Source organism: Marmota marmota, unplaced genomic scaffold, assembly GCF_001458135.2.
Source record: "Marmota marmota marmota unplaced genomic scaffold, marMar, whole genome shotgun sequence".
Taxonomy (NCBI): domain Eukaryota; kingdom Metazoa; phylum Chordata; class Mammalia; order Rodentia; family Sciuridae; genus Marmota; species Marmota marmota.
In genome coordinates, this window is record NW_026000093.1 from 10,495,736 (window position 1) to 10,567,210 (window position 71,475).

The window sequence follows — 71,475 nt, forward strand, 5'->3', positions numbered from 1 at the left end:
CTTCTTTTCCTGTCTCTTTATTTTTATCCTTTCTGCTGATATAGTGATCTCTGGTCTTTGTTTAAGTTTTGGACTCTGGATCATTGTACATGGAAAGCACATGCTCTACCGCTGAACTACACCCCAGCCTCCGCTCCCATGCTTTTTATTTCCAGAATTTCCACTTAACATTTTTTTTTTAGTTTCTGTCATTCCACTGAAATTCCCCATCTGTTGATGTCCATTATCTATCTATTCCACTAGATCTTTTAGCATACAAATATATAACATACAATATATTTAGTTTAAATTTTCCTTGTATGTCAATTTCAACATTTGGGTTGAAGCAGCAACTCCTTCCTAAGATGTTTCTTTTTATCTCTGTTAATAGCTGCAAGCTGCTAGTTTCTGCTTCTGTGACCATGCTTGCTCAGCAGCTGTGGCAGGAACCAGAATTGCCTAGAGAAAGGGGAAGGAATCAAGGCTACTAGCATGAGAGTCTTGAAACCCAGAAATCTATACTATATAAAAGATATTGAGAACAAAGGGCTGTGCTCAGCCTTTGGAGAAGACCCCACTTGCCGGTACCAGCAAATAAACTGTATCTCCAAGTGCCATTTGTCTCTTTTATTGTCGTAATTATCCATATTTTCTGTAACAGGGTCATCTCTGAGTCTTTGTCTGTTGAATGCTGTATTTCTTGAAGATGGATTAATTTTTCCTCCTATTTTTAGAATCCATGCCTAATGAGATTTAAATGTTCCTAACTAAGTCAGCAGCGGAAACAAAACTTACCATGAGAGCAAGTAGAATCTAGAGGGGATCCTCTGGTTCAGTGGGAAGGCTTGGATATTTTTGGTCAAGAGCTGGGTCTGGCCAAATATATGGCTGAGGCAAAAAGAGGCTTCTGAAACTAGGTCCCTTACTAAGGCAAATGAGTTTAGGGGAAAAAAATTATGCATGTAAATATAAAAATATTTTGAGTTAGGGGCTGGAGATATAGCTCAATTGGTAGAGTGCTTACCTTGTATGCACAAGGCCCTGGGTTCAATCCCCAGCCCCACACACACAAAAAAAAATTGAGTCAAAAAATAAAATATTGGGCTGCAGATGTGGCTCAAGCGGTAGCACGCTTGCCTGGCATGTGTGGGGCGCTGGGTTAGATCCTCAGCACCACATAAAAATAAAATAAAGATGTTGTGTCCACCGAAAACTAAAAAATAAATATTTAAAAAAATTTTCTCTCTCTCTCTTTAAAAAAAATAAATAAAATAAAATATTGAGTCTAAGAAATCGTGCCACTTGTGTAAGAATTCAGATAAGTAGTGACATCCCAGTAAGGATGTTTAAGAACTGTACAAACCATCTCTATCTGTTTAAGAACTGTACAAAGTATGAAATGCAAAGCAAACAATGGTTTTATTTAATAATAATGTATTAATATTGGTTCATCAAGTAAGAAATGACCATACCCAAATAAAATATTAAAAAATAGGAGAAACTATGGGGGGAAAGATAGATAGGAATCCCCTATACTTTATGATCAATTGTTCTGTAAACCTGAAACTGTTCTAAAAACACAGTATATCAAAAGGAAACAAATCTGGTTCCACACAAACAGTTGGTGCTACTTGTCTGAATAGCTAAGTGGTAGTCATCTGAGCTATCAAAATGCAGGCCCCGTGGGCTTGGGGTTGTGGCTCAGTAGAGAGTGCTTGCCTAGTACATTGAGGCACTGGGTTCAATTCTCAGCACCACATAAAAATAAATGATAAAGGTATTGTTTTCCATCTACAACTAAAACAATCAGGCCCCAAATATCAGACCCCCAGATGTTGACCCACAAACCATAAGTTTAATAGACCTTGACACAATTAAATTTTAGGGCAGTGTGTGACACAGACGACTGAAACAGTTCCAGAGGTGGTCCATTAACTCATATTCAGGTAATTTAGAACAGTAAAGCCACCCGACTACAGCACATGACATGACCTCGGTCAGCCAGTCACCATTTCTTAACCCATTAGACATAGTGGTTAACTAGGAGACAAGTCTGTGATCCAGGTTTACTCAGTGAGGTGCAAAACATAGAATTTTATACAACCTGGGACAAAAGCCTCTCTGTAACATTGCTGAGAAGGGAGGATGGAAGCATAAAAAAAAATAAATTCATTATGCCTCCATCAGTTTGCATAAAAATGGAGGAGAGAAAATGTTTACCTAAGAAAACAACACCAAGAGACAGAGAAAGACTGGGTTAGAAAACATCATTAAAATTAGATCTACCTTGGACTTTTCAGATTAAAAACCAATGCACTCGTATTTTGCTTAACTCAATTTCATTTTTTATTGTTTTTTAAATTTAAACCAAAGTATACTACTACATATATGAATCCTCTCCTTTTACTGATTCTACTAGATTTACTAACAAGAACCACAATTGCTGTGGTTTCTAAATTTTCTTTAATAAATATATTTAATTTTACTAATGAAACTTTTTAAACCTTGTTTTATTAAAATTTGAAGCAGAAATCTCATGTAATTATAAAATTTGTTGCTACTTATATGGTGGAACATTATCATCACCATAATTTTTGTCAGAAACCTCATTTTACATCATTTCTATAAAATGAAGAAGTCAAGGAAAATCATCTAAAGCCAGTACGTTTTAAAGCAAGAATTTAAGGGCTGAGGATGTGGCTCAAGTGGTAGTGCACTCTCCTAGCATTCGTGAGGCACTGGGTTCAATTCTAAGTACCACATAAAAACAAAATAAAGATATTGTGTCCACCTAAAAAACTGAAAAGTAAATATTTAACTTTAAAAAAGAATTTAAATTTATATTTTATTCTAAATTTCACATTCTATTTTTTGTAGTTCTTGGGAACTGCTTCTTAGAAGCTGTAAAACATTGATAAGATTCACTTATTGGAACACAAAAGCAAGGTGCAGCCCGTAGACAAAAAGATACCACACAGTTACAGTTAGTTTTATTAACTCTGAAAATATACACAATTGCAGATGAAACTCAATGCAGATGAAAATAGACACAAGACGGTTTATAAACCTTCCCCCTTTCTCCTGTGCACATTTTATAACTCCGAGATTTGACTGAAAAAAATGTGTCAAATATTATAATCAAGTGGACAATGGTTCAGAAACCAAGAATCAGGTAAAAATAAATTTTAAGGTGTTCCTCGTCTCTTATTCTCTCAGGTGAACTCCAAACCTCTACTATATATCTTTGTCTGTGTTGAATACATCTCTTTTTAATAGTATAACTCTTTTTAAATTCTAAATTTTGTTTAATGTTTAGATAGTCACAAATTTACAAAAAAAAAAAGTGGAAAATGTTGCATAATTTTTTTTTTCCTGAACATGAAAGAGTAAGTTGTTCCTCTTACCTCATTACCCCCGATAGCTAACAAGCATACCTGAGTGGTGGGTGGGAACATGAAATTAAGGAATTAATTCTATAAACTGGGCTCACTGTTCTGAGCCCCTCCCCCCTCCACCCCCACACAAGATATTTTTCAAAAAGCAAATTACCTGTATCCCTGCCTGTCTTAAGTCAACCGGATATGTTATAGTACTCAGCAAACAACCTGTTATCTGCAGAAGAAATGTAGGTTCAAAATGCCCAGAAGAAGAACACAATTTACCCTGAAAGTGGGTGGTAGTGGGCTTTTGTGACCATTACACACTAGGTTCCAGAACTCAGGGAGATAAGGATAATTTCCCCTAACCATAAAATCTTTTTTTTTTTTTTTAATGTACAAGGGATTGAACTCAGGGGCACTCAACCACTGAGCTACATCCCCAGCTCTATTTTGTATTTTATTTAGAGACAGGGTCTCACTGAGTTGCTTTGTGTCTCGCTTTTGCTGAGGCTTGCTTTGAACTCACAGTGCTCCTGCCTTAGCCTCCCGAGCTGCTGGGATTACAGGTGCGCACCACCATACCTGGCCTTAACCATAAAATCTTTAAGAATGGGTTCCAATAAGAACCAGTCAGCATGAGCCAAAGTGACTTAGAATGCCAGCCACAGTAGGAACTTAAAAGTCTGATGATATCCAGCTGTCAGTCAAAAGTCAAGAGGTGAACCTAGGCAAATTATCTGGAAACTTCTCTGGAACCCCAATAAAACGGCAGGGCAGGACGTGTGCACCACCCTTCTTCTCTCTGAGAGGATCCACTTTCTCCCTTGAGAGTGTTCCCTTTCCCCTTTTCCTATTACTTCAATAAACTCATGCCTGCATGACACGTTTAAAGGGTTTCTGGTGTGATCACAGAATTGATGGAAAGGGGGACCTCTGTAGTTCCCTCCACGTTGCAGCAGGCCCTGCTCTGTAACAGCCCACAACTATGTAGCTATTATGTACCAACAAGGATATCCTCAGCACAACCACGGTACAATCCTCAAAATCAGGAAATCGATAGTAACTCTCTACTCCATTCAAGGGTGGGGTGGGGGGGTGGGGGGGTGGTACGGACAACTTGTGTAGATTGATACAGCAGGAGTGGAAGCCGTTTATTGCAGGACAGGAGCAGTATTTATACATTCCACACAGCTTATCTTAATTAGCATAAACTAGATACATCAGTCAACCAATAAGGAATCTCCACACTTAATGGCTTGCTGGCCTTAGTTCACAAACCACTCCCTCTGGCAAAATGCCAGGCGCCATCCAGACTTGTTTACAGACTCTAACAATTGGCCATCAGGCTGTCTTGCCCCTTTGTTAGAAGTACTCTGTGCTGTAAGAATTGAGGCAAGTGCTCCAGTTATTCAGCAAAGCAAACTTCACTTTTGCAGAAGATGTGCAACAGTGTATTGAGCAAGCACCCTTGGGCAAGCTACCATTTTTTATCCCTGAGGCAGCACTGTCCCTTGCTCTGATAGGAAGTGTTGAGGTTGGGGGTGGTGGTGGGGGGATGGACTACAGTTTAGACGATTGGCTAATTTTAAAACTGGGAGGGAAAAGGCTGTAGTTAAAAAAGCTGCAACTGGCTCTTACACGAAACTACCTAAATACTATATTCTGAATAATGGAACCCTGAACTTTCTGATTCTCCCATCTTCACACTCATCCTACCTGCCTATAAACCCCTGCACAGTCTCACTGTTCCTTTGAAGGGTAGTACGACTTAGCAACCACTGGCCAGGTAGCTGTCCTCATAGGCACTGCACCCCACTTATCAAGTTTCTGGACCTTCACATGGGAAAAGGTGTGCCTCTTTAGGGTGCTTGCTAGGGTCACTGCCAATGAATGATACACTAGCAAACACAGCACCAGTACCCTCCCTATGCCCATTCTTTGCTAGTGGGGGTTCTCCTCACCAGGCAGTAGGGGCTGGCCAATCTTAAACCCCATGCACCACCCACGGTCCGCCATGGAAGAGGCGTGGTCTGGGATGGAAATGGGCTGGCCAGGTGTGCCACGAGAGATGGAGAGCATCCCCCTACAGTCTCCTTGAGTTGCTGGACCTGGCTGGAACTTGTGATCCTCCTGCCACAGGCTGGGGTCAGAGGCGTGGCCTGGAGGAAGATCCTCAAGAGCAGGTGTTCACCTGGTGGGTCCAGAGTCCAGGGGACCCAGCCACAAGCCGCCCTGTCTGCATCGCTTGCCGGTGGCTCAGGGCCTTTTTGCACCCCAGCCTGGTTGCTAAGGCTGCCCAGGCGCCGGCACACACCCCTCCAGGGCCTGGCGAGGGGAGCCAGGTTGCTGCGCGGAAAACCGCCTGCACGCGCCACCAACGGAACTTTCCAGAAAGGAAACCTCACAGGCCAGGGAGGCGTTGCCAAGGCAAGTTCTGGGTTTAAGTTACTGATACTTATTTAGTAAAATTTGAAATGGAAAATAAGAGAATTTTAAGAGACCCTCGCTTTTGAGAACCTTTTGAGATTAAATCAGGACAAGACGCTGAGAATTCTTTTAAAAGCCATCAAGGGGGAAGGGGGCAGGTGGCACAAGCCTGTGCCTCCCCCCCTCCCCACCCCCACGCTGTCCCCTACCCCGTCCCCTACCCAGCCCCAGGCTAAGGTGGAAGGATTGAAAGTTTGAGGGTAGCTTCGGCAACTTCCAAGACCCTGTCTCATAATAAAATAAAAATAGGGTTGTAACTCAGGGGTAAAGGGCCCCTGGGTTCAATTCTCAGGACTGATAAATTGATTACATAAATCAAATAAAAATAAACAAAGGGAAAAATCTTCTAGAGCTGAGTTGGGGGCAGTGCTGCCCCAAGGTGGCTACAGGTCTGTGTTAGGCCCAGAAGGTCCTCAGGGGAACCCTGATACTACAGGAAGGAAGCTCAGGCCTTTGGGCAGGCCTGATGGACACGGACCCTCACCAGAGCCTGGCCATGCAAAAGGGCTCCCAGGCTGGAGGCCAGAGGCTGCCTGGACCCCTGCTACAGGGCACTGAGCTGAAAGCAGAAACAAGAAGCAGTCCCTGGGGAGCCAGATGGACAGGCTCAGGACAGCAGAGCTGGCCCACAGGACCAGAGGTAGAGAGCTGGGGAGGGGTGACCTGGGACAGCCTTAGGAATCTGGAGACTAAAGAGCAGCTGAAAGCAAGCTGCCCTGACAAGGCTCCAGGTGTAAGGACTGGGAGGTTGGGGTGAAGTCAACAGAACCTTGGGCAGCAGAGAGCAGGAGGTGGGCCTTCAGACTGACCATTCAGCACTTTCTCTGTCCATCAAAAAGGCAGCCTCCCCCACTCCTCCTGGAGCTAGGCTGGGAAGGGAAGGGAAGGGAAGGAGGGCACATGGTTCCTGGTGGCGGCTGGGGGCTCACAGGCAGTGTGCTGTGGTTTGGGTGTGGTTGGGGTGTCCTGCAAGGGTCCACTCTTGAGTGAAGGCTTGCTCTGCAGGGTGCCACTTTGTGGAAGAGGGGCAATCTTTGGAGCTTGTACTAGTGGGCAGTGCCTGGGTCAGGACAGCAAGTCCCAGAGGACAAGCCTCTGGGGACAGCTGGGTGGTTCTCAGGGAAGGTTGTTATGGAGGCCAGAGTCCCCATCCTGCCCCTGGCACACACAGATGTGATATTTGCTCCATCACACCCCTGCTCTGGGGGAACATACCACCATGTCATGAGGCCTTCACCAGAACTGGGCTGAGGCAGGTGCCACGGCTTTGAAATGCCAAAATTAAGATAAATCAGGCTCTTCTCTTTATAAAATTAGCTGCCTTGGGCATTTCCTTGCAGTGATGTCAGACTGATGTAAACACAGTCAACATGCATGCCCAGTACTGCAGGCTCATGGTCCAAGATCATGGCAATGATGGCCCTGGTGTCTGGAGAGGGCCACTTTCTGGTTCGTGGACATCACCTCTGGCTGTGCTTTCACAGGGTAGAAACTGTGCTCCTTGGGCCTTTTTAATGAGAACACTAATGCCACCCATAGGAGCTCTGCCCTCCTGACCTAATCCCCACAGATTTCGACATTAAATTTGGGTGAGGGGGTCATGAACCATTAAGGCCATGTGGTTTCTCCCAAAATACACATCCTTCTCGGACATGTCAAATACATTCATTCCCTTCCAGTAGCCCCCCAAGTCCAACTTGGTATGTCTAAGTCCAGAGTCTCAAGTCCATCACAGCACAGACTCAGCCACAATTCGTCTGAGTCAAACTGCTCTTGCTATGTGGCCGGAGGGTCCTACAATGTATGTGTTCCAAAGCCAGTGGGGGACAGGTATAGACAGTCATTCCCATTCCAGAGGGAAAAGTGGGAAAGCAGGAGGCATAATGTCTCAAGCAAGCCCACAGCTCACCAGGGCACTGAAGCTAAAGGCTCAAGAATAATCTTTTCTGCTGGGCATGGTGGCGCCCACATGCAATTCCAGTGAGTTGGGCTGAGGCAGGAGGATTGCAAGGAGGCCAGCATTGGCAACTTAGTGAGACCCTGTCACAAAATAAAAACATACCAAGGGCTGGGGATGTAGCTCAGTGGCAAAGCGTCTTTGGATTTAATCCCCAGTAACAACAACAACCACAACAACAAACCAACAACCTTCTGGCCTGATGCTCTGTCCATAAGCCTTCAGGGATGGATCCACTTTCCAGACTCGGTGGGTGTCAGTAACCTGTTCAGGAGTGGCAGAGGTGGCAGCTGGCCCTATTGCTGGGTGCTTGGGCCATGCCTTATGGGTGTTCTGCAACACCTCTGTGCTGAGTCAGGAGCAGTCCCACCTCAGGCTGGACTTTTATGCCAGTGTCCACACTAGTCTGGGGAGTTGGGGAATAGCTCTGCCTCCATGGCTCTGTGGGGCCTTGCCCATGGTGGTTCTCTGCCTGGGCCTCACAGCTTGTAGTCCAGGTGGGGTGGCCAGGTGCAGAGAGCTGAGGAAGGAGTATGGGGTGGAGCCACCACGTGAGGGGGACCAGGTAGCAGCCCCTCCTTGGGCTCACTGTCCTCCAGGCCTGTGATGGGAGGGGCAGCCCACATCTCTCCATGCCCTTGGGGACATTCTTGCATTGTCTCAGGGAGGATCTGTCCTCATCTCGTTAAGTATGGTCCTGCCACACTTTCCTCTTCTCTAGAACTTGCTGTCACCCCTCTGAAGAGTGGACTGGGAACTTTCCAAATTTTAAAATCATGCTTCTTTGTTGATGAAAATCCTGTCACCTTGGGGCTGGGATTGTGGCTCAGCGGTAGAGCACTTGCCTAGCACGGGTTTGATTCTCAGCACCACCTAAAAATAAAGGCATTGTGTTGTGTCCATCTACAAAAAGATTCATTCATTCTCTCTCAAAAAAAAAAAAAAATCCTATCACTTGTCCCTTTTTAAGAGAATCATCCAGCAGTGCCAAGCCCCACCCTCAGCCCTGTGCTCAGAAATGCCTCTCTTTTCCCAGGTCCTACCTGCCATGAAACACTGGGCAGAGCAGTTAGGTCAGTTCGTAGCTGTCCTGTAGCAAGGCTGGCCCTTCCCCTGAACCCTGTCACATTCCTCATTCCCATCTGAGACCTACCAGAGTGACCTCACTGCCCATATTTCATGACTACATAGGCAGCCCACAGCAGGCTGAGGCTTTCTGCAAGTCTTCTCTTCCTGGTGTGCACAGAGTCACCTTGAAGGTGGCAAAGGTGTTTTGATGGACCCCACTGCAGTCAGGCTCCAGAAACTTCTCCTGTGCCCAGGGGTGTGCTTTTTTTTTTTTTTTTTTAAGAGTTTGGTTTCAGCAAGGGCTTTGTCAAGTCAGTATAGAAGAAGCCCACCCACTAATACCTGATCACCCTGGTTATTTGATGGAGTCCCTTCTCCCCCAGGACTCCCAGGTGATGTCTGCTCACCCTGGCCTGCCTTTGGTAAGACTTCTGTTGGTCAGTTTAGCAGGAGTCCCCCCCATTCCTGATATTTCCTGGTTGTCGTCAGCTTCTCATTGCTGTGACCAAAATGCCTGACAAGAACAATGTGGAGGTGGAGGAGGAAGAGTTTATCTTGTCTCACCATTTCGGAGGTCCAGTCCATAGCTGGCCGACTCCATTGCTCTGGGCCCAAGCTGAGAACATTATAGCAGAAGCATATGGTGGAGGAAAGCTCCTCAGCTCACGCAGCCAGGAAGGAGGGAGAGGGAGAAGGGAGCAAGCCTGGGGGACAAAATGTAGTCCCCAAGGGGTCACCTCCAGTGACCTACTTCCTCCAGCCACACCTACAGTCTGCCTACAGTGATCACCTAGTAGCGCACTCAGATTATTAATCCATCAAGTGGACAAATCCACTGATTAGGTGACAGCTCTTGTGGTCTAATCCCTTCACCTCTGAAGGTCCCTGCACTGTCTCACACATGAGCTTTGGTGGACACATCATGCCCACACCATAAGAGCCATTTTCCATCCATTGACTCTACCTGCCTCTGGCTATAAACCCCCATTTCCACACAGTATTGAGGACTGAGCCCAATCTCTCTCACCCACTGCAAAACCTGGTGGCAGTGGTCCCTGCCCCTGTCATGCCCTGAATAGTCTGCCTTGTGATACTTTAATGAGTACCATTGGCTCTTTTCTTTCTCCTCCCTCCCTCCCTCCCATTTCTCTTGTTATTGGAGTCTGAACCCAGGGGTGCTCAACCACTGAGCCACATCCCCAGCCCTGTTTATGTCTCATTTTGAGACAGGGCCTTGCTAAGCTGCTGAGGCTGGGCCTTGAACTTGCAGTCCTCCTGCCACATCCTTCAGAGTTACCATGCTGTTGCACCTGGTTTTTACTTTAGCAAAGGTCTGTGTGTGACAATTTGGGCTTTCTCCAGCATGCACCTCTCAAATCCTCAGGTCTCTACCCTTTTGTCACCTCCAAACTGTCTCCAGGTTTTCCATGTTTGTTACAGCCAGTCCACTCCCAGGATCAGTTGTCTCAGTTCCTTCAGGTTCCACAGCAAAACCCAACCTGGACAGCTCATAAACAACAGAAATTCATGCTCAGGCTTCTAAAGGTGAGCAGTCTAAGATCGAGGCCCAGTAGATTTTGAGTCTGGTGTCCCCTCTGTACCATCAACTGGCAGACAGGGCAGGGGCTCACTTAGGTCCATGTATGAAGCACTCAGGAAGGGCCCATTCTCCTGAGCAGGGACCTCCCAAAAGACCCACTTCTGATGACATTGCATTCTGGTGATTGCATCAATATGAATTTGGGGGCAGGCAAACAATCAGACTATAAGAGGGCAAGAGAAGGGTTCTGTTGGGGTGATGCCACCCCAGGCAGACATCAGCTGGGTTGTGCTGGGACATCTCTCAGGCCTTGGGATATTTGACCCTGTCATTCAAATCATAGACCAGTGCCTGCCCAGCACCCCCTTGACCACAACTGAGTCTCTGCCATTGCACACCCTGCTTCTGGAGGCTACCTGTGCCCTGCTGGGGTCTAGATGAGTGGTCCCCCAGAGACCCATGTGTTGAAGTTTGTCCCCAGTTGGTGGTGTTATTGGGGGTGGAACCTTAGGAGGCAGGGCCTGGTGGAACGAGGTAAGGGCTTTGGGGACCTGGCCCTTCCTGTCTCCTTGCATCCGACCTGGCATGAAGGGCTCAGGCCTCTTGTGGAACACACTCCCACCATAAGGTGCTGTGCTGCCAGAGCAGTAGGGTTAGAAAAACATGGATTGAAACCTTTCCTCTTTGCCAGCTGTTTATCTCGAGTATTTTGACACAGCAATGGAAAGCTGACTCTCATCCCTTTAACCTGAAGGAGGCTGAGAACTAGCAAGTGAATTTTTGAACTTTCTTGTTTTTTGTTTTTCACTGAGACACTAAAGTATTGTGCATCATGACTTGTGCATATAAATCCTGCCTGTATGTGGTATGCTCTGTATTTCTTTCCTGTTCAGTGTTATTTTGTTCTGTTTCTCATTTCAAAAATGTAATCAAAAGCCACTATACTTTCCAAATCCAGTTAGGAAAGCAATACAAAAGCCCCAGTGTGTGATGTTTATTTTTGAGATGACTGACAGGACTTTCCACAAGGAATAGAGCCATGTCTGTAATAATAAATAAAGCTCAAGAATCAAATGATCAGTTGAAGTGAACTTGGTGTGAGCCATAGCAAAATGTGCCCCTGTCATGCATAGGCCCTGGAGACCTTCCAAGTTCCCTGAGGCTTCCTGGAACCCATCATCAAGTTCGGTTCTATGGACCTGCAGGCAATGCAGATAATGTTACTCAAGTTTGTCCCTGTGACAAATCACCAGAGATATTAGCTTCCAGGGCTCATGGTTCCATAATTTCGGTCCATGGTCACTGGCTGTGTTGGTTCTGGGCCTGAAGCAGAGCATCATGATGGGGAACTCATGGCAGAGGAAAGCTCATGGGGGACTGAGATGGAGAGGGAGAGGGAGGGTCTGGGGTTGGATCACACTCTGTCTAGGGCCCTCCTCCTGCCCCACCTCCCAGTGATCCCCTTCAAGATGACTCAGTAAAGGCTACTCCATGGGTGAGCTCAGAGTTGTCTTGCTCCAATCACTTCCACCAAGTCGCCCCTCTGAACACTGCTGCATTGAGGACCACGACCTTAACACAGGACCTTGTGGCCTTGGCCAAGATCCAAATGCTTCAACTGTACCATGTGCACCCTCCAGAGGGCTCAGAGGGCTCAGTGCCTGCCACATGCAGCTATAGGCACTGATCACTCACCATCACCAGCAAGAACATGCAACAGATCAGGGAGAGAAAGGCTCAAGATTTTTGGCTTTTATTGGTCCTGGGGATTGAACCCAGCCAGGGTCACTCTACCACTGAGCTGCATTCCCAGCCCTTTTTATTTTATTTCAAGACAGGGTCTGGCTAAGTTGCTGAGGTTGGCCTGAAACTGGCAATCACACTGCCCCAGCCTCCTGAACCTCTGGGATCACAAGTGTGCATCACCACACCCTGCTTAAGATTTTTGTTTTTGAATCTGGCAACACCAAAAGGATTTTTAAAAGTATATTTTGAAGAATCTAACGTAAGCAAGGAAGCTATAGGAAGATAGCAGCAGCTCTGGTGACAGAGCCCAGGTCACAACTCGAGGTAATGAGTACTGCTGAACGGGTTCCTTTCTAGCCTGTAGCCCAAGGACCAGGAACCCCTGCACTTGTCCCAGGAAGCCCAGAACACCAAGGAGTGTAAGGTGGCTCCAGGGTCAGGGCCACCACACCAGTAGGCCCCCTGAGGAGCAGGCTATGTGCTTCTGGAATGGAATCCTGTCATCACCAGGTGAGGTCCAAGGAGGTCCCAGGAGGGAGAAGAGGACCTCATCTCAGCCCTGGCAGGGACTTGGCTTGCTGCAAGAAGGGATTCAGGACCTGTCAATGGAGACATGGGCAGAGATTTATTCAGGAAGTCAGGCCACAGATGGGGTGCGCCCCTGGTGTGAGGTGCACTTTGGGGGTGTTCACTCTTCTTTGAAAGGAAACCTTGCAGATGGTGAGAGTGTGGAGCAGAGGTGGTGGCATCAGTCTGGTAGGCTCCATTCTTTGGGTAATGGAATGCAGGGCGGGTTGTGGCATCAGATTTCCCCTCAGGACCTTGGAGTTGATGCTCTCTAGTTGGTATGAAGCACCTGGACTGAATCCACATGCTGGGTCTTGAACACTCTCTCCAGGTTTCTTGTAATCAGGCTAAAAAATACTCTCTGTATACTAACCCAGTTGATCTGCCTCTGTCCTCTCTTCCTGAAGATGATGCCACAGTCACTAACACCCAAATGGCCTTTCAGAAAAACAGTTCAAGAAGAACCCCTCTTGGATTGAAAGAGGCCCCAAATGGTCTCAAGGAGAGACCCCCATGAAAGGAACAGGGTGGAATGGGGCCTGTTTGGAATAAGCACTGGCTCTGAGGGACAGAAAGTCAGGAGACAAGACTGGGGTTTGCAGCTGCATGGAGCATCTAACTGTCCCTCCTCCTGGTCCAGCAGCCCTGGAAAAGCACTGGCAGCTGTCTCCAGTGTCTCCAGCTGAGGGCTCTAGTCCTGCCAGCATGGCCAAATTCTGTCCTGGGTCCAGGCCAGAGACCTGAAACCTGGGTCCCAACTGGCTGGACACAGTGGCCAACCTGCTTCAGGAACGAGAGAAAAACAAAGGAAAACCAAATGAAGTGCAGCTTGGTCTTCCTGAGAAGATAGTGAATCTGCCCCCCTACTCCCACGTCATAGGAGGGGCATTTAAGGTAGAGCCTGTTGTCCAAAAAGAAGCAGAGTATAGCCTGGGTTGCTGTCCCCTGTGGCCTGTTGCACCCTTCTGGCCTTAGGGCATTATTTGTTGGAAGCCCTAGTGGAGACAATAAGGAACAGGTCAGTAGAACCTTGGTTAAGGCTGGGAAAAAGCACTCTGAGACTTCTTGAGAATTCCTAGTTTTAGGGGAGCCTGGTACAAGAGGGTCCTAGACCAAATTTGGTCAAGGACAGAATCCATGACTGATGTGTCCTGAAGAAACAGGGGTCTGTGGGCAAAGCCCCCAGGTGCTCAGGCCTCTCTTGTGACCTGTCAGGATCAAAAGCAGGAATTCTCTGAGCAGTGAAGGCACCTAGCAACTGAGCCTTCCCAGGAGAACCCTGGGCTTGGCCCTGAGAGCTTTGGTGTGAGAGTTCTTTAGAGGAACAGCTCCAATTAGACCTCTCTGTCTCTCCTAGTGCATGTTTCAGGGGGTCTTGTGGCTGGGGGAGCCTCTGAACAGTAAGTTTCCAGACTCTGGAATGTAGGTCACCCTGGGGGTTGGCTCTGGGAGGGAAGGAACCAAGCCCACAGACTGTCCTCCTCTGCTACCTGCCTGTGCTGAAGGGCCTCCTCACAACACTCCCCTCCAGGGGACCTAACCTGAAAAGTTCCATGGAGCTCCTGGGTGGGCTCCTGGAGAAGGCCATGGGAGGAAACAGCTCCTGCTCATGGTTCCTAAGGACAACAGGAAATCCATCAAGTTGGCAAAGCAAGACAGAGTCCTTGGGAGTGGGTATGCCACCCTGCTGGGAGCCTCCAGCCAGGGCACCTGATGCCAGAAGCCTAGTTGGTGGTGCAGATTAGGACAGAGAGAAAAGGGATGGCCTGAGAATGCAGACAGGAAACCATTTATTATCTATCCAGTTCCCCAGCTACAGATAGGGACCACCAGTGGGAGACACTCTGGGAGCCCCTGTCAGGGGAGCCCTCACTGGACATGGAGGGCCTCCCTCCTTTCTGGGGTCAGAGACCACTGTGGGTAGTTTTATGTGACAAGTCTGAAGGCGCCACCCCAGCCTGGAGCTCCCTCATGTGGGGACTAGAAGGTGGGGTGGCAGCCACATGAGCCCCTGGAGCCATGCAAAATGTGGGCAGCCTCTTCAGAGGCTGTGTGCTTGGCCTTTTTCACAGAGAAGAAGACCAAACTTCAGCCTTGCACACACGTGAGCACAAGTGTGTGTATGTGGCTTTAGAGCCACGGTGCTTCCTGGCTGGCATCAGTGTGGGTCTGACTCCTACAGTCTTTCCAACACCAGGCCATTGTAAAGGAAGGTCTTTAACAAGAAGGGGGCTGAGGCTGGGCACAGTGGCCCACACCTATAATCCCAGCTACTCAGGAGCTGAGGCAAAAGGATCAGGTTTGAAGCCACCTGGGCTACTTAGAAAGATCTGGTCTCAAAATAAAAAACAAAGAGGGCTGGGGTATTGCTCAGGAGTAGAGCACCCCTGGGCTCAAGCCCAGGTCCCCTCTCCATCCTGACAAAGAGATGAGCTGAAGGGGAGACTCAGGGCAGGGTACATGTTCTGAGGCTGCCCTGTGAAGTGAACATACCATTCTCCATCTTTTGAGGACGCTGGGGTTTGGGAACATTGGCCTCTGAATCATTGCCAGGCTCCTTGAAGTTCTTGGTAAATCTGAGAAACACTGAGGGAGGAGAAAGAGGGAGGTGAGGAGGAGAGAGTACCCAGGCCCCTCTGCACCCAGGAAACAGCCCCACCCCCCAGTTGATGCTACTGTCTGGCTCTCCTGAAGACACATCAGGGTCCCTTTCTGTCCCCAAAGGGTCAAGACATCTCAGCCCCCGCTAAACCACAGCACCCTGGGGAAGTCTGTGTGGGGGGGGGGAGGAATGAAAGTAACAAGGACAAGCTCCAACTATGTAACACTGAGGACACTGGATGGGCCTGTAGCAGGGGGCAGGCTGTGCCTGGTCACACGTATACCTGGCAGAGAAGGCACAGGAACTAGGACAGACTGGCACTGTGGTGGGACTTTATTCCCACCCTTTATGTGGACCACACAGGAGTCTATGGGACTCCTGCTGTCGGGCTCAGAAGACCCTGAACAGGATGGCTGGGTGGAGTTCCCAGCAGGGCCAGGCAGCAAGAGGTTCACAAAGGCCAGGTAATAGCTGGAAGAGGAGGGGAGGAGAGGAAGACCTGGGGGGTCCCAGGGCTGAGCACCAAGGAAATAAGTTTCACAGAGCAGGCCTGGGAACCCGATTGAGAGAGCAGGGGACAAACAGGCCCCTGGCTCCAGCAGGGGTGGATGGAAAACTGCGGCTCTTATATGTAATCCTCACAGTCACATTATGAACCCAGATCCCTGATGCCCAGGAGAGCACCCTAAACCAAACAATAGAAATCGAATAACAACAGTGTCATGATGAGACTTTGGCTGAGGCTCATGCTGGGGGACAGAGCCAGTACTGAGGGCCCACATACCTTCTCCAAGCCCGCAGTGGCATTAGCAACTGAGCCTGCCCCTCCCCTAGGCCATTATGACATCACAAATGTCAGGGATAGAAAGGAGAGAGGGTGGGCAGAGCCAAAGAAACTGCTTAGAGAAACTGCTTAGAGACTGTTGCCAGACCACCAGGGGGAGAGGACACTGTGAGGCAGAGACCAGGGAAGATCTAGAGAGACCAAGAGAGAAGTACCAATGTCATCACAGAACATGGGACAATTGAAGAAATACTGCAGTGACGTGAGTATTTAGGACTGTCCTATGAGCCAGTGACCAACACCGCCAGTGTTGACTGGCCAGCCTTTCCAAATCTCCTCTGGGTGTCCTGGGTGGGTGCCTTTGACCTAGCAGGGCTGATTCTTATTCTGAGCTCCAGGCCACCTGGCTCATCTAGGGAACTCTGGGCTGGAGAGGCCCTCCTGTTAATGGAGCTCCACCAAATCTGGCCTGACCACAGGGTCCAGATCACCACCACATGCAACCTAGGAGAAATGGGGACACTTCCTCATTCCGACAAGCTCTCTTGGCCTTTGGTGCTGCCATGCGGTCAGGTCTTTCACCTATGCCTGAGACCACAAGAGCATCCGCCATGAATCTCCGTGCCATCAGCACCAAGGATCTGGCTGGGTCCCTCATTCTGTACACCTTTGCTCATCTCACTGGGTTCTCCTGGATAAATTGACATGGTTTGCGCTTCTGGGGTCCCCATGGCCCATATTAGAAAACCAAATATCCAAGGAAACTCAGAAATGGGACACCCTCTGTGACCTGAGGAGGGTGTCCAGGTGCACACGACTGAGGAAATTTGGACATCTCTGGACACCTCCTCTTCCCAACCACATCGCCAGGCCTTTCTTTGCACCATTCACACAGGCCTCTCCCCATGCCTGAAACCACAGAGGCCGTCCTTAGTGGATCTTCATTGAAACAGAACGGAGGATCTGGCTGCATCACTCCTTGTAAGGTATTTCCACGACCTGGCATGTGTCACTGTACTCTTGTGCTCAGGATTTCGGAGGTCCCTGTGGCCAGAGGATGAAAGCCAACTTTCCAAGTCTAGTCGGGATCAACTCAGGCCACTAGGCACTGTGTTTTCACCAAAAGAAAACCTTCTGGGAACTGTGTGTGGATCAGGCGCCATTCCCACCTGGACACAGGACCATGGGAAACGTGGCCCAGGACACCTTCCGGCCACCTGGAGGACACACTCAGACCAGTACAAAAGCACCACTGTGCCACCGTCACTGATGTAGGTGAGACTCTGGGCTCAGATATGCTCTCCAGAAGGTTTCAGGACTCTGAGTCCTATGGGCGAAGGCCCCTCTCCCACCAGTTCTCAGTCTCCCTAGGACCTGTGGGCGACCACCCCCAGGCTCCCTGTGCTCAGACTTCTCTGGGTCCTCTGGGGGAGCTGTCCTCTCCCGCTAGTGCTGAGACTCACTGGCCCGGGCCTTGAGGGTGAGTGTGAGTGCCCCTTGCCCATCATTGCTCGGTCCCCCCGAGTTTCTGTGGGGGAGCGCTCCTCCCTCACCAGTGCAGACTCCTCTCTGTGTCCTGAGGTGGAGAGCCACAGAGCCAGCAGGGCTCAGACTTCTCTGGGTCCAGGGAGGGAGTACCCCGACCACAGCAGCGATGGGTCTCCTCTGGGAGTCTCTGTGGGTGAGCGCCCCTCAACTAAGAGGGAGTGATCAGTCTTCTCTGAATCCAGGGCCAAATTTCCCTAGTTAATCCTGGCTCAGTCTCCTCTGGGGCCTGTGGGTGAGCGCCCCTGGCCTACCAGGGGTCAGCTTTGTCTGGGCCTAGTGCTTAGGCTCCCCTGCCCCAGGGTCCTCTGAGCCCTGTGGAGGAGCATCCCTCACCCAGCCTTTCCAAGTCTCCTCTGGGTGTCCTGGGTGACTGACCTCGCAGGGCTCATTCTATTCTGAACCCCAGGCGACCTGGCTCATCTAAGGAACTCTGGGCTGGAGAGGCCCTCCCGCTAATGGAGCTCCACCAAATCTGGCCTGACCACAGGGTCCAGATCACCACCCCATGCAACCTGGGAGAAAAGGGGACACTTCCTCATTCCAACAAGCTCTCTTGGCCTTTGTGCTACCATGTGGTCAGGCCTCTCACCTATACCTGAGACCACAAGAGCATCCACCTTGAATCTCCATGCCCTCAGCACCAAAGATCTGGCTGGGTCCCTCATTCTGCACACCTTTGCTCATCTCACTGGGTTCTCCTGGATCAATTAACACGGCCGACGCTCCTGGGGCGCCCATGGCCCTTGTTAAAAATCCAAATATCCAAGGACACTCAGGAACTTCTGGAAGGACACACCCCTTAGGACTCTGTTGTCACAGGAGGAGAAGCCTTCTGGGACCCAAGGATGGGCTGCTAGGCACAAGTAGACAAGAGCGAAATGTGAAATGGGGCCCAGGACAATCTCCCACCATCTTGTATCCATCCTCAGTCCTGTGAAAAAGCACCCCTGTCCCACCCTCCCGGAGGTCCCTGAAACACTGGGCTGAAGGAGAATCCCCACAAGGTTCCAAGGACTCTGAGTCCTGTGGGGGAGCGCCCCTCTCCCAGCAGCACTGAGTCCCCTCTGGGTCCTGTGGGTGTGTGCCCTTGGCCTAACAGGGCTCTGTATCTCCTGGGTGCTGCTTTTTCTGTCTCCCCTCACCTTCCATTGCTCAGAGTCCTCTGAGCCCTGGGGGTGAGTGCCCCTCCCCCACCAGTGCTCAGTCTCCTCTGGGCCCTCTTGTTGTGTGCCCCTTGTAAACCAGGGGGCGGTCTCTTCTGAATCTTGTGGGTTTGCCCCCCTTGCCCTCCAGTGCTCTGGCTCTGAGACCTGCAGGTGAGCGTCCCTCACCCAACAGTGCTCAGGCTCCTCTGGCTGGCTACCCGCTGCCCAAGCAGTGCTCAGGCTCCTCTGGGTCCTCTGGGGGAGCGCCCCTCGCCCAGCTGTGCCTCAGTGTTCTCTGGGTCCTGTGGGTGAGCGCCCCTCACCTAACAGTGCTCAGTCTTGCCTAGAAACTGTCCCATCATCTCCTCTCACCTGCCATTGCTCAGGGTCCTCTGGGCCCTGTGGGGGAGCGCCCCTCACCCACCAGTACTCAGTCTCCTGTGAGCCTTGTGCCTCCTGGCTCTCCTACTGAACTGTGAGGGTGGGTCTCCTTCCCTCCAATGCCAGGACACCTCTGTGGCCTGAGGAGGGTGTCCAGGTGCACATGACTCAGGAAATTTGGTCATCTCTGGACACCTCCTCTTCCCAACCACCTTCCTGGCCTGTCTTTGCATCATTCACACAGGCCTCTCCCCATGCCTGAAACCACAGAGGCCGTCCTTAGTGGATCTCCATTGAAACAGCACCAAGGATCTGGCTGCATCACTCCTTGTAAGGTATTTCCACGACCTGGCACGTGTCACTGTACTCTTGTGGCCCACTGCCCCATGCCCAGGATTTCGGAGGTCCCTGTGGCCAGAGGATGAAAGCCAACTTTCTAAGTCTAGTCAGGATCTCCTCAGACATGCCAACAGGCACTGTGCTTTCACCAGAGAGGAAACCTGTCGGGGTTTTTAGCCCCCCATTCCCTCCTGACCTGTGGGAGAGATTGGGAAAGCCAGCCCCAAGCAGGAAGAACCAAAAAAGGGAAGGCCAACTGAACACCAGCACCCAGCCCTCCCTCTCTAGAGGACAATCAGATGTGTCAGGGAGACCAGGCAAAGAAGTATCTCGTTTAATGAGAAAACACACACAGCTAATATAATGTACAGGAGCCAGTCAGGATAAAGGTCAGCAGGATGGAGAGAGTTCACGAGTACACCCATCCTACAGGTAGTAATGGGAGACCTGAGTTGTCCCTGAGGGCAGCAGGGTTCTGAGCCTATTCTAGAGGTGGTCCCATTCTTCATCACATGGCAATGCCTTCTGGCTAATCGCCAGATACTGTCTTAGCCACATGTGGCCCCAGGACTGGGAAGCAGGTAGCAGCCAGCAAGTTAAGTTTCCTCTTTTTCTGATGCAACATGCCCCACATGTTACATCATGCCCTACAGAAACCTTCTGGGAACTGTGTGTGGATCAGGCGCCATTGCCACCTGGACCCAGGACCATGGGAAACGTGGCCCAGGATACCTTCCCACCACCTGGAGGACACACTCAGACCTATACAAAAGCATCACTGTGCCACTGTCACTGAGGTAGGTGAGACTCTGGGCTCAGATATGCTCTCCAGAAGGTTTGACTCTGAGTCCTATGGGCAAAGGCCCCTCTCCCACCAGTTCTCAGTCTCCCTAGGACCTGTGGGCAACCACCCCCAGGCTCCCTGTCTCAGACTTCCCTGGGTCCTCTGGGGGAGCCCTCTTCTCCTGCCAGTGTTGAGACTCACTGGCCAGGATCTTAAAGGTGAGCGTGAGCACCCCTTGTCAATCAGTGCTCAGTCCCCCCGAGTTTCTGTGGGGGAGCGCTCCTCCCTCACCAGTGCAGACTCCTCTGTGCATCCTGAGGTGGAGAGCCACAGAGCCAGCAGTGCTCAGACTTCTCTGGGTCCAGGGAGGGAGCACCCCGACCACAGCAGCGATGGGTCTCCTCTGGGAGTCTCTGTGGGTGAGCACCCCTCCCCTAAGAGGGAGTGATCAGTCCTCCCTGAGTCCTGGGCCAAGTTCCCCTAGCTACTCATGGCTCAGTCTCCTCTGGGGCCTGTGGGTGAGCACCCCTGGCCTACCAGTGCTCAGTCTTGTCTGGGCCTAGTGCTTAGGCTCCCCTGCCCCAACCTTGATCAGGGTCCTCTGAGCCCTGTGGGGGAGCACCCCTGGCCCAGCCTTTCCAAGTTTCCTCTTGGTTTCCTTGGTGGGTGCACTTGGCCCAGCAAGGCTCATACTTTTCTGAGCCCCAGGTGACCTGGCTCATCTAGGGAACTCTGGGCAGTAGAGGCCCTCCTTCTAATGGAGCTCCACCAAATCTGGCCTGACCACAGGATCCAGAGCACCACCACATGCAACCTGGGAGAAATGGGGACACTTCCTCATTCCAACAAGCTCTCTTGGCCTTTGGTGCTGCCATGTACTCAGGCCTCTCACCTATGCCTGAGAACACAAGAGCATCCACCTTGTATCTCCATGCCATCAGCGCCAAGGATCTGTCTCTGTCCCTCATTGTGCACACCTTTGCTCATCTCACTGGGTTCTCCTGGATCCATTGACATGGCCTGTGCTTCTGGGGTCCCCGTGGCCCGTGTTAGAAAACCAAATATCCAAGGATGCTAAGGACCTTCTGGGACACACCCCTGGGCACTCTGTTGTCATCAGAGGAGAAACCTTTTGGGACCCGTGGATGGGCTACAAGGCACAGGTTGACAGGAGCAAAATGTGAAATGGGGCCAGGGACAATCTCCCACCATCTTGTATCCATCCTCAGACCTGTAAAAGGGCACCCCTGTCCCACCCTCCCGGAGGTCCCTGAGACATTGGGCTGAGGGAGAATCCCCACAAGGTTACAAGGACTCTGAGTCCTGTGGGGTGGCGCCCCTCTCCCACCAGTACCGAGTCCCCTCTGGGTCCTATGTGTGTGTGTTCTTGGCCTAATAGGGCTCTGTATCTCCTGGGTGCTGCTTTTTCTGTCTCCCCTCACCTTCCATTGCTCTGGGTCCTCTGAGCCCTGGGGGTGAGTGCTTCTCCTCCACCAGTGCTCAGTCTCCTCTGGGTCCACTTGTTGTGTGCCCCCTGTTAGCAAGTGGGTGGTCTCCCCTGTATTTTTCTGGGTGGGCGCCCCTTGCCCTCCAGTGCTCTGGCTCTGAGACCTGCAGGTGAGCGCCCCTCACCCAGCTGTGCTCAGGCTCCTCTGGGTCCTCTGGGTGAGCGCCTCTCACCCTGCAGTGCAGGCTCCTCTGGGTCCTGTGGTAGAGCAACCCTCACTTAACAGTGCTCAGCCTTGCCTAGAAACTGTCCCATCATCTACTCTCAAGCGTCATTGCTCAGGATCTTCTGAGTCCTGAGGGGGAGCGCCCCTCGCCCACCAGTACTCAGTCTCCTGAGAGCCTTGTGCCCCCTGCTCTCCTACTGAACTGTGAGGGTGGGTCTCCATCCCTCCAATGCCAGGACACCCTCTGTGGCCTGAGGAGGGTGTCCAGGTTCACATGACTGAGGAAATATGTACATCTCTGGACACCTCCTCTTCCCAACCACCTTCCTGGCCTGTCTTTGCATCATTCACACAAACCTCTCCCCATGCCTGAAACCACAAAGGCCGTCCTTAGTGGATCTCCATTGAAACAGCACTGAGGATCTAGCTGCATCACGCCTTGAGCGGTATTTCCATGACCTGGCCCTGGTCACTGTACTCTTGAGGCCCACTGCCACACGCCCGGATTTCTGAGGCCCGGTGACAGCGGATGAAAGTCAACTTTCCAATCTAGTCAGGATCTCCTCAGACATGCCAACAGGCACTGTGCTTTTACCAGAGAGGAAACCTGTCGGGGTTTTTAGCCCCCCATTCCCTCCTGACCTGCGGGAGAGATTGGGAAAGCCAGCCCCGAGCAGGACGAACCAAGAAAGGGAAGGACGACTGACTGCCAGCACCCAGCCCACCCTCTCTAGAGGACAATCAGATGTGTCAGGGAGACCAGTAAAACACGGATCTCATTTAATGAGAAAACAACAGCTAATATATTGTACAGGAGCCAATCAGGATAAAGGTCAGGAGGATGGGGAGAGTTCATGTGTACACTCATCCTACAGGCGTTAATGGGAGACAGGAGCTGTCCTAGTGGGCAGAAGGGTTCTGAGCCTATCCTAGAGGTGGTCGAGTTCTTCATCACAATGCATGCCAATGCCTTCTGGTTATCGCCAGATGCTATCTTAGCCACATGTGGCCCCAGGACTGGGAAGCAGATAGCAGCCAGCAAGTTAAGTTTCCTCTTTTCTGATGCAACATGCCCCACATGTTACATCATGCCCTACAGGAACCTTCTGGGAACTGTGTGTGGATCAGACGCCACTGCCACCTGGACCCAGGACCATGGGAAATGTGGCCCAGGACACCTTCCCGCCACCTGGAGGACACAAAAAGACCTGTACAAAAGCACCACTGTGCCACCATCACTGAGGTAGGTGAGACTTTGACCTCATGTACGCTCTCCAGAAAGTTTCAGGACTCTGAGTCCTATGGACGAAGGCCCCTCTCCCACCAGTTCTCAGTCTCCCTACATCCTGTGGGTGACCACCCCCAGGCTCCCTGTGCGCAGACTTCTCTTGATCCTCTGGGGGAACCCTCCTCTCCTGCCAGTGCTGAGACTCACTGGCCAGGGCCTTGAGGGTGAGCATGAGCGCCCCTTGCCCATCAGTGCTCAGCCCCCCGAAGTTTCTGTGGGGGAGCGCTCCTCCCTCACCAGTGCAGACTCCTCTGTGTGTCCTGAGGTGGAGAGCCACAGAGTCACCAGTGCTCAGACTGCTCTGGGTCCTGGGAGGGAGCACCCCGCCCCCCAGCAGTGATGGGTCTCCTCTGGGAGTCTCTGTGGGGGAGCACGCTCCCCTAAGAGGGAGTTATCAGTCTTCTCTGAGTCCTGGGCCAAGGCCAAGTTCCCTAGCTACTTATGGCTCAGTCTCCTCTGGGGCCTGTGGGTGAGTGCCCCTGGCCTACCAGGGCTCAGCCTTGTCTGGGCCTAGTACTTAGGCTCCCTTGCCCCAATCTTGATCAGGGTCCTCTGAGCCCTGTGGGGGAGCACCCCTGGCCCAGCCTTTCCAAGTCTCTTCTGTGTATTCTGTGTGGGTACCTTTGGCCTAGCAAGGCTCAGTCTTTTCTGAGCCCCAGGCCACCTGGCGCATCTAGGGAATTCTGGGCAGGAGAGGCCCTCCTGCAAATGGAGCTCCACCAACTCTGGCCTGACCACATGGTCCAGATCACCACCACATACAATCTGGATTTGAGAAATGGGGACACTTCCTTATTCCAACAAGCTCTCTTGAGGCCTTTGGTGCTGCCATGCAGTCAGGCCTCTCACCTATGCCTGAGACCACAAGAGCATCCGCTATGAATCTCCATGCCATCAGCACCAAGGTTCTGGCTGGGATCCTCATTGTTGCACACCTTTGTTCATCTCACTGTGTTCTAATAAATCAATGCATTCAGTTGATCAAATTTAAGAAATAAAATGAATTGTCTAAATATCCTCTATTTTCTAAATAGAAGGCTACTTAAAAAAAAAAAAAACTAGTTCTGTTAAAAAAACGGGATCAATTAACACGGCCCATGCTTCTGGGGTTCCCGTAGCCTGTGTTAGAAAACCAAATATCCAAGGACGCTCAGGACCTTCTGGGACACGCCCCTGGGCACTCTATTGTCAACAGAGGAGAAACCTTCTGAGAACCATGGATGGGCTGCAAGGCACACGTTGACAGGCGCAAAATGTGAAATGGGGCCCGGGACAATCTCCCAATATCATGTACCATCCTCAGACCTGTGAAAGAGCACCCCTGTCCCACACTCCTTGAGGTTCCTGAGAAATGGGGCTGAGGGAGAATCCCTACAAGGTTCCAAGGACTCTGAGTCCTGTGGGGGAGCGCCCCTCTCCCACCAGCACTCAGTCTCCTCTGGGTCCTGTGGGTGTGTGCCCTTGGCCTAACAGGGATCCATTTCTCAGGGTGCAGTTTTCTGTCTCCCCTCACCTTCCATTGCTCTGGGTCCTCTGAGCCCTGGGGGTGAGTGCTTCTCCCCCACCAGTGCTCAGTCTCCTCTTGGTCCTCTTGTTGTCCCTTGCCCACCAGTGCAGGCTCCTCTGGGTCCTGTGAATGAGTGACCCTCACTTAACAGCACTCAGTCTTGCAAGATCTCAAGCACCATTGCTCAGGGTCCTCTGGGTCCTGTGGGGGAGCGCCCCTCGCCCACCAGTACTCAGTCTCCTGTGAGCCTTGTGCCTCCTGGCTCTCCTACTGAACTGTGAGGGTGGGTCTCCTTCCCTCCAATGCCAGGACACCTCTGTGGCCTGAGGAGGGTGTCCAGGTGCACATGACTCAGGAAATTTGGACATCTCTGGACACCTCTCTTCCCAACCACCTTCCTGGCCTTTCTTTGCACCATTCCCACAACCTCTCCCCATGCCTGAAACCACAGAAAAAAGGCCAACCTTAGTGGATCTCCATTGAAACAGCATGGAGGATCTAGCTGCATCACAAATTGAGTGGTATTTATACGACCTGGCACATGTCACAGTACTCTTGTGGCCCACTGCCCCATGCCCGGATTTCTGAGGTCCCTGTGGCCAGCAGATTAAAGCCAACTTTCCTATCTAGTCGGGATCTCCTCAGACATGGCACCACGCACTGTGCTTTCACCAGAGAGGAAACCTGTCGGGTTTTTAGCTCCCCATTCCCTCCTGACCTGCGGGAGAGATTGGGAAAGCCAGCCCCAAGCAAGAAGAACCAAAAAAGGGAAGGCCAACTGAACACCAGCACCCAGCCTTTCCAAGTCTCCTCTGGGTGTCCTGGGTGGGTGCCCTTGGCCCAGCTGGGCTCATTCTTTTCTGAGCCCCAGGCCACCTGGCTCAACTAGGGAACACTGGGCGGGAGAGGCCCTCACGCTAATGTAGCTCCACCAAATCTGGCCTGACCACAGGGTCCAGATCACCACCACATGCAACCTGGGAGAAATGGGGACACTTCCTCATTCCAACAAGCACTCTTGGCCTTTGGTGCTGCCATGTGGTCAGGCCTCTCACCTATGCCTGAGAACACAAGAGCATCTGCCATGTATCTCCATGCCATCAGCACCAAGGATCTGGCTGGGTCCCTCATTGTGCACACCTTTGCTCATCTCGCTGGTTTCTAATAAATCAATGCATTCAGTTGATCAAATTTAAGAAATAAAACAAATTGTCGAAATGTCCTCTATTTTCTAAATAGAAGTCTACTTAAAAAAACTAGTTCTGATAAAAAACTGGATTAATTGACACAGCCCACTCTTCTGGGGTTCCCGTGGCCCGTGTTAGAAAACCAAATATCCAAGGAAGCTCAGGACCTTCTGGGACCCAAGGATGGGCTGCAAGGCACAATTTGACAGGTGCAAAATGTGAAATGGGGCCAAGGACAATCTCCCACCATCTTGTATCCATCCTCAGACTTGTGAAAGAGCACCCCTGTCCCACCCTCTGGGAGGTCCCTGACACAATGGGCTGAGGAAGAATCCCCACAAGGTTCCAAGGACTCTTGAGTCCTGGGGGGAGTGCCCCTCTCCCACCAGCACTGAGTCCCTTCTGCATCCTGTGGGTGTGTGCCCTAGGCCTAACAGGGCTCAGTCTCCCCTGGATGCTGCTGTTTCTGTCTCCCCTCACCTTCCATTGTTCTGGGTACTCTGAGCCCAGGGGGGGTGAGTTCCCCTCCCCCACCAGTGCTCATTCTCTTCTGGGTCCTCTTGTTGTGTGCCCCTTGTTCGCAGGTGGGCGGTCTTCCCTGAATGTTTTTGGGTGGGCGCCCTTTGCCCTCCAGTGCTCTGGCTCTGAGACCTGCAGGTGATCGCCACTCACCCAGCTGTGCCTCAGTGTTCTCTGGGTCCTGGGGGTGAGCGCCCCTCATTTAACAGTGCTCAGTCTTGCTTGGAATCTGTCCTATCATCTCCCCTCAAGCGCCATTGCTCAGGGTCCTCTGGGCCCTGTGGGGGAGCTCCCCTCGCCCACCAGTACTCAATCTCCTGTGAGGCTTGTGCCCCCTGCTCTCCTACTGAACTGTGAGGGTGGGTCTCCTTCCCTCCAATGCCAGGACACCCTCTGTGGTCTGAGGAGGGTGGCCAGGTGCACACAACTGAGGAAATATGTACATCTCTGGACACCTCCTCTTCCCAACCACCTTCCTGGCCTGTCTTTGCATCATTCACACAGGCCTCTCCCCATGCCTGAAACCACAGAGGCCGTCCTTAGTGGATCTCCATTGAAACAGCACCGAGGATCTGGCTGCATCACTCCTTGTAAGGTATTTCCACGACCTGGCACGTGTCACTGTACTCTTGTGGCCCACTGCCACATACCCAGGATTTCTGAGGTCCCTGTGGCCAGAGGATGAAAGCCAACTTTCTAAGTCTAGTCAGGATCTCCTCAGACATGCCACCAGACACTGTGCTTCACCAGAGAGGAAACCCTCTGGGAAATGTGTGTGGATCAGGCGCCATTCCCACCCCGTCAGGACCATGTGAAACGTGGCCCAGGACACCTTCCCACCACCTGGAGTACACAAAAAGACCTGTACAAAAGCACCACTGTGCCACCCTCATGGAGGTAGGTGAGACTCTGGGCTGAGGGAGAATCCCCACAAGGTTCCAAGGATTCTTGAGTCCTGTGGGGTGCGCCCCTCTACCACCAGCACTCAGTGCCCTCTGGGTCCTATGTGTGTGTGTTCTTGGCCTAATAGGGCTCCATTTCTCAGGGTGCAGTTTTCTGTCTCCCCTCACCTTCCATTGCTCTGGGTCCTCTGAGCCCTGGGGGTGAGTGCCCCTCCCCCACCAGTGCTCAGTCTCCTCTGGGTCCTCTTGTTGTGTGCCCCTTGTTAGCAAGTGGGCGGTACCCCCTGAATTTTTCTGGGTGGGTGCCCCTTGCCCTCCAGTGCTCTGGCTCTTGAGACCTGCAGGTGAGTGCCCCTCACCCAGCTGTGCTCAGGCTCCTCTGGGTCCTCTGGGTGAGCGCCTCTCACCCTGCAGTGCAGGCGCCTCTGGGTCCTGTGGTAGAGCAACCCTCACTTAACAGTGCTCAGTCTTGCCTAGAAACTGTCCCATCATCTCCTCTCAAGCGCAATTGCTCAGGGTCCTCTGAGTCCTGTGGGGGAGCACCCCTCGCCCACCAGTACTCAGTCTCCTGTGAGCCTTGTGCCTCCTGCTCTCCTACTGAACTGTGAGGGTGGGTCTCCATCCCTCCAATGCCAGGACACCCTCTGTGGCCTGAGGAGGGTGTCCAGGTGCTCATGACTGAGGAAATTTGGTCATCTCTGGACACCTCCTCTTCGCAACCACCTTCCTGGCCTGTCTTTGCACCATTCACACAGGCCTCTCCCCATGCCTGAAACCACAGAGGCCGTCCTTAGTGGATCTCCATTGAAACAGCACCGAGGATCCGGCTGCATCACGCCTTGTAAGGTATTTCCACGACCTGGCACGTGTCACTGTACTCTTGTGGCCCACTGCCACACGCCCGGATTTCTGAGGTCCCTGTGGCCAGAGGATGAAAGCCATCTTTCCTATCTAGTCAGGACCTCCTCAGACATGGCACCACGCACTGTGCTTTCACCAGAGAGGAAACCTGTCGGGGTTTTTAGCCCAGCTCCCCCCCTCGTTCTCTCTTGACCTGTGGGAGAGATTGGGAAAGCCAGCCCCGAGCAGGACGAACCAAGAGATGAAAGGTCAACTGACTGCCAGCACCCAGCCCTCCCTCTCTGGAGGACAATCAGATGCTTCAGGGAGACCAGTCAAAGAAGTATCTCGTTTAATGAGAAACACACACAGCTAATATAATGTACAGGAGCCAGTCAGGATAAAGCTCAGCAGGATGGAGAGAGTTCACGAGTACACCCATCCTACAGGTAGTAATGGGAGACCTGAGCTGTCCGTGAGGGCAGCAGGGTTCTGAGCCTATTCTAGAGGTGGTCCCATTCTTCATCACATGGCAATGCCTTCTGGCTAATCACCAGGCGCTATCTTAGCCACATGTGGCCCCAGGACTGGGAAGTGGGTAGCAGCCAGCAAGTTATATTTATTTTTTAGTTCTCAGCGGACACAACATCTTTGTTAGTATGTGGTGCTGAGGATCAAACCCGGGCCGCACGGATGCCAGGTGAGCGCGCTACCGCCTAAATTTCCTCTTTTCTGATGCAACATGCCCCACATGTTACATCATGCCCTACAGGAACCTTCTGGGAACTGTGTGTGGATCAGGCGCCACTGCCACCTGGACCCAGGACCATGGGAAACGTGGCCCAGGACACCTTCCCACCACCTGGAGGACACACTCAGACCAGTACAAAAGCATCACTGTCCCACCCACACGGAGGTAGGTGAGACTTTGGGCTCAGATATGCTCTCCAGAAGGTTTCAGGACTCTGTGTCCTATGGGCTAAGGCCCCTCTCCCACCAGTTCTCAGTCTCCCTAGGAACTATGGGCGACCACCCCCAGGCTCCCTGTGCTCAGGCTTCTCTGGGTCCTCTGGTTGAGCCCTCATCTCCTGCCAGTACTGAGACTCACTGGCCTGGGCCTTGAGGGTGAGCGTGAGTGCCCCTTGCCCATCAGTGCTCAGTCCTCCCAAGTTTCTGTGGGGGAGCGCTCCTCCCTCACCAGTGCACACTCCTCTGTGTGTCCTGAGGTGGAGAGCCACAGAGCCAGCAGTGCTCAGACTCCTCTGGGTACTGGGAGGGAGTGCCCCGCCCCTAGCAGTGATGGGTCTCCTCTGCAGGCTCTGTGGGGGAGCACGCTCCCCTAAGAGGGAGTGATCAGAATTCTCTGAGTCCTGGGCCAGGTTCCCCTAGCTAATCATGGCTCAGTCTCCTTTGGAGCCTGTGGGTGAGCACCCCTGGCCTACCAGTGCTCAGTCTTGTCTGGACCTAGTGCTTAGGCTCCTGTGCCCCAATCTTGATCAGGGTCCTCTGAACCCTGTGGGGGAGCAACCCTGGCCCAGCCTTTCCAAGTCTCCTCTGGGTGTCCTGGGGTGGGTGCCCTTGTCCCAGCTGGGCTCATTCTTTTCTGAGCCCCAGGCCACCTGGCTCATCTAGGGAACACTGGGCGGGAGAGGCCCTCCTGATAATGGAGCTCCACCAAATCTGGCCTGACCACAGGGTCCAGATCACCACCCCATGCAACCTGGGAGAAATGGGGACATTTCCTCATTCCAACAAGCTCTCTTGGCCTTTGTGCTACCATGTGGTCAGGCCTCTCACCTATGCCTGAGAACATAAGAGCATCCGCCATGAATCTCCATGCCCTCAGCACCAAGAATCTGTCTCTGTTCCTCTTTGTCATCTCTCTGAGTTCTAATAAATCAATGTTTTCGGTTGATCAAATTTAGGAAGTAAAATGAATTGTCTAAATATCCTCATTTTCTAAATAGAAGGCTACTTAAAAAAACTAGATCTATTAAAAAACCGGATCAATTGACATGGCCCACACTTCTGGGGTCCCCTTGGCCCATGTTAGAAAACCAAATATCCAAGGACGCTCAGGACCTTCTGGGACACGCCCCTGGGCACTCTGTTGTCACCAGAGGAGAAACCTTCTGGGACCCGTGGATGGGCTGCAAGGCACACCTAGACAGGATCCAAATGTGAAATGGGGCCAGGGACAATCTCCCATCATCTTGTATCCATCCTCAGACCTGTGAAAGGGCACCTCTATCCCACCGTGAGACCTTGGCCTGAAGGAGCCACACAAGCCACACAAGGTTCCAGGGTCTCTGAGTCCTGTGGGGGAGCGCCCCTCTCCCACCAGCACTCAGTCCCCTCTGGGTCCTATAGGTGTGTGCCCTTGGCCTGACAGGGCTCAGTCTCCCCTGGGTGCTGCTGTTTTGTGTCTCCTCTCATCTTCCATTACTCAGGGTCCTGGGAGCCCTGGGGGTGAGCGCCCCTCCCCTACCAGTGCTGAGTCTCCTCTGGGTACTCTTGTTGTGGGCCCCTTGTTCCCAGGTGGGTGGTTTCCCCTGAATGTTTTTGGGTGGGTGCCCCTTGCCCTCCAGTGCTCTGGCTCTGAGACCTGCAGGTGAGCGCCCCTCACCCAACAGTGCTCAGGCTCCTCTTGGTCCTCTGGGTGAGCGCCTCTCGCCCTGCAGTGCCTCGGTTTTTTCTGGGTCCTGTGGGTGAGCGCCCCTCGCTTTACAGTGCTCAATCTTGCTTGGAAACTGTCCCATCATCTCCCCTTAGCCACCATTGCTCAGGGTCCTCTGGGTTCTATGGCAGAGTGCCCCTCACCCACCAGTACTCAGTCTCCTGTGAGACTTTTGCCTCCTGGCTCTTCTATTTAATTTTGAGTATGGCTCTTCTACTGAACTGTGTGTGGATCATTGGCCATTCCCACCTGCTCAGGACCATGGCTAATGTGGCCCAAGACACTTTCTGCCATCCTCAGACTAGTACAAAAGCACCTTATTTGCATCTAAATGTGACTCAGGTGAGTCCTTATCAGGGGTGATAACAAGACTCCCTGTAGATATCCTCAGGTTGCAGCCTATAGGAACAGCAGAATAGGGGAACCTCAGTCTTTGGCTCCTGGGGGTCTCAGCGTTTTGAAAGTTCCAAGAGCCAAGTTCTGCCCATGGCCATACGTGGGTCTACACATTCACATGAAGTGTACATTGCACTGAGGGAAGGTTTGGCCCACAGAGCCAGCTCTGTCCCATATCCCAACCTGAAGTTCGAGTTTAAAGAAATCATACTTACCTTCATTCAAAGCAATCCACAGGAACTTTTAGGATAAAAAGAATCCACTGAAAGCTAAGGGGTCTAGCAAATGCCTCTACCCTTGTGAGGCCTTAGGACAGGGCACTTGGAAATGTAAATTAAAACCAAGATGGGAGATCAGTTGTCACCTTCCTGATCTGCAAATTCTTTCATAAGATGAAAATATCAAGTGCCAGTGAGGATGAATTGCTATTTCCAAATAGCAGTCTCTCCCACAAAGGGCTCTGCTCTGGCCACTTACCCTTTGCCTTGAGAGAGGCCACACTGCTGCCTGCCAGTCCACATGGCACTCTCCCAGCAGCCCTGTAGTATTCTTCTGCAAGGCTCCATCCCTCAGCACCGCCCTGGCCAGGCTTACCTGTCAACATCAATCAGGGCATGGCCACAGAACTGGTGCCATCACCATCCTGTGGCTGGGGTAGTTTTTGTCTTTGGCTGGGAATGTGGCTGCAGATTGTGGAGCTTACAGGGCTGAGAGGATGGGTCCAGTCCATAGATGAAAGGGACAGAATGATGGGGACCATAACTAGAAAAGAGGATCTGGCCCACATGGTTTGAGGAATGACACTGACTTGAGGTGCTTCTGCCCCTGCAGGGAAGAAGTGGTTGTAGTAAAAGATGAATAAAAATATGTGCCATCCTCCAGATGCAGAGGCAGAGTTTCAAAGGCATCCAGACCACAGATGTCCCCTACCCTCCATGAGGATGGCCTCTTCAGCCCTGCTGAGTGGAGAGGAGCCTTGGGCCAATCCAGCCCTGGTCAGAGGTGGAGTGGCTGCATCTTCCAAGTGTGTTCCTGGTCAGCTTCGGGCAGCTGAATGTGCAAGGCTTTGCTGCTTTGCTGGCCTCTGCCTCCCTGCTCACAGTCCACAGAGAGGCCCATGTGGCCTGGGGGGCAAAAATCTCAGGTGCTCCTTCCATGCAGGCCATTGATTCCTCCTGCTCTGATCTTTTCTACCTTCCCCAAGTCTTCCACAGCAATGTGTGCTCGTTTTGTAATAAAAAATAATTTAATTGCATGTAGAATAATTTCTCAAAGACCCTGGGAGTAAGTCAACAGTCAGGGTCACCTGTTCACTGTGCTTATGCCTCATTGATTCCAGAGCTGAGGCTTCCATGAGCCTGTCCTCATCATAGATGGACTCCCAGCGAGAACTTCAGGATCCACACTTTGGGAGGGGGAGGATGAGGAAGAGATGTGAAAGTTATCAGCTCCACCAAGAGAAAGGGTCTGGGTTAGGGGTTGTACCCAGGTACATGTACCCTGAGGGTTGATGAGGAAAGAATGGGGCTCAGACAGCAAAGATCTCACACCTGGGGTGGGGAGGATGGGGAGTGAGCTGGGAGGGTAGGACATCCTCACAGATGTCCCCAGTGCCCTTCATAGTGGAGACCCACAGAGCCCTGGAGAGAACTGTTGCCCCATGAGGTGAAAGGGGGTCCTAAGAACTTGAACAGGGCCTTGAATGCAGCCAGGGAACCTGGAGTGTGGGTTGGGCAGGAAGGCAGGTGCTGACCAGAGCCACTCCTCTTCTGCAAGCCCACCCACTGCCACACCTGGCAGGCCTCAGGCAGGTGCTTCAGGACTCAGGTAAAAGGTCAGCCTATGTACTACTCTTTCTAAGCCTGTGTTGTATTCAAATTTGGCTACAAAGGCTCTTTGGACACCAACTCCTTATGGTCTGTCATTTCCCCTCTAATAAGGGACCAGATCAGACCAAAGGATGGGAGAATTCCATCCCAGTGACACAGGGCCCAGACCACTTGGTGGACAATCAGTAATGTCTTCAGAAAAAGTCACTGAGATGGGGCACTTGTCAGAGTGAAGCTGGCCACATGCTAACCCTAACCCAAACCAGGCCCTGCAGAGGCTTTGGAGCTGGGTTCCCAGGTCGTCCACTAGGTGGAGCTGGTGGACATCTTTGCCCTTTGGCCCCTTATCCTCAAAAGCTCTGGGTGCCCTTGTGGGGATATCTGCACCAACCCTGTAATAAAGGGTCAGATGACACGGAGCCCCACATCACTCTACACTACGGGATGGACAAGATGAAGGGACTGTGACAGGGCCTGATTACATCAGAAAATTTCAAAGACGCTCCAAGGGACTGGGGATATAGCTCAGTTGGTAGAGTGCTTGCCTCACATACACAATCCCCAGCACCACCACCACCACACACAAAAATGCTTGCCTCAAAGAAACTCCAAATAGCATTTTTCTCAGTCCCTGCTATTTCCTGACCATGTCCCATGCCTAGGCCAAAGCCCTGGCCCAGGACCCTGCTCCCTAGCAGGGCCCACCAGGTCTGCACTCCTGTGTCTCCTGGCTTTGTTCCCATAGATCCCTGTGCTTCTAAGGGACATGGAGGCATGTCTGCTTCTTCCTTGCCTTGGCCACATTGGGATTAAATTTATTTTCTTTTACTTCTGATGCTGGCAATCACCCCAATCTAGTCTCTAGGGACTCCAGATTCTTAGGCCCCACGAATAAAAAAAGTCCTACCCTGTGCCTGCTCCCCAGCTGGGGCTCCCAAGTGTCCCCAGCCTGCTAACCCCGAGCCCCTCACTAAGGCACTTTTGATATCCCCTGCATAGCCAGTAGGCCATAGGCAGCCTGGGTCTGTGTTATCCCAGCTTCCTGGGTCTCCTCAGGCCTCCCTGGACTCCCCAACATTCATCTCTTCTCCCCTGTGCCAGGCTTCCACAGCAAGTCTTCCTAAGGGCATGGAGCCCCCACCTTCCTGGACCACCCCAAGCTGCTCCCGGGTTTCCAGGCAGGTTGCTGGGGCACAGTCAGGGTTGGAGGCAGAGCCACAGAGGAGGACCACTGAGTCCTAACCTGGAAGTCCATTCCATGTTGAATCTCCCCCTCTCCAGTTCTGCATTCTGGGAAGCATCAGCTGGAGTCCAGACCACTGGAGATATTTGAAGGACAGTGGGTAGAGTCCTTGGTTGGGAAGCCCCTGGCATCTGGGCTAGCAGTTGGAAAGACTGTGTGGATCAGTGGTGTTGGGAGTCCATAGCTCCAGGGTCTGAGGATGTGGAATTGTGTGGTGTGGCTGCTGTCCTGTGGATATCCAAGTGTGGCCTGGGCTGAGGGGGGCAACATGAGGGCTGGGGCCTGAGTCCTCAGTATATTGCTAGAAGTGGCTGTGGTGGGAGGGGCTTAGAAGGGCAGAAGGAGGGTGAGCCTCAAGGGAAGCTGGAGCCCCTCTTCCAGGGCCCACCCCACACAGAGGAGCCACAGGACACAGGGACCCATGTGCAAAGAACTGTCCAAACACTGGCCATATAATAAGCCACAAAAATTTCAATGTCATTCAAAGAAGGGTGTGGTTGTACAGTGAAATGTGTATGTATGTGGTGTGTGAGGTGGCCTGATTGCAGAAAAACCCATTTTGGTGTGCCAGCTTAGGTGTTTATACATGGCTCTGGGCAAAGCATGGAGCAAGCGCTATGTTAAACAGTCATGGTATCAAAGCTGTGGTCTTCTTTACTATCCCGGTTCATCCCACCTCATCCCATCTCTCTTCCTACAACTTCCATCTGGGTTCACCCCCACCTTCTGGCTTTCAACCTCTGGGCCAAAGAAGTTGGCTGAAGGTGGTCCCACAGGTGAGCCTCAGGGTCTTTTACATTTGAAATAGGCCTTGAAGGTGCTCATTTGTGTCTACTCTTAGCCTTCAGGTAGGTGAGGCCAGTGTTTGAATAAGACTAACCATTGAGGCTCCTATTCAATATTACTACTGTGTTTTCTGGCTCAGAACTCTTTAAAGGATAAGAAGATTTGTACACATGGGCTCTTTCCACTGTTTTTACCCATCCTAGTCCTACAATTTTTACTCCCCATTTTTGTTAGGTTCCTGTAATTGAATTTCCCCAGGTGCCTTTCCTTTTTTATCCCCGCCCACCATGTGTTTGATCCCCCTTATTGGGGATTTCCTACTCGACCTGGTGTTGCCAAAATCTCAGTCCTTTTCCCAAGGCCACTCCAATATAGAGGACAAGATTCTGAAAGTAAGGGAAAAGGAGGTTTCTTGCTTTGCTAGCAAAGGCAAAACACAGGGGATTCCTGTCCCCCAGGCTGTGATTCTGCCCACCAGCAGGACAGGGAGGTTTTAAGGAGGTGACTCAAAAGGCCACATCCCACTGTTCTCTGTTGGAGTTGTAATTCACTCATTAACTTGGGAGAGCCATTTCTGAGATCTTCCAGTACCATCTCCAAAGTCTGGATTACTTCATTCCTATGGTGAGTGTGTACTCAGGGAAGATAAATCTGCCTAGGATGGGAAAGAAAGGTAATTCTGTTTCCCCTGATATTAGGGAGGGGGAGAGATTAGGGAGGAGGTGGGAGAGAAAAAAAATGTTCATTTAAAAAATAAATATTTTTAAATGACCACCCCACAGAGAAAAGGAACTGACCTGATCTGCTCTACAGTACAGAGCAGCAGAGGCTATATTCAAAGCATAAAGCAGACTCCTGTTACACTGGGACTCAACTCTGTGCATGCCCTCCCATCCTATTTTCCTTGGTGTGATCATGTAGCACTTCACCTCCTGAATATAGCGCCCCCCCCCCACACTGTGCTGCTTATTTTAAAAGGGACATGTTTTTCTTTTCCTCCTCTCCCTCTCCCACTCCTTAACCTGGGGGCTGAGAACAAGATTCCCTTGAGATATGTGTCCTCCAAGGATCATGTCGCCCAAAGAACTAGAAAGTGACTATCTCCCAAATCAACAAGTGAAAATCAACACTGCACCTGGGACTCCCTGTCAGGGAACTCCTGTAACGTAGCCTTTGAAGAGCTTCTTCAAAAGCCCTCTGTTTTCCCTCATGTCTGCCACAGGACCAGCGCAAACTTCATGAAAGAAGGTTTGGTGCATAAGAAATTGGTAGTGAGTCTTAAGTTAAAGAGACAGATTCTCATTACCTTTAACCCCAGCTCCGAGATGGCTTCTCCTAGCTCCTGCCTCCAGCCACCTAATGCAGTAGTGAGGTTTACAGAAGAGACCAGCAAGAGAGAGAGAGCATGCCAGGGAGTGAGTTTTTATTGGGGAACAAAAAATTCCAGGGAAAATCCCATCCAATGAAGGTTAAGGGGGGCAGCATCCCAAGGTCAGGGCCGGCGATTGGGCCTTGAGTTCAGCAGCCAGGCACACCTCTGCATGGACAAGCCCTCAGACCTGGGAAAGGATGTGGAATGGCTCAGACACAGCTGTGTTTAAATGCCTCTCACCCAGCCAGGGAGGTAACTCAAGTCACATGCGAGGATGGCCTCCCACATATTTCCCCTTTTTTCTTTTAAAAAGCAGGTGATGATTTACTCTCTTGTGTCTCTGCACTCTCGCTCTGAAGACTCGCCATCCTATAATTACAACACAAAAAAGAATTAACAGAAAAGAGAAACAATCCAATAGTGTACCAGGCCGAGTGTTTAAGAATATTTTCAGGGTTAAATCCATGTAATTCCTTCAATATTTGATTAGCCAAAGAAGAAGGATCCAAAAAATCAGCTCTATTATTTTGAATATCTTGGATATGGTGATGGAGTTCCAAAAGATCCAAACTATTATTATTATTTTGCCAAATACCCAACAAATGGTTCTTAACCTTCTCCCAATCCCAGAGAGAAGCATTGTATTTGGGAGCTGTAACACACACATATTTATAATTTGCGTGGCATTTAAGCCTTTCTTTAAACTTTAAAGCCGAAAGTTCATTTCCTATATTTATAACAGTCGCCTCTGAGGCATTTAACTGAGTCTCAATCCTTTCATCAATATTTACTTGATTGCGCAGAGCCTTGAAAGTATTTTGGGCTAAATTATTAAGAAATTTTGCATGTTGAATATTTTGAGATAAAGTTATTGAGGCTGTGACAGTGGATGCAATGAAAGAAACCAAGGCCAAAGCTCCCACAATTATAATTCCAATAGCATGTTTAGGTCTTGCTAGTTGGGTATGAATTTGCTGTAAGACTTGAAAACCAGCATCAGCATAGCATGGCTCTGAAATATTAGCAGGCAATAAAATAAAAGAGGGCTGATGAAGTATCAGCACTCCTTTTTCTCTATTATATCTAGTAATACAATTGGTTAGGTTACATTTGCTACATTTGTCACAACATATCTGTCATCTATCCATTTAGTTTTTACATTTCCAATTATTAAAACGTAAGGAGATTGAACACAGGCTCATAAGCCATAAGCAAGATCCCTCCTTACAGCTCTTGCCAACAAATTTTGGTAAAGGCTCGTCTGTAAAATGTAAGAATTCTGAGGCAGCAATTAAGTGCCAAACATCTTTTTGAATACCACCCTCACTGTAAGTCAAAATATTACTGACAAATCCTGCAGGTGTCATAGCAGAATTTTTTTGTAATTGTCTCTTTATCAATTTTTGGAGACCAGTCTAAAATATACCACTACCTTTAGACACCTTATGTTGTACAGGAAAAGGATTTACACAATCTATCCATTTAGGAATGGTGCCAATCTCAATTGTAGAACTATTTGGACAGTGAGGTATTTGTGGAGAAATGACGTTTGTTATGAGAAAGTCCCATTTTAATCACTGATCTAGTATAAGGTTGTAAGTCTCCATAAATAGTATGATTAGTCAGTCTAGGTTTTCCAACCGCTGTCTTTTCCTCAAATGGTACTCTCAGACAGCCAGCATTTTTATCGTGGGACAAACACAAAGGTAATTGAGCTCTTTAGCCAGAATAATTAAATCTAGTCACATGATTGGGAGTAATATGAGTATCTGTAAATCCTCCCATCATGAATGAGCCATTAGTAAACATTGGAATAGATTCTCCAGTCCACCCAGCTGGGTGTACCAGGAGTGGACCTGGGAAATATGTCCAGTAAGTGTCTGCTCGGCTCCCTTTTACCTGACAGTCCAGCAGGGCAATCACCGTAGCTACCATCATCAATGGGGTCTTATTTCTTCCTAGGAGTCGAATCATTCGTGAAGCTTGTGTTGTCAGCTTCTTCACATCTTCCCATGAGATCAGCTTTTCAGCTGGGTCATATTGCTTCCTCTTCATTCTTCTTCAATATCTCTTCCTTTTGAATGGGGGCTTCTCCCGGCCAATCTTCAGTCGCTTGAATCTCGGTTCTATCTCTTCCATGTCTGATTGTGCATTCAGGCATCCAGATAGGAAGGAAAGCACCTTCTGGAAAAATACAAGCATGTATTTTTCTGTCTCACATAGTCACTGGATCTGGGCTTTTCCATTGATGAATCTGTAAGTCTTTCCACAAAACTCTGCCTAAAGGGCCTGTTGTTGTGGAAGACATGTCTCTCTGTGTCACAATTTTAAAAATTTAAAACAAACAAGGCATGGTTGAGGCTATTTTGGGGAGTCATAAACCTATTCCCCCCTTTTAAGTTTTGTAATTGCAGCTTAATAGATAAATGAGCTCATTCCACAATGGCTTGCCTTTGGGGATTATAAGGAATTCCTGTTTTATGGTTCATTAGAAACTCTTGGCAAAATTGTTGAAAAGAATAGCTTACATAAGCTGGTGCATTATCTGTTTTAATCTGTAAAGGCCATCCTAACACAGCAAAGGCTGCTAGGCAATGAGAAATTAGATTTTTTTTTTTAAAGAGAGAGTGAGAGAAGAGAGAGAGCGAGAAAGAGAATTTTAATATTTATTTTTTAGTTATCGGCAGATACAACATCTTTGTTTTGTATGTGGTGCTGAGGATCAAACCAGGGCCACACGCATGCCAGGCGAGCGCGCTACCGCTTGAGCCACATCCCCAGCCGCGAGAAATTAGATGTTGAGTATTTTCTTTTGTACGTGCTGTGGCAAAAATGAATCTGGAATGTGTATCAACTATTACATGTACATAACATTGCTTACCAAATTGAGGAATATGAGTTACATCCATTTGCCATATTTGATTTGGTTTTAATCCACGGGGATTTACCCCTGATGGCAGAGATGGAGTGTGAATAACACACTTAGGACAGTGACTTACAATTTGACGAGATTGTTCTCTGGTAATATCAAATTTTTTACATAAGCTAGAAGCATTCTGATGAAGTAAGGAATGTGAAGCTTTTGCACAATCATATGGAGACATATGTTGACAAACAGCTTCTAATTTATCAATCTTGACATTACCTGAAGTTAAAGGTCCTGGAAGATTAGTGTGAGCTTGTATGTGTCCTATGAAACATGGGTATTTTCACATTTGCACCGCCTTTTGTAGATCATGAAATAATTTAAATAGCTCTTGTGATGAGGTATATCCAATAACTGAAGTTTCAATATTTTTGGTGACTCTGACTGCATATAAGTTGTCAGAATAAATATTAATAGGCTTATTTGTAAAGTAATTTAAGGCACAGATGAGAGCTTGCAGCTCTGCTCTTTGGGAAGAAGTATATGAGGTTTGTATTACCTCTGTGTGAACACAGCTGTAAAAACCTGCTTTACCTGAGCTTGAACCATCAGTGAACACCAATAGGGCTCCATCTATGTGCTGGGCACGTACAACCTTTGGAAAAATAAGTGGTGTTATTGATGCAAATTGAATAATTTTATCATGAGGGTAATGGCTATCTATTTGACCAGGAAAATCAGCAAAAGCTATCTACTATAAACTAGAAGCTTGAAAAAGCCAATTATTTTGTTGAACAGAAAAAGGAATAATTATAATATCAGGTTCAGATCCAATTAATTGTAAAACTCTCATCCTACCTTTAATTACTAAATGAGCAATAGAGTCATGAAAAGGAATTAATGTCTTTTGTGGAGACTGGGTTAGATGAATCCACTCAATAACTCCCCATCTTTGCCATATGGCTCCTGTTGGGGTATGCACAGTTGGAAATATTAATAAATACACTAGTTCTTTAGGATTGACTCTAGTAAGCTGTGCATTTTTAATTGCACTTTAAACCTTTTTTAAAGCTGTCCTAGCCTCTATTGTTAGCTGACATGGAGAGGTTGGAGAAGGATTTCCTTGCAATATCTGAAATAAAGGACTTAAATCAGAAGTAGTCAGTTTTAAGGATGGCCTCAGCCAATTAATATCTTCTAATAATTTTTGAAAGTCATTAAGGGTATATAACTCCTTAACTTTTGTCTGTGGATTTTGAGGATGGATTGTACGTCCTTGAATTATCTGACCTAAATATCGAAAGGGAGGCATCTTTTGTATCTTTTGAGGAGCAATGCATAAACCCATTGTTGTAAGTGAAGCCTCTAACTGAGTAAAAATTCCTGAAAGTACTTCTGGATTAGCATAAGCCAATAATATATCATCCAAAAATGAATGATATATGCATCAGGAAAGTTATACCTTATAGGAGCTATTGCCTGACCCACAAATTTTTGACATAAGGTAGGACTGTTACGCATCCCTTGAGGCAGGACCTTCCAGCAATATCTTTTAACAGCTTTTTAAAAATTAATTGCTGGGACAGTGAAAGCAAATTTTTCAAAATCTTCAGGATGCAACCTTATTGAGAAAAAACAATATTTTAGAACATTACCATCAAGCTATAGTTTAAAGGGATAGCTGTGGGGGAAGGAAGTCCTGGCTGTAATGATCCCATAGGCTGAATCACATGATTTATTGCCCTTAAATCTTGTAGTAACTCCAATTACCTGACTTTTTCTTAATAACAAAAATGGGGGTGTTCCAAGGACTAAGTGTTGGTTCTATATGACCAGCCTGAAGTTGTTCCTCAACTAACATATGAATTATCTTAAGCTTTTCCCCTGAGATGGGCCACTGATAAATCCACATAGGCTCTTCTGAGAGCCAGGTGGTCTTTTCTGCTGTCTTTCGGAGAGACACTCAGGGTCCCTAGTAAAAATTTTGGTTTGGAGTATTTACTAATCTCTGTCAAGGAGACTGGTTTGTAAGCAGATACTCTCCTTGATAAGTTCCCTCACTATCTCCAGGAAGAAGCCCTTGATTAATTTCCTCAATTGATCTCATAGAATTTGGAGTTATTAATAACAATCCCATTTTAGCTAAAATATCCCTTCCCCATAGGTTTGCTGGTAAGGACTCTAACACATAAGGTTTAAAAACTCCACTGTTCCCATTAGGATCCTCCCAATGGAGATAATTTGCACTTTGAGCTGGCTGTGAGATTTGTCCAATTCCCTCTAGGTTAGCTTGCTCAAAAACTGGGAAGAGCTGGAATTTGCTTGTATCTTCCCCAGGTTTCTGCGCCTTCCTAATACCTCGCTGGAATGGAGTAAGAAAGTCATTTCTAACTCAGAGTACCTGTTAAAGTTTGTCTTTTTAATAGACAATGGCCGAATTCAAATAGCCTGGGCAGGTGCCGTTAAACACAGCCTGTTGAAATTTCCTGGTAAATCCTGGATTTCATTGTCCATTTCCTCTCCCTCAGACTGCGACTCCTCCATGGATTCTCCACTGCCACCATCTTGAATTTGGGCTTGTAAGCCACGTGGGAGAGAAGGACTTTCTATCTCTCTAGAAATCTCTTCCGGACTTTCCTCTCTGGAAGGAGGACCTTCTATCCCTCCGGAGGCTTCCTCTATCTGATTTCCCTCTCTATGATCTTCTTCCAGACTATTCTGGCTGGGCTCAAGCAAGGTTACATTTTTTACTTTCGGTTTCGCTCCGAGGCTTTTTGGTTTTAGCTGGCTTACAGGAAAGGGGATTTCCTTAGTCTCAGGCAGTTTTTCCATTTGAATAGACTTAATAGCTCTCTAAATACCTTTCAATAGATCTTGGTGGGGGGGCACAAACTATGGCCTATGTAATCAAAAAGACAAATGTCTAATGCAGTCTAAGCCTTTTGTATATTCTCAAAATTTTCAGGTAATTCATTAGAAAGGCAGATTTTATGTAATTTCCTTTCCAATTTGTCCCAAGTATGTAAATTTGGTGAATCTTGGTCACAAAACCAAGGGCAACATTCACCTACAACCTTTAAGAATTGTAGCAACTGAGTCTTTTTAATATGCTTTCCCTTCTGATTAATTGTTGTCTCTAAAATAGTCAAATATATGTCCTTATCAGTAGAAGTTGAATTTCCCATTATTAATAGTTTAACGTCTCTTCGCTTAAAAAAGTGCCTGGTACTTCCATGATCCCCAAAATGTCACCAGTTCCTTATTTCTATAGTGCGCACCCTAACTCAACCTACTCAATTTATTATGCCCCACGTTGGGCGCCACTTCTGCCACGCAACCAGAGTGAGCTTCATGAAAGAAGGTTCAGTGCATAAGAAATTGCTAGTGAGTTTTAAATTAAAGAGACAGACTCTCATTACCTTTAACCCCAGCTCCCAGATGGCTTCTTCTAGCTCCCGCCTCCAGCCACCTAATGCGGTGGCGAGGTTTACAGAAGAGACTAGCGAGAGAGGGAGAGCACGCCAGGGAGTGAGCTTTTATTGGAGAACAAAAAATTAAAGGGAAAAATCCCATCCAATGAAGGTTAAGGGGGGCAGCATCTCAAGGTCAGGGCTGGCGATTTGGTCTTCAGGTCAGTGGCCAGGCATGCCTCTGTATGAACAAGCCCTTGGACCTGGGAAAGGGTGGGGAATGGCTCAGACACAGTTGTGTTTAAGCACCTCTCACCCAGCCAGGGAGGTAACTAAAATCACGTGTGACGATGGCCTCCCACACTCATGGGCAGAATCACAGCCTTCGGGGCAGGAGTCCCCAGTGTTTCTCCTTTGCTAGCAAAGAAAAAAAAAATCTTTTTCCTTTTTCTTACAGCCATGTGCTTGTTATTGGATAAGCATTGGGGATAAGGTATAAGGTCCTTGCTTAGCATCTGGATGGCCAACTAAAGTGACAGTCTCCATCTTAAGGAAAAAGTTTGGCTTTCCTGCCTAAGGGTGTTTCTGAGAAAGGCTCACCAGTCCCTCATACCAACCCAACCCCTAACCACAGCATTAGGACCTGCTCAGCTCTGATTCCTGAGCCTGCCCCATAAAAGTCCTAGAACCAAGCCTGTTTTGCCTCTCTCTGCCATATAGAGATGGCCTTTGTCACCTCTGACAAATAAACTCTCATGTGTATCTCTGCCTGGTCTCTGTCTTCATTTCTTGCTTACCCATCTCTCATTCCTAACTTTCTCTTCATGAGGACCAAGCTTTCAAGAACAACATTTTTTGAGTCACATGAACATGAACCTCTGGGTTGTGCTGACCACAAAGCAGCACTTCACCCTCAAGCCCAACAATAGATTCTCCTACCTTGGTCTGTAAATGGAATCACATGGCTGCCATGGTACTCGCCTGGGCCATTTTCCTGCAGTTTCTGACCCGCTTTTGAGGTCCTTTGTCAGATTCAGGGATGGCAGTTTCTGACTGCACTCAAAGACCACCACAGAAAGCAGCAGAGTGTGTCTTCTCCAAGGAGGACCGTTGTGCTACCCCTGGGTGGTGCATGGAACCCCAAGTTGAAGACCAAAATGTTAGAAATGCCAAGGTGCTGCAAGAAATCAAACTGGTGCTTGAAAGTGGGTGGGCAAGGCAAAGTTTGCTTCTGCAGAAGGGCTGCTATGGAACCTGGCCAACAAGGAAGGGCTCCTGGGTGGGGAATCCCCAGTTTATATCACCAACCAAAGATAGTGCTGGCTGCCCTTTGCTCCAATTGCATGAGCTCTGGGTTGCAATCTACCTGATCTGCTAATATTAGAATCAGGTGGGCAAGAGGGAAGAGCTGTAATTTGATCCAATCAAGGCTCAACACTAGATTTTGAAAAATAATCACCAGACTTTCTATTTTGTACACTTAGGGAACACTCTGCCTCCTCCTCCTGGGGCTGGGTCCAAAAGCTGACCCTGGACCCCAGTTACAGAAGATTTGAAGAGTCTTTCAATGTGGGCTCCCCCAGTTTCTTTGGAGAAATGGAAGGCAGAGCTCTAAGCAAGAGAAAGCTTCTAGACAGGGCCACAAGGAGTGTCCCTGGGGCTGGGTTACAGTCCTTGGAGGTGTAGGAATTTACAGTGTCCAACAGGGTGGGAGTAGATAGATTTTTTCTGCTTTCTGTGGATTGGCTAATGTGAACAATTTTGGTGGACAAAGGGACAAAGGACTGTCCTTAGTTTTCCTGCATAAGGCCTTGGGGCTACTAGGGCAGGAGTATAGAAACCTGGAGAGTTAGCAAGAGAAGGGAAGTGCTTGGGGGCTGAACTTAACTAGCTGGTCAAGAAGGGCACTGATCAGCTCCAGCTGGGGCCTCAAGATGAGACGGAGACAACATACAAACAATAATAAAACCAAGCCTGTGTCTCCCCACTCAGACCAGGGTGCAGAGTGCATGGTGAGGGTGGGTTGGCTGATATTCAGATGCACTGGCTGATATTCAGATGGCTGATATTCAGTGGGTCAGGAGTCTGAGCTTGGAGGGCTCCACAATCCCTCAGGCCCCAAGTGTCCCCACCCAGGTTCCAGTCTCCCTATAGTGCCTGCCTTGCAAATGCATTGGACTTCAAGTTGGCTTGCCCCTTTTTTGGAGGTATCTTGTGCTGCAAGAGTGAAGGCAACTGCTCAAGTTACTCAGGAGAGTGAGCTTCACTTTTGCAGAGGATGTGCTATGCAACAGTCTATTGAGCAAGCACCCTTGGGTGGGCAAGCTTCCTCTTTTTTAAAAAAAAATTCTAATTTGTTATATATGACATCAGAATGCATTACAATTCATATTACACATGTAGAGCACATTTTTTCATATGTCCGGTTGTATACAATGTGTATTCACAGCATTCGTGTCTTCATACATATACTTAGGGTAATGATGTCCATCTCATTCCACCATCTTTTTTACACCCTTCTCTCCCTCCTTCCCCTCCCTCTCCTTTGCCCCATCTAGAGTTCCTCTAATCTTCCCATGCTTCCCCTCCCATCCCCACTATGAATCAGATTTTTATATCAGAGAAAACATTTGGCATTTGGCTTTGGGGGATTCGATAAATTCACTTAGCATTATATTCTCCAACTCCATCCATTTACCTGCAAATGTCATAATTTTATTCTCTTTCGTTGCTGAGTAATATTCCACTGTGTATATATACCACAATATCTTTATCCATTCATCTACTGAAGGGCATCTAGGTTGGCTCCACAGTTTAGCTATTGTGAATTTTGCTGCAATAAACATTGATATGGCTGTGTCCCTGTAGTGTGCTGTTTTTAAGTCCTTTGGGTATAGACTGAGGAGAGGGATAGCTGGATCAAATGGTGGTTCCATTGCCAGCCTTCCAAGGAATGTCCATACTGCCTTCCAGATTGTCTGCACCATTTTGCAGTCCCACCACCAATGTATGAGTGTGCCTTTTTCCCCACATTCTTTCCAACACTTATTGTTGTTTCTATTCATAATAGCTGCCATTCTGACTAGAGATGAATCTTAGTTTTGAGTTGCATTTCTCTAATAGCTAGAGATGTTGAACATTTCTTCATATATTTGTTGACTGATTGTATATCACCTTCTGAGAAGTGTCTGTTAAGTTCCTTGGCCCATTTATTGATTGGGATATTTGATATTTTGGTGCTTAGCTTTTTGAGTGCTTTATATACCCTAGAGATTAGTGCTGTATGTGGTGTGCAAGTGGTAAAAATTTGTTCCTAAGCTATAGGCTCTCTATTCACCTCATTGATTATTTCTTTTGATGAGAAAAAGCTTTTTAGTTTGAATCCATTGTTGAGCCACAATGCAAAGAAAAGACCACTGACTCCAATTTTAAATTAAATTAAAGCAAGCTTATATTGTTTACACAAAGAAAGCTGGCCAGGACTGATTCTTCCTAAGCCAGGCTAGATATCAGCACCCTAGGTCTCCAGGAAAAAGGTTTTATAACACAAAAAGTTGAAAAGGGGTTGTCTTGAGAACTTACAGATAACAGGATTTAGACAAGCATAATACAAAGGCAGAGAGTAGGTTAATGATCTACATGGCAAGATATTTCAAGGTAGGGAGTAAATTCAGATCCCAACATCAGAATTTATGAGGCACCACTGAGGTCTCAGAGAGGTTGGTTATCTGGTAAGGGGGAACCAGGCATGGGTGAGTTCAGAGCATGGGCAGGAATTCCAAACAAGTTTAGGAATCTCAGTAATTTATAGTGAACCAGAAATTAACTTTTCATGACTTTGTGATGAATTGGCTCCCAACTTTAAGTTGGAATTAGGCTGGGTTCACTATTCTCCCCTTGTCTTATGTGTTCCTTTCAAATCTTTGATAGGGTGGAGGAAGAGCTCTGAAGGAATTTTAATCCCTCAGGAGACAGCCTCCAACTTCCAGGACTTACTCAAAATTGACCTCCTTGATCCTATCTGACTCAATCTACCTACCTATATTCACTGTGTATCTAATTCTGATTTCGTTCCCACCTTTCTAATTTTAGGAACTTTCTACTACTGTAAGAAAAGGGATGATGACTATTCTGGCTGCTTTGGAGCTGAGAGGGGGTGATGTGAGAAGGGGCAAGGAGTTTGTGGTTCCCTTTGAGAAGTCTGGTTGGATTAAAGTCAGGTTGGGGAAGAACAGATTGTAAGAAACATCAACAGCAAAAAAAAAAAAAAAAAAAGAGTACTGAACAAATATTGCAGCCTCTGGAACATGTCAATAAATACCATGAAGATGACAGAAATTAACATTTTCTCAGGAGGAGGTGTGAGGATTGAGAAGTTGTCTCCATAATAAGGCCAGAGAGACAAGGCCTTATATAAGAATGTAAATCTTTAACATCTTTAGAATTATCAAGAATGTGAATACAACATTTAACTTTTAATGTTGCAGATGTCCATCCCCAGAAGATGTAATTAAGCAACTCAACATCCTCTGATCTTGTAAAATTTTTACTGGTATGACCTCTGTATCTTGTAGAGAACCCTTTGTTTCTGTTACTTAGGGTTAGATAATTATAGCAAAAATTGGTCCAACCTGTGTAGGAGGTTAGGAAGATCTATAAGCCTTAAACTGACTAAAACTTCTGACTTGGCAGTTTCACTTGATAATTATTAGGCATTCCTTCCTAAGAATCTCTCTTTGTCACCTCTACTCTTACTTATTTTGGGGGGATAACATAAGTGTATATCTTAAGTTATATTTAACTATTATGATTTATCTTTTAAATGCCCAGGAATGGCTATGTTTTGGTTTTAACTGGTTTGGTAAGTACTTAAGATGAAGCAAGTCTAACTCACTTTTGTTTCTATCTATTGTTAAGAATCAGCTGAGTTTCCATGGGAGTCACTCTTGGGGAAACTTGGGAGCAGTTTCTTAGTTCTGCTAATGCCATTTGCACTAGAGTGGGTCCAGGTCTTGCTGACCATGTGGCTTCCCTTGAAAGCATCAGGGATGTCTCCCTTCTCCAATGACCCTCATTTCCATGGCAAATGCATCCATTGGCTTTATGTTCTCCAGTGGTCTCATCATCATCCCATTTATTAATTCTTGACTTCAATTCTTGTGCTATAGGAGTCTTATGAAGGAAGTTGGGGTCTAATTCTACATGATGGAGATTAGGGCCTACTTTTTCTTCTATTAGACACTGGGTCTCTGGTTTAATTCCTAGGTTCTTGATCCATTTGGAGTTGAGTTTGTACATGGTGAGAGATAGGGGTTTAATTTCATTTTGTTGCATATGGATTTCAAGTTTTCCCAGCACCATTTGTTGAAGAGGCTATCTTTTCTCCAATGTATGTTTTTGGCACCTTTGTCTAATATAAGGTAACTGTAATTATGTGGGTTAGTCTCTGTGTCCTCCATTCTGTACCATTGATCTACCAGTCTAGTTTGGTGCCAATACCATGCTGACAGACAAAAGAAATCAAAGGGATACAGATAGGAAAAGAAGAACTCAAATTAGCACTATTTGCCAATGATGTGATTCTATACCTAAAAGATGCCCAAAAAAATTCCACCAGAAAACTTGTGAAACTAGTAAAGGAGCTTAGTAAAGTAGTAGGATACAAAATCAACATCCATAAATCAAAGACATTTCTGTATATCAGTGACAAATCCTCTGAAAGGAAACTGAGAAAAACTGCCCCACTTACAATAGCCTCAAAAAAATTAAAAAATACTCAAAACAAAAAACAAAAACCACCTTGGGAATCAACCTAACAAAAGAGGTAAAAGACCTTTACAACGAAAACTATAGAACACTAATGAAAGAAATTAAAGAAGACCTTAGAAGATGGAAAGATCTACCTTGCTCTTGCTCTTATAGGCAGAATGAATATTATCAAAATGACCATACTACCAAAAGCACTATACAGATTTAATGCAATTCCAATCAAAATCCCAATGACATTCCTCAGAGAAATAGAAAAAGCCATCATGAAATTCATCTAGAAAAACAAGAGACCCAAAATAGCTAAAGCAATCCTTAGCAGGAAGAGTGAAGCAGGTGGCTTGGCTATGCCGGACTGTGGGAGGCCATACTCGCAGGTGATTTGAGTTACCTCCCTGGCTGGGTGAGAGGCGTGGAAACATATCTGTGTCTGAGCCATTCCCCACCCTTTCCCAGGTCCCAGGGCTTGTCCATGCAGAGGCATGCCTGGCCACTGACCTGAAGACCAAATCGCAGCCCCTGACCTTGGGATGCTGCCTCCCTTAACCTTCATTGGATGGGATTTTCCCTGCAACTTTTTGTTCCCCAATAAAAGCTCACTCCCTGGCGTGCTCTCCCTCTCTCGCTAGTCTCTTCTGTAAACCTCCCCACCGCATTAGGTGGCTAGAGGCAGGAGCTAGGAGGAGCCGTCTGGGAACTGAAATTAAAGGTAATGAGAGTCTGTCTCTTTAATTTAAAACTCACTAGCAATTTCTTATGAACCGAACTTTCTTTCATGAAGCTCACAGTGGTCGTGTGGTGCCGCAGTCTGGCTGGGCACAAAATCACGAGCCACCACACAGCTTGTAGATTCAAACAGCAACTCTTTATTCCCGAACTCACACCAGCCGTCTACAATCACGTTCTGGGGAAATCCATGTTCTCTGCCCAAATCCACCCCCACTGGGCTTCTGTCTCCCAAAAAATACTGTCTGAATCCCGTGAGAACTCAAGGGGAACTCAGGCAGCAGGATACGCCCTATTCCCAGCAGGAATAACCTTAAACCTGGAACCACCCTAAACCCGGATTGTCCTAAACCGGGAAGGCCCTAAACCCGGATCCGCCCTGGTCCTTGAGCAAGGTCACCTTAGATGCAATGTCACTGCAAAATGTCCTATTTCCACGAGTCCTTCCACTAAGCAACATGGGGTATGCTGGCAAGGAAATTGTCATACCTACTTGGCTAATGGCTCCCAGACAAGACCTTAAACTATACTACAAGCTGCCTCTTTTTATCCCTGAGGCACCATTGCCCTGAGCTCTGATAGGAAGTCCTGGGGTGGGGGAGAGCCACAGGATTGGCTAATTTCAGAACTGGGGCAGAAAAAGGATAGGGCTGTAGTTTAAAAGGCTGCAAACTGGGTCTTACATGAAGCTACCTAATACTATGTTCTAAATAATTGAACCCCAGAGTTTTTGATTCTCCCACCTTCACACTCATCCCAGCTGCCTATCAACCACTGCACAATCTCACTGTCCCTTCAAAGGTTGTGCAACTTAGCCACCACTGGCCAGGTGGCTGTCCTTGTAGGCACTGCACCCCACTTTTCTAGTTTCTGAACCTTCACATGGACAAAGGTGTGACTCTTTAGGCCACTTGCTGGGGTGACTGCCAATGGTAGGCTAGCAACCACCAGCGCTTCCTGGCGGGGCAGTCCCTGTTCCCATTCCTCACTAGTGGGGTCTTCCATCGCCAGGCTGTGGGGGCTGGCCAATCTCAAACCCCATGCACCACCCACTGTTGGACGTGGGGGAGACAGGTTCCATATGGAAATGGACTGGCCAGGTGTGCCACGAGGCATGGAGAGCTTCCCCCTACAGGGGCGCTCAAGCACTGAGCCGCACCCCAGTCTCAGTGAGTTGCTGGGCTTGGCCTGAACTTGAGATCCTCATGCCTCAGCCTCCAATTACCTGGGGTCGGAGGCGTGGCCTGGAGGAAGATCCTCAAGAGCAGGTGTTCCCTCAAACTCAGGACCTGCTGGGTGGAGACCCTGGGGTAGGGAGCCTCAAGCCACTCTGTCTGTATCCCTTGTATCCTTTTTGCATCCCAGCCTGGTTTCTAAGGATGCGCGGGCACCCACACACACCCCTCCAGGGCCTCGCGAGGGGAGCCAGGTCACCGCGCAGAAAATCGAATTCCCGTGCCACCAACGGAACAGTTCAGAAAGGAAACCTCACAGGCCAGGGAGGCGTTGCCAAGGCAAGTTCTGGGTTTAGGTTACTGATATTTATTTAGTATAACTTGAAATGGAAAATAAGAGAATTTTAAGAGACCCTCGGTTTGGGGAACCTGTGAGCTGTAATTCAGGTGAGAATTCTTTAAAAAGCCATCAACAGGGCAGGTGGCACAGGCCTGTATTCCCTCCTCCCAAGGCTGAGATGGAAGGATCGAAAGTTTGAGGGTAGCCTCTGCAACTTCAAGACCCTGTCTCACAGTAAAATAAAAGAAGGATCGACACTCAGCGGTAAATTGCCCCTGGGTTTAATTCTGAGTACTAATTAATTAAATTAATTAAATCAAAAAACATGGAAAAATCCTCGGGAGCTTTGTTGGTGTCTGTGCTACCAAAACAAAGAGGATGTTGAGCCCCACAGGTGACTGCAAGACTCTTGGGCCCAGAAGGTCCTCAGGGGCAAGCTGACACTTAGGAAGGAAGCCCAGGCCTTTGGGCAGGCCTGATGGACACGGACCCTCACCAGAGCCTGGCCATGCAAAACGGCTCCCAGGCTGGAGGCCAGAGGCTGCCTGGACCCCTGCTACAGGGCCCTGGGCTAAAAGCAGCAGCAAGAAGCAGTCCCTGGGGAGCCAGATGGACAGACTCAGGACAGCAGAGCTGGCCCACAGGACCAGAGGTAGAGAGCTGGGGAGGGGTGACCTGGGACAGCCTTAGGAATCTGGAGACTAAAGAGCAGCTGAAAGCAAGCTGCCCTGACAAGGCTCCAGGTGTAAGGACTGGGAGGTTGGGGTGAAGTCAACAGAACCTTGGGCAGCAGAGAGCAGGAGGTGGGCCTTCAGACTGACCATTCAGCACTTTCTCTGTCCATCAAAAAGGCAGCCTCCCCCACTCCTCCTGGAGCTAGGCTGGGAAGGGAAGGGAAGGGAAGGAGGGCACATGGTTCCTGGTGGCGGCTGGGGGCTCACAGGCAGTGTGCTGTGGTTTGGGTGTGGTTGGGGTGTCCTGCAAGGGTCCACTCTTGAGTGAAGGCTTGCTCTGCATGGTGCCACTTTGTGGAAGAGGGGCAATCTTTGGAGCTTGTACTAGTGGGCAGTCCCTGGGTCAGTGCAGCAAGCCCCAGGAAGGTGGTTCTCTGGACATCTGGGTTCTCAGGGAAGGTTGTTATAGAGACCAGAGTCCCCCCCCACCACATACACACACAAAGAGATGCAATGTTTCCTCCATCACACCCCTGCTCTGGGGGACTGCATAACCATGTTACATGGCCCTCACCAGAACTGGGCTGAGGCAGGTGCCATGGCTTTGAAATGCCAAAATAAGATAAATCAGGCTCTTCTCTTTATAAAATTAGCTGCCTTGGGCATTTCCTTGCATGCTGTCAGATTGAGCCACACACAGTCAACATGCATGCCCAGTACTGCAGGCTCATGGTCCAAGGTCACGGCAATGATGGCCCTGGTGTCTGGAGAGAGCCACTTTCTGGTTCTTGGACATCACCTCTGGCTGTGCTTTCACATGGTAGAAACTGTGCTCCTTGGGCTTTTTTTTATGAGAGCACTAATGCCACCCATGGGGGCTCTGCCCTCCTGACCTAATCCCCTGTCCAATACTCCACAGATTTCGACATTAAACTTGGGTGAGGGGGTTACGAACCGTTAAGGCCATGTAATTTCTCCCAAAATACACATCCTTCTCAGACATGTCAAATACATTCATTCCCTTCCAGTAGCCCCCCAGGTCCAACTTGGTATGTCTAAGTCCAGAGTCTCACGTCCATCACAGCACAGACTCAGCCACAATTCGTCCTGAGTCAAACTTCTCTTCCTTGTAGCTAGAGGGTCCTACAATGTATGTGTTTCCAAAGCCAGTGGGGGACAGGTGTAGACAGTCATTCCCATTCTAGAGGGAGAAGTGGGAAAGCAGGAGGTGTAATGTCCCAAGCAAGCCCATAGCCCGAGAGGGCACTGAAGCTAAAGGCTCAAGAATAATTTTTTCTGCTGGGCATGGTGGCCCACAAGCAATTCCAGTGAGTTGGGAGGCTGAGGCAGGAGGATTGCAAGGAGGCCAGCATTGGCAACTTAGTGAGACCCTGTCACAAAATAAAAACAAACAAAAGGCTGGGAATGTAGCTCAGAGAAAGCATCTTTAGTTTTAATCCCCAGTAACAACAACCACCACCACCACAACAAGCCAGCAACCTTCTGATTTAATGCTCTGTCCATAAACCTTCAGGGATGGACCCATTTTCCATACTCACTGGGTGTCAGTGTCCTGTTCAGGAGTGGCAGAGGTGGCAGCTGGCCCTATTGCTGGGTGCCTGGGCCATGCCCTGTGGGTGTTCTGCAGCACCTCTGTGCTGAGTCAGGGGCAGTCCCACCTCGGGCTTGTCTTTTATGCCAGTGTCCACACTAGTTTGGGGAGTTGGGGATGGCTCTGCCTCCATGGCTCTGTGGGGCCTTGCCCATGGTGGTTCTCTGCCTGGGCCTCACAGCTTGTAGTCCAGGTGGGGTGGCCATGTGCAAGAGCTGAGGAAGGAGTGTGGGGTGGAGCCGCCAGGGGACCAGGCAGCAGCCCCTCCTTGGGCTCACTGTCCTCCAGGCCTGTGATGGGAGGGGAAGCCCACATCTCTCCAGTGCCCTTGGGGACATTCTTGCATTGTCTCAGGGAGGATCTGTCCTCATTTCATTAAGTAATGGTCCTGCCACACTTTCCTCTTCTCTAGAACTTGCTCTCACCCCTCTGATGAGTACACTGGGAACTTTCCAAATGTTGAAATCATGCTTCTTTTTGATGAAAATCCTGTCACATTTAACCCTCTCTCTTGTCCCTTTTAAAGAGAATCATCCAGCAGTGCCAGTCCCCTTCAAGATGACTCAGTAAAGGCTACTCCATGGGTGAGCTCAGAGTTGTCTTGATCCAATCACTTCCACCAAGTCGCACCTCTGAACACTGCTGCATTGAGGACCACGACCTTAACACAGGACCTTGTGGCCATGGCCCAGATCCAAATGCTCCATCCTACCATGCGCACCCTCCAGAGGGCCCAGTGCCTGCCACGTGCAGCTATAGGCACTGATCACTCACCATCACTAGCAAGAATATGCAACAGATCAGGGAGAGAAAGGCTCAAGATTTTTGGCTTGTGTTGGTCCTGGGGATTGAACCCAGGGTCATTCTACCATTGAGCTGCATTCCCAGCCCTTTTCATTTTTAAGACAGGGTCTGGCAAAGTTGCTGAAAATCGCAATCCTCCTGCCCCAGCCTCCTGAACCTCTGGGATCACAAGTGTGCATCACCACACCCTGCTTAAGATTTTTGTTTTTGAATCTTGCAACACCAAAGGGAATTTTAACAGTATATTTTAAAGAATCTAATGTAAGCAAGGAAGCTATAGGAAGACAGTAGCAGCTCTGGACAGAGCCCAGGTCCCAGCTCTCACAGAGCTTGAGGTAATAAGAATACTGCTGAAAGGGTTCCTTTCTAGCCTGTAGCCCAAGAACCGGAAACCCTTGCACATGTCCCACGAAGCCCAGAACACCAGGGAATGTAAGGTGGCTCCAGGGTCAGGGCCACCACACCAGTAGGCCTCCCCCCCACCTCCCTGGAGCAGGCTATGTGCTTTTGAAATGGAATCCTGTCATCACCAGGTGAGGTCCAAGGAGGTCCCAGGAGGGAGAAGAGGACCTCATCTCAGCCCTGGCAGGGACTTGACTTGCTGCAGGAAGGGATTCAGGACCTGTCAATGGAGACATAGGCAGAGATTTATTCAGGAAGGCAGGCCACAGATGGGGTCCGCCCCTGGTGTGAGGTGCGCTTTGTGGGTATTCACTCTTCTTTGAAAGGAAACCTTGCAGATGGTGAGAGTGTGGAGCAGAGGTGGTGGCATCAGTCTGGTAGGCTCCATTCTTTGGGTAATGGAATGCAGGGCGGGTTGTGGCATCAGGTTTCCCCTTGGGACCTTGGACTTGATGCTCTCTAGTTGGTATGAATCACCTGGACTGAATCCACATGCTGGGTCTTGAACACTCTCTCTCCAGGGTTCTTGTAATCAGGCTAAAAAATACTCTCTGTATACAAACCCAGTTGATCTGCCTCTGTCCTCTTTTCCTGCAGAAGGTGCCACAGTCACTAACACCCAAATGGCCTTTCAGAAAAACAGTTCAAGAAGAAGCCCTCTGGATTGAAAGAGGCCCCAAATGGTCTCAAGGAGAGACCCCCAAGAAAGGAGCAAGGTGGAAAGGGGCCCATGTGGAATCAGCACTGGCTCTGAGGGACAGAAAGTCAGGAGACAAGACTGGGGTTTGCAGCTGCAGGGAGCTACCTCCTTCTGGTGCAGCAGCCCTAGGAAAGCACTGGCAGCTGTCTCCAGCAGAGGGCTCTAGTCCTGCCAGCATGGCCAGATTCTGTCCTGGGCCCAGGCCTGAGGCCTGAAACCCCGGGTCCCAACTGGCTGGACACAGCGGCCAACCTGCATCAGGAACGAGAGAAAAACGACATGAAAAGGAAAACCAAATTGAAGTGCAGTTTGGTCTTCCTGGGAAGATAGTGAATCTTCCCCCTACACACACACCACCTCATACGAGGGGCATTTAAGGTTGAGGATATTGTCAAAAAGAAGCAGAGTACAGCAGAGTACAGCCTGGGTTGCTGTCCCCTGTGGCCTGTTGCACCCTTCTGGCCTCAGGGCATTGCCTGTTGGAAGCCCTGGTGGAGACAATAAGGAACAGGTCAGTAGAACCATGGTTAGGGCTGGGAAAAGCAATCTGAGACTTCTTGAGAATTCCTAGTTTTAGGGGAGCCTGTTTAAAGAGGATCCTGGACAAAACTTGGTCAAGGACAGAGTCTTGTCAGATGTGTCCTGAAAAAACAGGTGCTCAGGCCTCCCTGAGACCTGTCAGGATCAAAAGCAGGAATTCTCTGAGCAATGAAGGCACCTAACAACTGAACCCTCCCAGGTGAACCCTGGCTTGGCCCTGAGAGCTTTGGTGTGAGAGTTCTTTAGAGGAACAGCTCCAATTAGAGCTCCAATTAGACCTCTCTGTCTCTCCTAGTGCATGTTTCAGGGGGTCTTGTGGCTGGGGGAGCCTCTGAGCAAGAATATTCCAGACTCTGGAATGTAGGTCACCCTGGGGGTTGGCTCTGGGAGGGAAGGAACCAGGCCCACAAACTGTCCTCCTCTGCTACCAGCACCTGCCTGTGCTGAAGGGCCCCCTCACAACACTCCCCTCCAGGGGAACTAATTTGAAAAGTTCCATGGAAGTCCTGGGTGGGCTCCTGGAGAAGGCCATGGGAGGAAACAGCCCCTGCTCATGGTTCCTATGGACAACAGGAAATCCATCAAGTTGGCAAAGCAAGCCAGAGACTTTGGGAGTGGGTATGCCACCCTGCTGGGAGCCTCCAGCCAGGGCACCTGATGCCAGAAGCCTAGTTGGTGGTGCAGATTAGGACAGAGAGAAAAGGGATGGCCTGAGAATGCAGACAGGAAACCATTATCTATCCAGTTCCCCAGCTACAGATAGGGACCACCAGTGGGAGACACTCTGGGAGACCCTGTCAGTGGAGCCCTCACTGGACATGGATGGCCTCCCTTCTTTCTGGGGCCCAGAAACCACTGTGGAGAGTTTTGTGTGACAAGCCTGATGGAGCCACTCCAGCCTGGAGCTCCCTCATGTGGGGACTAGAAGGTGGGATGGCAGCCACATGAGCCCCTGGAACCCTGCAAGATGTGGGAAGCCTCTTCAGGGGCTGTGTGCTTGGATCTTTTCAAAGAGGAAGACCAAGCTTCAGCCTTGCACACACGTGAGCACAAGTGTGTGTGTGGCTTTAGAGCCATGGTGCTTCCTGGCTGGCATCAGTGTGCCCTACAGAAACCTTCTGGGAACTGTGTGTGGATCAGGCGCCATTGCCACCTGGACCCAGGACCATGGGAAATGTGGCCTAGGACACCTTCCACACCACCTGGAGGACACTCTTAGACCAGTACAAAAGCACCACTGTGCCACCAAGCGGAGGTGGGTGAGACTCTGGGCTCAGATATGCTCTCCAGAAGGTTTCAGGACTCTGAGTCCTATGGGTGAAGGCCCCTCTCCCACCAGTTCTCAGTCTCCCTACATCCTGTGGGCGACCACCCCCAGGCTCCCTGTGCTCAGACTTCTCTGGGTCCTTGGGCGAGCCCTCATTTCCCGCCAGTGCTGAGACTCATTGGCCTGGGCCTTGAGGGTGAGCATAAGCGCCCTTTGCCCATCAGTGCTCGGTCCCCCCGAGTTTCTGTGGGGGAGCACTCCTCCCTCACCAGTGCAGACTCCTCTGTGTGTCCTGAGGTGGACAGCCACGGAGCCAGCAGGGCTGACTGCTCTGGGTCCTGGGAGGGAGCGCCCCACCCCCAGCAGCGATGGGTCTCCTTAGGGAGGCTCTGTGGGTGAGCACCCCTCAACTAAGAGGGGAGTGATCAGTCTTCTCTGAGTCCTGGGCCAAGTTCCCCTAGCAACTCATGGCTCAGTCTCCTCTGGGGCCTGTGGGTGATTGCCCCTGACCTACCAGGGCTCAGCCTTGTCTGGGCCTAGTGCTTAGGCTCCCCTGCTCCAATCTTGATCAGTGTCCTCTGAGCCCTGTGGGGGAGCACCCCTGGCCCAGCCTTTCCAAGTCTCCTCTGGCTGTCCTGGGGTGGGTGCCCTTGACCCAGCTGGGCTCATTCTTTTCTGAGCCCCAGGCCACCTGGCTCATCTAGGAAATGCCAGGCGGGAGACCCCTTCCTGCTAATGGAGCTCCAGCAACTCTGGCCTGACCACAGGGTCCAAATCACCACCACATGCAACCTGGGAGAAATGGGGACACTTCCTCATTCCACAGAAAGCTCTCTTGTCCTTTGGTGCTGCCATTAGGTCAGGCCTCTCACCTGTGCCTGAGACCACAAGAGCATCCGCCTCGAATCTCCATCCCATCAGCACCAAGGATCTGGCTGGATCCCTCATTGTGCACACCTTTGCTCATCTTACTGGGTTCTCCTGGATTAATTGCCTTGGCCCGGCTTCTGGGATCCCCTTGGCCCCTGTTAGAAAACCAAATATCCAAGGATGCTCAGGAACTTCTGGGACATGCCCCTGGGTACTCTCTTTTCACCAGAGGAGAAACCTTCTGGGACCCATGTATGGGCTGCAAGGCACACCTTGACAGGAGCAAAATGTGAAATGTGGCCTGGGACAATCTCCCACCATCTTGTATCCATCCTCAGACCTGTGAAAGGGCACCCCTGTCCCACCGTGAGACCTTGGGCCAAGGGAGAATCCCCACAAGTTTGCAGGGACACTGAGTCCTCTGGGGGAGCGGCCCTCTCCCACCAGCACTCAGTCCCCTCTGGGTCCTGTGGGTATGTGCCCTTGGCCTAACAGGGCTCTGTATCTCCTGGGTGCTGCTGTTTCTGTCTCCTCTCACCTTCCATTGCTCAGGGTCCTCGGACCCCTGGGGGTGAGTGCCCCTCCTCCGCCAGTGCTGAGTCTCCTCTGGCCCCTCTTGTTGTGTGTCCCTTGTTTGCAGGTGGGCAGTCTCCCCTGAATGTTTTTGGGCGGGTGCCCCTTGCCCTCCAGTGCTCTGGCTATGAGACCTACAGGTGAGCATCCCTCACCCAGCAGTGCTCAGGTTCCTCTGGCTGGCCATCCACTGCCCAAGCAGTTCTAAGGCTCCTCTGGGTCCTCTGGGGGAGCGCCCCTCACCCAGCTGTGCCTCAGTGTTCTCTGGGTCCTGTGGGTGAGCGCCCCTCACCTAACAGTGCTCAGTCTTGCCTGGAAACTGTCCCATCATCTCCTCTCAAGCGCCATTGCTCAGGGTCCTCTGAGTCCTGTGGGGGAGCGCCCCTCGCCCACCAGTACTCAGTCTCCTGTGAGCCTTGTGCCTCCTGGCTCTCCTACTGAACTGTGAGGGTGGGTCTCCATCCCTCCAATGCCAGGACACCCTCTGTGGCCTGAGGAGGGTGGCCAGGTGCACACGACTGAGGAAATTTGGACATCTCTGGACACCTCTCTTTCCCACCACCTCGCCTGGCCTTTCTTTGCACCATTCACACAGGCCTCTCCCCATGCCTGAAACCACAAAGGCCGTCCTTAGTGGATCTCCATTGAAACAGCACTGAGGATCTGGCTGCATCACTCCTTGTAAGGTATTTCCACAACCTGGCTCGTGTCACTGTACTCTTGTGGCCCACTGCCACGTGCCCAGGATTTTGGAGGTCCATGTGGCCAGAGGATGAAAGCCAACTTTCCAAGTCTAGTCGGGACCTCCTCAGGCATGCCACCAGGCACTATGATTTCACCAGAGAGGAAACACTCTGGGAACTGTGTGTGGATCAGGCGCCATTCCCACCTGTACAAGACCATGGGAAATGTGGCCCAGGACACTTTCCCACCAACCTGGAGGACACCCTCATACCAGTACAAAAGCACCACTGTGCCACTATCACTTAGGTAGGTGAGACTTTTGGCTTAGGGATCCTCTTCAGAAGGTTTCAGGACTCTGAGTTCTATAGGCGAAGGCCCCTCTCCCACCAGTTCTCAGAGTCCTTAGTGTGGGAGGCCATCCTCGTAGGTGATTTGAGTTACCTCCCTGGCTGGGAGAGAGGTGCTTAGGCACATTTTGTGTCCAGAGCTTTCCCCACCTTTCTCAGGTCCGAGGGCTTGTCCGTGTGGAGGTATGTCTGACCACTACCCCGGAGACCCTGTTAGACCAGGACGCAAGAAAAGACCACTGACTCCAATTAAAATCAAATTAAAGCAAGCTTATTATTTCAACCGGCCAGGCTGCCTCTCCCTCCCAAAATGGCAGGAACAAGACAGCACCCCAACTTTCCTGCAGCCCAGCTTTATAGCCCAGAAAGTTACACAAAGGGGGGTTACAGATAACAGAACTCTGACAAGCATCACACTAATGGTAGTTTACATTTTTTGCTGGCCCCAACATCAGAATTTATGAGGACCATTAGAGCCTCAGAGAGGGTCGTTGTCTGGCCAGGGAAGGCCAATATTTATGAGGTGTCACTAAAGTTTCAGAGAGGGCTGCTATCTGGTCAGAGAGCCAGGCATGGGTGAGTTCAAGGCACAGGCAGGCATTCCAAGCAGGTTCAGAATTTGCAGTAATTTATAGTAAAGCCGAAATTATCTTTTCATGGCTTTGTGGCGAGATGCCCAATTTTAAGAAAAGATCAGTTTGGGTCTATCAACCCAATTGTCACCCCTGACCTTGGGATGCTGCCCACCTTAATCTTCAATTGGATGGGATTTTCCCCAGAATTTTTTGTTCCCCAATAAATGTCCACTCCCTGGTGTGTTCTCTCTCTCTTGCTACCCTCTTCAGTAAACCTCGCTTCCACAATAGGTGGCTGGAGGCTGAAGCTAGGAGGAGCCATCCTGGAGCTGGTTTAAAGATAGTCTTTTCTCAATTCAAATCTCCCTTGCAATTTCTCAGGTCTCGAACCTTCATTTATGAAGCTGGCATGGGTCGTGGGCTAAAAGTGGTGCCCTGAAGTGAGGCACATGAGTCAAATCAACTAGGTTGTGTTGGATAGCGCGCTATAGAAATGCAGAATTTGTGACAATTTTTAGGGTCACGGAGGTACCAGGCAGTTTTGGAGCTAAGGTACGTTAAAAGAATTAATAATGGGAAATTCAACTTCTACTTGACCATTTTAGAGAGAATAATTAATCAGAAGGGAAAGCAGGTCAAAAAGACCCAGCTGCTACAATTTTTAAAAATTGTCAGTGAATTTTGTTCTGGTTTTGTGACCAAGATTCACCAATTTTACATACATGGGAAAAATTAGGAAGAAAATTACATAAAGTTTGCCTTTCTAATGAATTACCTGGCAATATTGAGAATATTCAAAAGGTTTGGACTGCATTAGAGATCTGTCTTTTTGATTACATAAGTCAAAGTCCTTGGCCTCCTGAAGATCTATTAAAAGGTATTCAGAGAGCCATTAAGTCTATTCAAATTAAAAAATTGCCTAAGGCTAAGAAAACCTCTTTTCCTTTAAGCAGACTAAAAACAAAAGCAAATTCTATTCAAGCAAAAAACCTAGGGGAAAGGCCCAAAGTAAGAAACTTAGCTTTGCTGGAACCAAACTGGAGTAGTCCGGTGGAGAACCATAGACAGCAGGCCTCCAGGGGGATAGAGAATCCCTCTCTGGGAGAGGATAATCCAGAAGAAATTCATAGAGAGACAGGAAGTCCTCCTCCTCCACCAGGCTTTGAAGGTCAGACTCAGGATGGCGACAGGGAAGGGTTCACGGAGGAATCGCAGTCTGAGGGAGAGGAGTCAGACAATGAAGCCCAGGAATTACCAGGGAATTTTAACAGATTATGCTTAACGGGCCTGCTCTGGCCATTCAAATTCGGCTGCTCCCTGTTAGAAGGACAAATTTTAACAGTCTATTCTGAACTGGCAATGACCTTCCTTACTCCATTCCAGCGGGGACTTAGAAAGGCACAGGAAGCTGGGGAAGACATTAGTGGCTTTCAACTCTTTCCATTTTTGGAACAGGGTAATGATCAAGACCAGCGTGTTCGAGTCCATGCGGTAATTCCATTTAAAACTATTAAGAAATTTAAAAATGCTTATGATGTTTACAGTCCTACTCTGCCATTTATACAGAGCTTGCTTAAGACAATTTGCCACCAGCCACTCCCCCTGGGTTACTGGGGTGCCAATAAACTATATTCTGACTTTGTCCCACGGCTCTATCAGACAGCAAACTGATCTATTGGAGATCCAGGTGCTTGTGAATTTATTGTTAAGCAACTAGCATTTGAAAATGCAAACAAATTTTGTCAAGATGTTCTTAGACCCTATAGAAAGACGGGAACGGTTTCAGAGTTTATTCCTTTGTGTCTGATATCAATCCAGCTCATTTACAAACTTTTACTCTCACTGCGGCTTTAAAACAAACTCACCAGCCCCAAGAATGAGTAGGCCGACCCCCCAGGCGATGCTTTCATTGTGGAAAAAATGGCCACTTTGCTCCGAATTGTAATGTCTGCAATTATAAGCCCAGAGCTCCCCCTGATGCAAGTAATCGATATTACAGAGTTAGAGACCACGTGGCAGGGGAAGGAAACTACCAATATGGTGTCGACCCATCCACATTTTGGCCTACACGTCCGCCTGGTAGGGGAGTCAAAATACTTCCGGTCAGCCCATCCTCGGGCTGGAAAAACAGGGGAACTGGAAGAGAGGTTGCACAGCTTAACATCATCATGGCCGACCATAGGGAGCCACCAGTTTTACTAGAGTGAACCTCACAGACGATTCCTTTATAACCATTAATGGTAATTGAATTGATTCCTGAAAAGGGGCCACAGCAAATCTGTACTGGGGTTTTCGGGCCACTCCCTAGAAAAAATATAGGGTTAATTTTGGGTCATAGCAATTGAAAAGAGGCCATCGAGGTGATACGTGGAGTGGTAGATTCTTGTTTTGAGGGAGAATTAAATGTTACTGTAAAATTATGCCATGCAGCTTACTCCTAAAAACACCATAGCCCAATTAATTCCTTTATCCTGTAATTCTGATGGACACCCACAAGTAAATTCAGTTTCCAAACCGCCAGAGTGTACTGGTCTCAATTGGTGCATCAGGAGCGCCCCCTACTGGAACTTAAAATTAATCATAAAAAGTTCAAAGGCATAGTGGACACAGGAGCGGATAAATCAGTCCTGTCCAGTCACTTCTGGCCTAAGAACTGGCTCTTGCATATAGTGCCAGCTAACTTAGAAGGAATTGGACAAATCTCACAGCCTGCTCAGAGTGCTCTGTATCTCCATTGGGAATATCCAGATGGAAATAGTGGAATTTTTAAACCTTATGTGTTATAGTCTTTAACAGTAAATCTGTGGGGAAGAGATATATTAAGCAAAATAGGATTATTATTAATAACTCCAAATTCTATGAGATTATTTGAGGAAATTAATCAAGGGTTTCTTCCTGGAGATAATGAAGGAAACTATCAGGAAGAGTATCTGCTTACAAACCATTCTCCTTGACAGAGATTAGTAAATGCTCTAGACCAAAATTTTTACTAGGGCCCTGAGTGTTTCCCTGATTCAAAAGATAGCAGAAAAAAAATCACCTGGCTCACAGAAGAGCCTATATGGATTTCTCAGTAGCCCATCTCAGGGGAAAAACTTAAGATAATTCATATGTTGAGGAATAACTTCAGGCTGGTCATATAGAATCAATGCTTAGTCCTTGGAACACCCCCATTTTTGTTATTAAGAAAAAGTCAGGTAATTGGAGGTTACTACAGGATTTAAGGGCAATAAACCATGCAATGCAGCCTATGGGATCATTATTGCCTGGACTTCCTTCTCCTACAGAATTCCTTTAAATTATAGCTTAATAGTAATAGATCTAAAAGATTTTTCTCAATAAAGTTGCATCATGAGGATTATGAAAAATTTGCTTTCAGTGTCCCAGCAAATAATTTTCCTGATGCATATATTATTCATTTCATGGATGATATATTATTGGCTCATGCTAATCCAGAAGTACTTTCAGAAATTTTTACTCAGAGGCTTCACTTACAGCAATGGGTTTGTGCATTGCTCCTCAAAAGATACGAAAGATGCCTCCCTTTCAATATTTGGGTCAAATAATTCAAGGATGTACAATCCGTCCTCAAAATCTTTAGATAAAAGTTATGTACCCTTAATGATTTTCAAAAACTGTTAGGAGATATCAATTGGCTGAGGCCATCCTTAAAACTAACTATTTCTGATTTAAGTCCTTTATTCCAGATATTACAAGGAGATCCTTCTCCAACTTCTCCTCGTCAACTGACAATAGAGGCTATAGCAGCTTTGAAAAAGGTTGAAATTGCAATTAAAAATGCACAACTTACTAGAATTAATCCTCAAGAGCTGGTATATTAATATTCCAACTGCTCATGCCCCTACAGGAGCTATATGGCAAAGACTGGGAGTTAGTTATTGAGTGGATTCATTTAGCCCACTCTCCTCAAAAGACATTAATTCCTTTTCATGACTCTATTGTTCAATTAGTAATTAAAAGTAGAATGAGAGTTTTACAACTAAGTGGATCTGAACCTGATATTATAATTATTCCATTTTCTGTTCAACAAAATAATTGGCTTTTTCAAGCTTCTAGTTTACGGCAAATAGCTTTTGCTGATTTTCCTGGTCAGATATAAAGTCATTACCCTCATGATTAAATTATTCAATTGGCATCAATAACACCACTTATTTTTCCAAAGATTGTACTTGCCCAGCCCATAGATGGAGTCCTAATAGTGTTCACTGATGGTTCAAGCTCAGGTAAAGCAGGTTTTTATAGCCATGTTCACACACAGGTAATAAAAACCTCATATACTTCTGCCCAAAGAGCAGAGTTAAAAGCTCTCATTTGTGCCTTAAGTTACTTTGCAAATGAGCCTATTAATATTTATTCTGACAGCTTATATGCAATTGGAGTTACCAAAAATATTGAAACTTCAGTTATTGGATATACCTCATCACAAGAGCTATTTAAATTATTTCATAATCTACAAAAGATGGTGCAAATGTGAAAATACCCATGTTTCATAGGACACATACGAGCTCACACTAATCTTCCAGGACCTTTAACTTCAGGTAATGACAAAATTAATAAATTGGTAGCTTTGGTCAACAGATGTCTTCATATAATTGTGCACAAGCTTCACATTCTTTACATCATCAAAATTCTTCTAGTTTACATTAAAAAAAATTAATATTACCCGAGAACAAGCTCATCAAATTATAAATCACTGCCCTAAGTATGTTATTCACACTCCATCTCTGCCATCATGGGTAAATCTCTGTGGATTAAGACCAAATCAAATATGGCAAATGAATGTAACTCATATTCCTCAATTTGGTAAACAATGTTATGTACATGTAATAGTTGATATACATTCCACATTCATTTTTGCCACAGCACGTACAAAGGAAAATACTCAACATGTAATTTCTAATTGCCTAGCAGCCTTTGCTGTGTTAAGATGCCCTTTACAGATTAAAACAGATAATGCACCAGCTTATGTAAGCTCTTTTTTTTTCAACAATTTTGCTAAGAGTTTCAAATGAACCATAAAACAGGAATTCCTTATAACCCCCAAGGTCAACCCATTGTGGAATGAGTTCATTTATCTATTAAGCTACAATTACAAAAATTAAAATGGGGGAATAGGTTTATGTCTCCCCAAATAGCCTCAATCATGCCTTGTTTGTTTTAAATTTTTTAAATTGTGACACAGAAGGCCACACTGCAGCTGAGAGACATATGTCTTTCACAGCAACAGGCCCTTTAGACAGAGTTTTGTGGAAAGACTTACAGACTGGTCAATGGAAAGGCCTAGATCCAGTGATTATGTGGGGCAGAGGTCATGCTTGTATTTTTCCAGAAGGTGCTTTCCGTCCTATCTGGGTGCCTGAACGTGCAATCAGACATGGAAGAGATAGAGCTGAGATACAAGTTCCTGAAAATCGACCCGGAGAAGCCTCCACTCAAAAGGAAGAGATATCAAAGAAGGATGAAGAGGAACCAACATGACCCAGCTGAAAAGCTGATCTCATGGGAAGATGTGAAGAAGCTGACAACACATGCTTCGTGAATGTTTTGACTCCTAGGAAGAAATAAGACCCTATTGATGGTGATATCTACAGTGATTGCCCTGCTGGGTTGTCAGGTAAAAGGGAATCGAGCAGAGGATTACTGGACATATTTACCAGATCCACCACTGGTACACCCTGCTGGGTGGACTGGAGAATCTATTCCAGTGTTTACTAATGAATCATCCATGATGGGAGGAGTTACAGATACTCATGTTACCCCCAATCATGTGACTAGATTTAATTATTCTGGCTACAGTGCCCAATTACCTTTGTGTTGATCCCACGATAAACATGCTGGCTGTCTCAGAGTATCATTTGAGGAAAAGACAGCTGTTGGGAGACCTAGACTGACTAATCATACTATTTATGGAGACTTAAAACCTTATACTAGATCAATAATCAAAATGGGACTTTCCCATAACAAACCAGTCATTTCTGCAAAACCTCCATGAATACCTCATTGTCCTAATAGTTCTACAATTGAGATTGGCACCTTTCCTAGATGGATAGATTGTGTAAATACCTTTCCAGTACAACATAAGGTGTCTAAAGATAGCAGATATATTTTAGACTGGTCTCCAAAAATTGATAAAAGACAATTATGAAAAAGTTCTGCTATGATACCTGCAGGATTTGTTAGCAATATTTTGACCTACAGTGAAGGTGGTATTCAAAAAGATGTTTGGCGCTTAATTGCTGCCTCAGAATTCTTACATATTACAGACAAGCCTTTTCCAAAATTTGTTGGCAAGAGCTATAAGGAAGGTTCTTGCTATGGCTTATGATCCTGTGTCCAATCTTCTTACGTGTTAATCATTGGAAATGTAAAAGTTAAAAAGTTAAATGGATAGATGACAGATATGTTGTAACATGTAATAAATGTAACCTAACCAATTGTATTACTAGATATAATAGAGGAAAAGGAGTGCTAGTACTTCATTAGCCCTCTTTTGTTTTATTGCCTGCTAATATTTCATAGCCATGGTTTTCAAGTCTTACAACAAATCCATACCCAGCTAGCGAGACCTAGACTTGCCATTGGAATTATAATTGTGGGAGTTATAGCCTTGGTTTCTTTCATTGCATCCATAGTCACAGCTTTGATAACTTTATCTCAAAATATTCAACAAGCAAAATTTCTTAATAATTTAGCCCAAAATACTTCCAAGGCTCTGCACAATCAAATAAATATTGATGAAAGGATTGAGACTAAGTTAAATGCCTTAAAGGCAACTGTTATAAATATAGGTAGTGAACTTTCGGCTTTAAAGTTTAAAGAGAGGCTTAAATGCCATGCAAGTTATAAATATGTGTGTGTTACAACTGCCAATTACAATGCTTCTCTTTGGGATTGGGAGAATGTTAAAAACCATTTGTTTGGGTATTTGGCAAAGTAATAATAATAGCTTGGATCTTTTTGAACTCCATCATCATATCAAAGATATTCAAAATAATAGAGCTGATTTTTCAGATCCTCATTCTTTAGCTAATCAAATATTGAAGGAATTAAATGGATTTAACCTTGGAAATATTCTTAAACACTTGGCCTGGTACATTATTACATTGTTCTATTTGCTGTTAATTATTTTGTGTGTTGTAATTATAGGATGGTGAGTCTTCAGAGCAAGAGTTCAGAGACTGGAGAGAGTAAATCATCACCTGCTTTTTTTTTTAAAAAAAGGGGGAATATGTGGGAGGCCATCCTCGCACATGATATGAGCTACATCCCTGGCTGGGCGAGAGGCAATTTTGTGTCCAGAGCTTTCCCCACCCTTCTCAGGTCCGAAGGCTTGTCCTTATGGAGGCATGTCTGACCACTACCCCGAAGACCCAATTGTTGCCCCTGACCTTGGGATGCTGCCCCCCTTAATCTTCATTGGATGGGATTTTCCCCAGAATTTTTTGTTCCTCAATAAAAGTCCACTCCCTGGCGTGTTCTCTCTCGCTCACTCGCTAGCCTCTTCAGTAAATCTTGCTACCACGATAGGTGGCTGAAGGCTGGAGCTACGAGGAGCTGTCCTGGAGCTGGTTTAAAGGTAACTGGAGTCTTGACTCTTTAATTCAAAACTCCCTAGTGGTTTCTCAGGTCTGGAACCTTCATTCATGAAGCTGGCTAAACCCTAGGACCTGTGGGTGCCCACCCTCAGGCTCCCTGTGCTCAGACTTCTCTGGATACTCTGGGGGAACCCCCTCTCCCGCCAGTGCTGAGACTCACTGGCCTGGGCCTTGAGGATGAGCGCCCCTTGCCCACCAGTGTTCGGTCCCCCCTAGTTTCTGTGGAGGAGCGCTCCTCCCTCACCAGTGCAGACTTCTCTCTGTGTCCTGAGGTGGAGAGCCACAGACCCAGCAGTGCTCACACTCCTCTGGGTCCTGTGAGGGAGAGTCCCACACCCAGCCATGCTCAATCTCCTCTGGGAGACACTGGGTGAGCACCCCTCCCCTAAGAGGGAGTGATTATTCTTCTCTGATTCCTGGGCTAAGTTCCCCTAGCTAATTGCTCAGTGTCCTCTGGGGCCTGTGGGTGAGCACCCCTGGCCTACCCTGGCTCAGCCTTGTCTGGAACTAGTGCTTAGGCTTCCCTGCCCCCAACTTGGTCAGGGTCCTCTGAGCCTTGTGGGTGAGCACTTCTTGCCCAGCCTTTCCAAGTCTCCTCTGGGTGTCCTGGGTGGGTGCCCTTGGCCCAGCAGGGCTCATTCTTTTCTGAGCCCCAGGCCACCTGGCTCATCTAGGGAACACTGGGCAGGAGACCCCTTCCCCCTAATGGAGGTCCACTAACTCTGGCCTCACCAGAGGGTCCAGATCACCCCTACATGCAAGCGAGGAGAATCCAGGACACTTTCTCATTCCAACAAGCTCGCTTGGCCTTTGGTGCTGCCATGTGCACAGGCTTCTCACCTGGGCCTGAGACCACAGGAGCTTCCACCGTGAATCTCCATACCCTCAGCACCAAGGATCTGGCTAGATCCTTCATTGTGCACACCTTTGGTCAACTCCCTGGGTTCTCCTGGATCAATTAACATGGCCAGCGCCTCTGGGGTCCCCATGACCGGTGTTAGAAAACCAAATATCGAAAGATGCTCAGGATCTTCTGGGACATGGCGGTGGCAATATAGGAGCTCCCCCCCACACACTCAGGTGGGAGTGGTCTCCCACCTTAAGGGAGTCCCCTCTCTCCTGGCTGCAGCTGTATTTGAGTTCCCCCTGACACATACCCCAACTGGAAGGGGTATCCCGCTTGGAGGGGCGAGTCCCCTCTACTCTGCCTGTGGCGGTATAGGAGCTCCCCCCACCGACACCCAGGTTATAGGGGGTCTCCCGCATGGAGGGGCAAGTCTCCTCTTCCCTGGCTGCAGTGGTATACTAGCTTTTCCTGACACACAGGTGGAATGGGTCCCCCATCTGGAGGGACGAGTCCCCTCTAGCCTGGTGCTGCGATAAAGAGCTCCCCCGACACCAATCTGGGAGGGGTGCCCCGCCTGGAGGAGCGAGTCCCCTCTACACTGCCTGCGGAGGTATAGGAGCTCCCACGGATACCCAGGTGAGAGGTGTCTCTTACCTGGAGAGGTGAATCCCTTCTACCCAGGCTGCGGCAATATACAAACTCCACAGGACACCCAGGTGTGAGGGGTCTCTCCCCTGGAGGGGGCAGTCCCCTGTACCCTGGGTGTGGTGGTATAGGAGCTCCACCCCCCCCACACACCCAGGTGAGAGGGGTCTCCTGCCTAGTGCTGCGAGTCCCCCCTATTCTGGTTGCAGCGGTATAGGAGCTTCCCCCCACCCATAGCCAGATGGGAGGGGTCTCCCGCCTGAAGGGCGAGTCCCCTCCACCCTGTATAAGGCGGTATACAATCTCCCCTGGATACTCAGGAGGTAGGGGTCTCCCTCCTATAGGGGCTAGTTACCTCTACCCTGGCTTCAGCGGTATAAGAACTCCCCACCCATACACAGGTGGGAGGGGTCTCCCTCCTGGAGGGGCGAGTATGCTCTACACTGGCTGCAGCTGTATAGGACCTCCCAACACCCAGGTGCGAGGAGTCTTCCGCCTAGAGGGGCAAGTCCCCTCTACCCTGGCTGCAATGGTATACTAGCTTTCCATGACACCCAGGTGGGAGGGATCTCCCGCATGGAGAGGGGTGTTCCCTCTGTCCTGGCTGCGGTGGTAAAGGAGGTCCCCACCACACCCATCTGGAGGGTTGAGTCCCCTCTACCCTGGCTGTGGAGGCCTAGGAGCTCCCCCTGACACCCAGGTGGGAGGGGTCTCCCGCATGGATGCACGAGTCCTCTCTACCCTGGCTGTGGCGGTATACGAGCTCCCCACCCCACAATACCCAAATGGGACGGGTCTACCTCCTTAAGGGGCGAGACCCCTCTACCCTGGTTGTGGTGGAATACTAGCTTTCCTTGACACCCAGGTGAGAGGGGTCTCTCGCCTGCAGGAGCAAGCCCCTCTACCCTGGCAGTATAGGAGCTCCCCCCAACCTCCAGGTGGGAGAGGAGTCTTCCGCCTGGAGGGCGAGTCCCCTCTACCCTGGCTAAGGCAGAATACAACTTCCACCAGACACCAAGGTGGGAGGGGTCTCTCGCCTGGAGGAGCAAGTCCCCTATACCCTGGTTGTGGAGGTATATGAATACCCCCAGACACCCAGGTGGGAGGGGTCTCCCGCCTGAAGGGGTGAGTCTTCTCTACCCTGGCTAAAGCAGTATACAAGCTCCCCACTACACATAGATGGGAGGGGTCTTCAGCCTGGATGGGCGAGTCCCCTCTAGCCTGGCTGCAGCGTATACAAGCTCCCCCCGACACCCAGGTGGGAGATGACTCCTACTCAAGAATTAAGTCCCCTCTACTTTGGCTGGTGCCCTATAAGAGCTCCCAGGACACCCATATGGGAGGGGTCTCCCGCATGCAGGGGCGAACCTCTCTACACTGGCTGTGGCAGTATACAAGCTCCCACCCCCATACTCAGATGGGAGGGTTCTCCCACCTAAAGGGGCGAATCCCCTCTACCCTGACTAAGGTGGTTTACAATCTTCCCCTAACACACAGAGGGGAGGAGTCTCCGGCCTCGAGGGGCGAGTTTCCTTCCTCTACCCTGGCTGCTGAGGTATACAAGCTCCCCCCACAACCAGGTGGGAGGGGTCTCCCACCTGGAGGGGCGAGTCCCTTCTACTTTGGCTGGTCACCTATAAGAGCTCCCTGGACAACCAGGTAGGAGTGGTCTCTCGCCTGCAGGAGCGAGCCCCTCTACCCAGGCTGTGGCAGTATAGGAGCTTCCCCCCATCCCCGACCTCAAGGTGGGAGGAGTTTCCCGCCTGGAGGGGCGAGTTCCCTCTACCCTGGCTAAGGCAGAATACAACTTCCACCGGACACCAAGGTGGGAAGGGGCTCTTGCCTGGAGGAGCAAGTCCCCTATACCCTGGCTGCGGAGGTATATGAGTACCCCCAAACACCCAGGTGGGAGGGGTCTCCCGCCTGGAGGAGCAAGTCCGGTCTAACCTAACTTCAGAAGTAATCCAGCTCCTCTGACACCCAGTTGGGAGGGTTTTCCCGCCTGGAGGGGCGTGTCCCCTTTACCCTGGATGCGGAGGTATAAGATCTCCCCCTGGTCACCCAGGTGGGAGGGGTCTCTTGCCTGGAGGGGCGAGTCCCTTTTACATTGACTGCCGGGGTATACTAGCTCGCCCATGCACCCAGGTAGGAGGGGTCTCCAGCATGAAGGGTCGAGTCCGCTCTACCCTGGCTGCAGAGGTATAGGAGTTCCCCCAGACACCCAGGTGGGAGGGGTCTCTTGCCTGGAGGGGCGAGTCCCCTCTATTCTGGCTAAGGTGGTATATAAGCTCTCCGAGACACCCAGGTGAAAGTGGTCTCCTGGCTGCAGCAGTATAGGAGTTGCCCCCGCTGAAACACAGATGGAAGGGGTCTCTCGCCTGGAAGGTGAGTTTCCTCTTCCTATGAGCTCTCCCTGACACCCAGGTGGGAGGGGTCTCCGGCCTGGAGGTACGAGTCCCCTCTACCATGGCTGGGGCAGTATACTAGCTCCCCCAACACACAGTTGGGAG

General features: G+C 49.0%; 2 long non-coding RNA genes across 3 annotated transcripts; one reads left to right on the top strand and one right to left on the bottom strand.

Annotated features, from left to right (window-relative positions):
• The first annotated feature begins 20,194 nt into the window (after positions 1-20,194).
• LOC125610555 lies at positions 20,195-56,723 on the top strand. Of its 2 annotated transcripts, none has more exons than XR_007340551.1 (3): positions 20,195-20,320; positions 23,080-23,223; positions 56,653-56,723. It is a non-coding gene; the product is annotated as an uncharacterized LOC125610555 (long non-coding RNA). The 2 variants fall into 2 exon arrangements; XR_007340550.1 differs by lacking the exon at positions 56,653-56,723 and adding an exon at positions 28,996-29,134.
• Positions 36,439-42,435, bottom strand: LOC125610554. Its single transcript, XR_007340549.1, has 4 exons — positions 41,794-42,435; positions 39,987-40,047; positions 38,426-38,710; positions 36,439-36,895 (listed from the first exon to the last, which is right to left on the bottom strand). It is a non-coding gene; the product is annotated as an uncharacterized LOC125610554 (long non-coding RNA).
• Positions 56,724-71,475: the final 14,752 nt, after the last annotated feature.